We start from the raw sequence: 68,158 nt of genomic DNA on the forward strand, positions 1-68,158 counted from the left end.
CTCATGAGACAGTAAAAAGTGGAGAATTTTTTCTCTGCCAGCCTCCTCAGCATCTACAAAAACCCACTTGGAATGCAGTGTGTTTCAAACACGTTATTGCAGTTCTGTTGTCTTGCAGTTCATGGCTTTAGGCAGCAGGGTCCCTGTTTCCTTGGGTTTAACAGGTACTAAAATCTGTGTGGAAAGTGAGTGGCAGATTTCCCATCACATTAAGGAAAAACAAGATTATGGCTTCCCTTAATATCTTAATTACGGAATAACTTTTGCAACCTCAGTAATCTGGTAGTTCATGAGTAACACCATGTGTGTGGCTGACACACTGAGCAGCTGGGAACCAGAAAGTTTGCAATGACCTTGAGTAAGTGCAGCCTAGGACCATGCTGGAAAAACTCAGATTTAGGAGCTTTTGAAAAATGTTACTTGAAGTTCCTGGTTTGAAGGCCTGATCTCTGTATGGAGCTGATAAAAATATTTGCTGATGTCCTGAATCTTTGAAGGGAGAGTGAACAATTCCAGTAAAGATACTGATCACAATTTGAAGGTGTGGAGCTGTTACAAAAGTTGAATTAGACCTCTCTGACTCAGATTTTTGTTTTTCCTTCTTAGCTGGAAGATGCTGGTTCCAGTAGTTTAGATAATCTGCTGAGTAGATACATCACAGGCAGCCACCTCCCCCCACAGCCTACAAGCACCATGAATCCCTCCCCAGGACCTTCAGCTCTATCTCCAGGGTCATCAGGTAAATCTGATGGGTTTTTCTAGAGATTCCAGAAAGTGATGGTTATTTCTGGTATTTAAGTTGAAAACAATTGCCTAGCATTTCCTGCCAGAAGGGAAGTGATGTTTTATTGAAAACTTGTTTTGCTCAGGAATAGATTCTTCTGGAAATTTAAATTTTACCCTCCTTCAGAAATGTCTTTATAGTAATAAACTGCCAGCACAGCAATGCAGTGTTCCAGATCCATGTAGAGACACTGTCAGGCTCATTCTCAGTATAACCAATTAATGGTAGAGCTTTCCTTATGCATGTGAACAAATTAAGTCACCAGTACCTAATTTTGAGTTATTTAAACATTGAAAATGTCTATTTCTGTAAGTGAGAAGATATTTCAGTCAATAGGAAGAAATCCTTCCCTGTCAGGGTGGGGAGGCCCTGGCACAGGGTGCCCAGAGCAGCTGTGGTTGTCCCTGGATCCCTGGCAGTGTCCAAGGCCAGGTTGGATGGGGCTTGGAGCAGCCTGGGACAGTGGGAGGTGTCCCTGCCCATGGCAGGGGTGGCACTGGATGATCTTCAATGTCCCTTCCCACCCAAACCATTCTGGGACTTGATGTTTCTCTTGGTTTTCTCCTCAGGACTTTTAAGATCCTGTGAATGAATGGGTGCATTCATTCTGTGTATTTCTCCAAACCTGCATGTAAACCATGCAGAGGCTGCTTTTTTGACTTTGTTGGTGGCTCTCAATGCATAAAATTTGAGGATGTAATGGGCTGAAGGCTTTAGCACGGTTTGGATGAGGTGAAATAACTACTGGGATTCCAAGAACCATGTGTTGTGACTTTTTTATTAAATGTGATGTGCTAGACTTTGTTGTGATCAAAAGACCAAGAGAACAGCTGACTTAGGTGACTTATTAAATTAGGATACTCCTGCAGCACTTCTGGGGTTACTCAGCACTAGTCAGTGAATGTAGTCTTGTACCAAATCAGTTTCTGTGCTGCTTCATTGCAGGTTTATCCAACTCCCACACTCCTGTGAGGCCCCCCAGCACCTCCAGCACAGGCAGCAGAGGAAGGTGAGTGTCACATTAACACTGTCAGGCTAAAAAAGATCAGACATGAAGAATTCAGAAACAGAACTGGCAATTGGCACATTGTGCTTTGACATAACTGTGACCCAGGAATGGAAGAATGCTTACATGAAGATTTATATTTTTAATTTCTTCTCCTGCACTATGATTCTCCTCTGTCTTGTAAACTGGAGCTGTTGTAAATGCTCTGACACCCTTTGTCTTTCATTTGGGAAAGAGTTACCTGAATTTCTCCGCCCTGATGATTTATCCTCTTATTTATGTGCTGATGTCTTTCCAGCTGTGGCTCCTCGGGGAGAACTGCTGACAAAACTGGCATCAACTTCAAGGCTGACCAAGTGAAAGTAAAGCAAGAACCAGGCACAGAGGAAGAGATCTGCAGTTTCTCAGGAACAGTAAAGCAGGAAAAAACAGAGGATGGCAGGAGGAGTGCTTGCATGGTAAAGTTAGTTTATGCCCAGTGTGTTGTGGTTTTCCTGGCAGCATGTTTAAGAATTTGGAAAGAAAAAAAAAAGCAATTTTACTCTAAAGTTTCATTCTAGGAGGTATTTTCTCCCTGGCAATGCTCTGCCAGGCACAGGGTGGTCTGTAATGTAAATTTTATTGTTAATTATTAAAATGAAGTGTAATACAGTGTATTTGCTGCTTTTAATCCCTAATTAATAAAAGCTGTGAGTCACCCATTGATAATGGACATTCCCACTGAGGTAATTGCATTCAGAAATCCTCCAGTCAGTCAAAAGTTCTTAGGCCAATGTATAAATCAAATAATTAGCAAGTGAATATTTTTCAGTGTTTCCCAGCTATGCTTGATTGAACAGGATTGGGTACAGGGTGGTGGAGTTGAGGATTTTTCCTAATGACAATGAAGTTGTCATTAACAGCTTTTAATAACTTACCAGTGTGTTTGGCTCGTTACATCAGAAGAAATGAGTGTGTTCTTCAAAGAAAGGACATGTGAAAAAGTAGTTTTCAATACTGTATGCAACTCAGCTCTTCCTAATGATTTCCTGTTGGTTTTGGGATATGAGTATGGTATCTGAATGGTGGGAGGCTTTTGAATTCCAGCACAAGCAGAAAGATGCTGGTGTAAAATCGACTCTGATTTTCTGTGTGCTACTTCCACTCCAGCTCAGCAGCCCTGAGAGCAGCTTGACACCACCACTGTCCACTAACTTACACCTGGAGAGTGAACTGGAGGCGTTGGGAAGCCTGGAAAACCATGTGAAGACAGAGCCAGCAGATCTGAGTGAGAGCTGCAAACAGTCTGGGCACAGCCTGGTGAACGGGAAATCGCCCGTGCGGAGCCTCATGCACCGCTCAGCTCGAGTGGGGGGAGAAGGGAACAACAAGGATGACGACCCCAACGAGGACTGGTGTGCTGTGTGCCAGAACGGGGGGGACCTGCTGTGCTGTGAGAAGTGCCCCAAGGTGTTCCACCTCACCTGCCACGTCCCAACACTCCTCAGCTTCCCCAGGTACCGGCAGCAGCGGTGCGGTGTGGGCTGAGATTGTGGATGGAACCCAAACTGGTGTTTCCTCCAAAATCAGCTCGTTCTGGGTGATTCCTTCAAGTACAAAAGTATGACACTTTCAAGGCCTTGCCTAAATTGTTTGTGTGTAGCTGGTCAGTGTTTATCTGATAACAGAATCCCGTTCTGTTTATCTGTTTGGGTGAAGTCTCACAATGTGATTTTGTTGTGTAAAGTTCGTTTTAAGGCAAGGTGAAAAAGGTGTTATAAAGTATTAAAACACGATCTGAGGGCAGGAAAAATGGCCTTGACTGGCAGAGTTATTGGGAGCATTAAGAGTTATTCCTTAGCTTTGAGTATCCAGGTCTTTACTGTGGTAGAATGTGAATGTGTAAGAGTGAGTAAAAGCTCTTTGTAGCCATCACTGATGAGAATTTATCCCTGGATGTCTGGAATAATTGTGGTTTTCTCTTTAGTGGAGAGTGGATATGTACATTCTGCAGAGACCTGAGCAAACCTGAAGTAGAATATGATTGTGACAATTCCCAGCACAGCAAGAAGGGGAAGACAGCACAAGGCCTGAGTCCTGTGGACCAAAGGGTGGGTCTCAAACCTGCAGGAATCTGCTTCCCAGGAAAAAGTACTTTCTCACATCAGCTACCCCCCACTGTCTGGAGATGGTTTTGCTTTGGCTGAGGCAAATTAAATGTAGTTATGGCTTTGCAAAACAACCCAAAATGATTAATGAGATTTTTCCTGCTGTGGCCATATCTGCAGGTGTTGGTGACTGTGGGAGTGCCCCAGTGCATTGGGACTGTCATCACTTAGTAGCTAAAATTTAGCATTAACACATATTCTGTATTTAAAGGCATCATTTAACATGCACTGAATTAAAAGTCCTTTGCATTTAGCATCGATGTCACCTTCATAAAATAGTTTTGTGAGTTTGGTGTGTTTAAGTGCATTCTGTGAGAGGTGCTGGGAGTATTCAGGTGCATTCCTGGGGAATTGTAATGACCTTGACAATCAGAATTAATTTTAGCTTTATCAGTCAGCCTCTGCGTAGTGTTAAGAGTATTATTGAATCAAATTCCTCTAAAGGAATTACAAGCAAAGCAAAGAAAAATATTTCAACAGGGAATTGATAGAAACACTCTGGCTTTGCTTTCAGATTGTTCAATTTTGTCTTGTGGGGAAGAGAAAAGTCTGCAGCTCAGTCCTTTCCTGTTCCATGTGGTTGTGATTGGACAAAATCAGTAAAAGTGGTTGTAGTTGGTATTTTATTTTTTAATTTGCAGTATATTAGCATGTCTCTCCATGCTTGACTTTAGCCCTAGGCTTTTGGTTAGGAGGGAGAAAACAAAGAGGAAATTTGTGAACAGTAAAAGGGGTTCTGCCTCTCAACCCTGCCCTCCTAAGAACTTTACCTTTTTAAATTAAGTTGAGGGGGTTGCATTTAAATTTTCTAGTACTAAGCTGTTAAAGTACAAGCCTATTTAAAGCAGGGGGATATGAATTTCTGGGCTAGGGATAAATTAACAGTATTAATCTGACCTTGTTTATTCCTTTATAAGAAATGTGAACGCCTCCTGCTTTACCTGTACTGCCACGAGCTGAGCATTGAGTTCCAAGAGCCAGTCCCAGCCTCGGTGAGTCTCCTGAAAAACAGCTTGTGATTTATATTTGGTATAACATCCCTGAGAGTCTGGAGCTGAATTTGGGAAGGAACTGACTGCTTTCACTAGAAGCACATCTCCCTTGATCAGTCTAAAAGTTCTGGCAGCCATCCAGCATTTCATGGGTCTGAGAGGGAAAGCAGCTGATCCTGGAGCTTCTCCAGGCAGATGCTTCACTCCCAGTCTCAAAACCAGATATTTAAAAATACTTCCAATTAGCAGTTATTGAATTGGAACAAGATGTCTCAGGACACCCATGAAACTCAAAATGCTGTAGGAGGGCTTTTTGTTTCTTTTTGGACAAACTTTGGAATGAGAGGGAGGGAAGAAACTGCTTTGACTCTTCTGCTTTCAGCTGTAAAAGAAGTAACTGTAGTGAAAGGGTTTGGTGTGCTGTGAGAGACACTGAAGGTTAGAAAGAATCCCAGAGTTCCAGAGTGGTTTGGGTTGGAAAGGACCTTAAAGCCCATCCAGTTCCACCCCTGCCATGGGCAGGGACACCTCCCACTGTCCCAGGTTACTCCAAGCCCCGTCCAGCCTGGCCTTGGGCACTGCCAGGGATCCAGGGGCAGCCACAGCTTCTCTGGGCACCCTGTGCCAGGGCCTGCCCACCCTGACAGGGAAGGATTTCTCCCCAATATCCAATCTAAATCTACCCTCCTTCAATTTAAAACCAATCCTCCTTGTCCTGTCACTCCATACCCTTATAAAGAGCTTTTTAAACAGCTTGAGGAAAGGAAATTGTTCTGCTTTGCTGAACATGCCTGAATTGTGTGATGAGATTAAGGGATTGATACCTTCAGTGTAGAAATTCAGCTGTGAACTCTGTCCATTCAGTGATAAATCACTGTTGGTTTTTTACAGATACCAAACTATTATAAAATTATAAAGAAACCAATGGATTTATCCACGGTGAAGAAGAAACTGCAGAAGAAGCATTCCCAACACTACCAGACCCCCGAGGACTTCGTGGCTGATGTCCGGTTGATCTTCAAGAACTGTGAAAGGTTTAATGAAGTATGTTAACTTCCAATCTCAACACCATTTTTCATTTTAGATGAAGATTTATTTCAACCTGGTTGTGCAGCTTCTCCAGTGAAAGGCTCTGCTTCCAGCTGTAACTTCTGCTTTTGGAGCAGATGCTGAATCAGACACTGAAAAACCAAATAAAACTCAAGGCAATTGCAGAATAACTTCTCATTTTTAGCTAAATTGGGAGAACAGAGGGAACTTCTAAAATGCATTCAGTGGTGTCTGTGAGTGAGGAGCAGGGTGACCTGGTTACTGTGCATTGAATTGATTGTAGAAGTGCTTAGGAAGTGCCATAAAGACAACCAAAGAGTCCTTAATGGTGTCTCAAGCTGCCCAGGTGATTATTTTACACTCATGGAATGAGTAGAATCTGATGAGAAACTTCCTCTACTGAGGAGAAATGCCTTTCTGAAGATAATTCTGGTTTTAGTACCTCACACAGGCTGAATCCAGCAAAGCTTTGGGGCCATTGTGGCTTTTATTAACCTTCCTGCTTTAACTCCTGGGTAGTGGGGGTCTCACAAAAACCAGTTTCCAGTGGATAACTTGGCTATGGGGTCGTATTTTTTACTGATTTTGCAATGATCCCATCTGATAATGAAATATCCCTTACATGTGAAATGTGACTTGGGGAGATAAATGACCTGAGTGTTACTGTTAGTGGAGCAATGGAAAAAATAATCTGAATATCAAAAAAAAAAAAAGATCATATTGTGCTGAAACAGAGCAGGAGCTAAGAGGGTTCCTGATCTCTGAGATGCTTTAAAGCAAGGATGACAAAAGGCATCACAGGGAGTGGCTTTCTTCTGACCTTAGAAATGTGTAAACCAGCCAATGTGTCTTATTTCTCTGTAAAATGCAACCTGAACTTGCAGTGTTTGGGCTGCATTTCTGGCCCTGTGCAGAAGGAAACTGAAGGAACTGCACAAAGCTACAATTAAAACCTCACTAGGAGAAATCAGGGTTAATAATGTGATGCTGGAAGTGCTCACAAGCATTTGGGACTTGGACAGCCCTGACTCCTTTATGTCCCTGCATTAGGGGAGGTTCATGAGCACTGGGGAAGGAGTTGTAATTGTGTGAACTTCTCAATCAAGGGAATTAATGAAGCATCCACTGTGGAGGGAAACATGCTGCAGCTCTTAGAGACCAGAGTAAAACAAAGGAGGAAGGATTGAGGGATGTGCTGATTTTTTCCTTATTTTTTTAAAAAAAGAAAAAATGCGTTTCAGCTTGCCTGGCTCATGGCAAAAGTTGAGTCACTCTGACCTCTCACAGCAGCATCATGTCGAGTGCCTCTAAGCCAAATGCTTTTCCAAAGTAGAAATCCAAGTGGGGTAATCCCCAGGAAAGCAATCTCCTGGAGCACTTCCCTCCAAAGGAGACTTTCCCACAATCATGTCCAGGCAACTCAAATTTATTATGAAGAAAGCAGTCATGAGTAGAAAATGGCTGGGAGCCACTTACTTGTACAAAAGTTGTGTGTTCTGTTGAAGGTTTATTTACCACCTAAGACTGTTTTAAACCTGCTGCCTAAGTTTGGGAACTAAAGCTAACAAACCATAACAAACTGTGTTGTTGTTATGGCTGACTTTAGTCATCCAATCCTGTGCGATCTCGTAACTTTAGAAAGGATTATAATTTCATTTTTTTTGACTCTGGTATCCTTTTTAGATGATGAGAGTTGTTCAAGTTTATGCAGAAACACAAGAGATTAATTTGAAGGTAAGCGTTTCAGACCATGCACACTTGGTGAAGGGATGTGCATTTCCAACAGGTGAATATTCCTGTCTTCTTTCATCCACAGGCTGATTCAGAAGTAGCACAGGCAGGGAAGGCAGTTGCATTGTACTTTGAAGATAAACTTACAGAGATCTACTCAGACAGGACCTTCCAGCCTTTGCCTGAATTTGAGCAGGAAGAGGATGATGGTGAAATAACTGAGGACTCCGATGAAGATTTTATACAACCACGTAGAAAACGCCTAAAATCAGATGAGAGACCAGTGCATATAAAGTAATCTAATGATATGGACCTAAAATTTATTGTAAAAACTGTTATTTAAGTGTTCCTGGAATATTATCATGCCTACAGTGGCCATCTTGAAGAAGCTGATAGCTTTTTAAACAGTATTAGATAACAAACAACACTTGTACAGAAAAACATTCGCATCAAAAGGGGAAAAAAACTGTATTGTAAATTCTTGGTGGTTTGTATTTTTTTTTTTCCTTGATTACTTGCGATATTCTTTCTTTTCCTGATGGAGGGGACACACTCATCCTGGTCTCACAGACAGAGATGGAGGAATGTTGAAGAGAAGCAGATTTGACAGAGATGTTCCATGTACAGATAAGACTGTGTAGTGACACGTTCTGCAGGGCTGGACCAGTTCAGTGACTGTATCTTGCATTACACTGCAGTGTAAACTGTGAGCAGAGCTCCTGAAATCCCCTCTCTGTCCACTCAAGTGTGTGTTGGTCGTTGCTTTGATCATCCCATTGAAGCAGGATTGTGAATAACTGATCTTCTGTGTCGATCCAATTGTTGACATTTTGCTTTCTTTACTCCATTTTATGTATAGCAAAAGGAAAAAGAAAGAAAAATCATTAAACTGTTCTGAATTGGCGAGTGCAGGAATGTGAGTTTTTGGCAGATGAAAGGCTCAGCTCGTGGCTACAATCCCTTTCAGTAGGACAAGGTGTTTTTATTCAAGTCCTGTACCCAGAACATTTTAATGGCATCCATGGCCGAAGTCTCAGTGTTGTCATCTGTCCCTGACCCCCTGACGAGGCAGAATGTTCTCTCCAGTATTCATTCTCTAGTTTTCTGTACCTAAAATATAGACTGAAGAGGTAATAACTGGTTGGGGTGTTTTTCCAGTCTTCCTAAATATCAGTTTCTAATAGACCACTTGGCAAACAATAACCTATTAACTACCAAATGTGTAAAATTTCCTGTATTCACTTTGTCTTATTTGTAAATAGTGAATTGAGATTTCTTGCAGATCAGCAACATTTGCTGAACTGTTTTTAAGCTAATATGTATTCTTATTGATTGTTCCTATCAAGAAAAGATTTGTAATATATGCTATTTCTAACATTGCATTCATTTTGAGGTTCTGTCTTATTTTTCTTAGAGTACTTCTCAGAACTTTCTTCAGAAGCAGCTTGTGAGGGAAATGTGCAGAAAGATTGGAATCAGTCTGAGTTTGGGTTGCCTGTCCATCCATTGAACAAAGCACTTGCACAGGGTTTGACCTTGAGTGGTTTCTGGTCAAAGAGTGAAATCAGAACAATTTCCCAATTCCCTCACTAACCCCTGAGGCACCTCTGCAGTGCCTTCCCTTGCACTGCCTCCATCCCAGCATTCCTGCTTAGAAATCACGGAATCACAAGGAGTTACAGCTTGAGAAGTTGTTTTCTTTACTGACACAAGTCAGACCTAGAAAGAATAAATACAATTTCTGGCCTTCATATTGATCTTGTTAAAGGAAGTTGAAGAATTCATGTAACCAATGAGCTCGAGAGGGCAGACTCTCAATTTGCCATAATTTGTGTGGATCCAGCAATCCTGTGGGAGATCCCTGGGGGTTTGGTGGACTCAGCAGAGCAATTCCTGTGACACTGTACACACTTTACCATCATGGTAAAGAGAAGTATTTTAGCACAATATCAAATGGAGAAATGCTCTCAGCAGTTTTTATGCAAATCACTGCAGATTTGGTTTCTTTTATAGGAACCAGGTCTGTGTACCTTGGGATTCTCCCTCTCTTGCAATAAATGAGGGGACTGAAGATGTTCATAACTCTCAGCTCACTTTACTCAAATGTTACACTTCAAACTCAAACTGGTTGGGTTTTTTTTTCATTTCTCAGACATTAACAGTGCTGTTTTAAGTCTATTTTTTACCAGTTTGTATGTGAAAGGAAAAGGAATTCCACTTCAACGTATTAAATTGACAAAGAGCAGCAACTTTGCCCGTGGAAAGGCTGACGTGTGAATAGGACACTGGTAGTGACAAGGGATCATTTCATGGCTCTGTGTATTGCCTATTTATGCATTTCTAGTTTCTCAGCTTCATTTTGCAAAAGGAATATTATTAAAATTATCATGAAAATAAGATTCTGTGAACTCTCTTCACTCGGGGCTCCTGTTTTTATGGCGCTTCTGGTACCTTCAGGCCTCACCTTTTGAGCTGCTCCCTGGGCAGCAGCCGTGGATTGGATCCTGCAGAGACCCTGGGGCTGAGCCAGAGCATGGGCTGGGCACGGGGGGATCCCAGATGGAGCACGGGGGGATCCCAGCAGAGCACAGTGGGCAGCACTCGCCCAAAACCCTCCATGGAGGCTCGTGCCCCCCAGCTGCTGCAGGAACAGGACCCTCTGCTCCCCACCCAGACCCCAGAGCAGTTTCCAGTGTTTTGGGACAGCCTCTCCTTTGAGGTGGCCTCTCCAACCCTTCACTCCAGGTGGAAAACTTGTCCAGCTCGTGCTCAGCAGCTTCTGCACACCAGGAGTGAAGCTGAGCTGGACCCTGCTGAGCCCAGACCCTTGCACAGACCCCACTGAACCTCCAGAGCTGCTCCTCCCGTCCAGTTCCCAGTGCTCAGTAGGATTATGTGGAATTTTGAATGTGTGCAAGAAATCTCAAGTGTATCTTTTATGCGAGGAAACAAAACATTCTCTTCTTCTTCTTCCCTTTAATTTTTGAGCTCCCAAAGCAGCAATTCAGTGATTGTTTCGAAAGCAGCAAAGTTCTATTTGAAGTAAGTTGAAAGGGTAGATAAGCTCTGCTAATCCATTCCCTGATCCTGTAGTCTGGATGTTCATCACAGACCTGGGAAGGGTTTGCTCAGTGGAAACAATTTTTGGTGCCTCGCTGTTTGTAACTCATTCAGGAGCAAATTAATGGGTTTGTGTTAATGAGCCGCTAATTTCTCTGGGCATCTTCTCCGTGCCAGCTGCTGGGTGTGCGCTGTGTGAGTGATTCTACCTGGGGAATCAGAGCACAGCTTCCGTCAGGAAATCCTGTAAAGTTGTGATCCGACGGGGTGGCAGGAGGAGTCTGGCACTTGGTGTAACTGCTCTCGTTTAAAATACTCCCAAAAATTTGTGTCTCCATTTTGGTTGAGAATTTTTTGTTGCCCCTGAAGTTTTAAGTTGATCCAAAGAAGGAAAAGGCAATTTGTTTTTGAAGTCAGAGTGCAAAGTGCCCAGTGTGAGCTGCTGGATGAGCTCAGCAGCTGTCCTGCCATGGAATTCCTGGTGATTAGCGGGAATTCAACAGCTAAATGGGCTCAGGGCTTTTATTTAGCTGTGCCCTGAGATTAAGTGGCCTAAAACACAATAAGGCAGAGTTATTATCCAAAAAAATTATTATCCAACTTCTGCAAGCAGAAATGCTCAGTTAAGTGGAGAGGTTGTTCCTCTGTGTGGGATGTCACTACTGTGACACTTCACTGTCACACACTTCATGCTGGATCAAACATTTCTTCAAGCCACTGGACAAGAAGTCCTTAAAATGAGCCCAAATTTCTGTTTTATCACCTGTTTTTGGCTGACCTGCAGAAGTTTAGGTTATTGCAGCAGTGTTTTGAAGCCGTGTGTGTGGTGTAGTGGGAATTGGCTTTTCCTTGTTTTTCTCACTCTCTTCCTCGGAAAAAGCAATAAAACTGCTTTGTCAGCTGCCTGTCAGCATGATGGGAATTCTTCCCTTTGGATAATGATTTTATAGGGAAGTTTGTATGCAAATCACCAAGCCTAGCTTTTAAAAACAAAGTGTGCAGCAGTTCCTGACAGTACAGAGTGTGGCATTTTATTTTAAAAAACTGGGGAAAGTCCCATCTTTTTTAAGAAGTAGATGTTTGAGCAAATAACGGAGGTACTTTTTTAAAATAAAAATGTAAATGCCACAGTTTACTTGGATGGCACATATGGATTGTATCCTTGGGTATGGTGATTTATTCTGTCTTCTCAAAGTGTGTGTACAGTAACTCTTCCATCTGCTTCCACTTGGCTTATGGGGATCCTGCTTTCTGTGCTTTCTAATGTATCAGGATTGAAACAGCTTTCCAAAATTGTAGTTAATTTGGGAATCTTTATAATAAGTGGACTATAAAACGTATGAAATGCAGTTCTGGCCTTTTCTTTGTTGAGTGAAATCACAGCTCGAGGCTTCTGTCTTTAGGATTTATGGAATTTCTACAATGAGAGGTACTGAAATATTTTGTAAGCTGGACTTTGGCAGGATTCAGTGTGGAGTGAGCTCCCCTGGCACATTTGTGCCCACCTGCAATGGGGGATTTTTAGGCTCAGGACACCAGGACACATGTAAATAATCCTATACAGATTTGTGCAGTGCAAAGCTTGTTTTACATGTAAACATTCTCCTGGAAGGGTTAAATCATGGCATTCTTTGATTCTTCAGTTATTTCCTGCTTCCAGTGCTGGAACTGGCTCATTTTGCACATAATAAACTTGGCTCATCTTTTAATATGATTCTTCAAAACAAGCAAGTGCTGTTTCTGTGATATTGTATTATCTGAATCATCCTATTTAACTTTTTTTTTAAGAAGTTATAGTTTCTAATTGTTCTGCTCCTGTGTTATTTTGCTGGTGTGTAATTAAAAACCAGAATTTTTTCTTTCCTTGGTTATTTAATACTTTAGCTGCCTGTAAATATTTCTTGTTAAGTGCTCTGGAATGTGCTGTAGAAGTTGTATTCGCTCAGTTTAAAGCATTGTTTGGAACCCATTTTGGTTGGTTATTTCTATTAAATCAGAAAAATCATTCTTTCAATTTGAGTTTCTTTCTTGCACATCATCAGATACAGATTCACACCTGGCAGAAGACTTTCCTGACAACACCTGCAGTGTGGAAGTAGGGTGAAATTTGGGCTGCAGGAGCCCAGGTGAACTCAGCTGAGGCTGCAGAAAATGATTTGTCACGTTTATCTACACCTGGGCATGAAACACAAGGGTTTGGAGGTCTCTGTACCTTTTGCACGCAGTGAAAAAGCTGCACACCTGGAACTCTGCTGTGTTCCCTCGCCCTGGAGCTGCAGTTTGGTGCATGTGCCTTGAGCTGCTCCCCACCACTGACAAATCCATCTTTTTTTGAGGATGTTGCTGCTGGAGCAGTGTCCTGATTCTCCTGCTCAGAGCTAAAGACAGAACTGAGCTTTGCAGATTTTGGGCTGTGACCCAGCTCAGCTGCAGCTCTGCAGCTGGAAGTAGAACTTGTCTGGCTGGTTCTGGCAGGAGTCCTGAAATGATTGCAGCTCCCGGAGTTCCCCAGCTGAGCACAGACCTGTGAGAAGGAAGTGGAGTGACTTTGCACCTCAGCTAAAATTCCCTTGGAATAATTTTTCTGCAGCCAGTGAAGGAGAGCTCTGGTAACCTGGAGTGCCTCCCAGCTTGGGGGTGTGTCTGAACTTCCAAAACCCAGGTGAAGGCTCTGATCCAGGCAGCTCTGTTAGGTTCCAGTAGTTCCCTTCAGGCTGTGCCTCATAACAAACCCGAATTTTTCTCTCACTCTTTGTTTATTCTTTAAGTGCCTGTGGTGGTTTAGAGGCTCCTTGATGAGAGCTGTGTTCTAGGAAAAGGTTCAGTGAGCTTCACTGAAGCTTCTGTTCTTGCTAAAGCAAAGAACACCTGCACTCGCTGCTGCACTTCTGGGCTCTGCTCCTGCAAGGAACAGGTGGTTTGCACCTAAACCATTGCACTTTCAGCCCAAAAGCTGGTGGCACAAAGTGGTGCTGGCTCTGCATGTGCTGGGCACGAGTGGATGGCTGAGTGCCCTGCTCAGCCTCCTGTGGAGCTGGCAGAGGGGCAGGGAGGAGGTTTTGGAGGGGGTTTTGTTTCTCTTTGCCAGGTGCTGCCTGGCTGTGTCCAGAGTGCTCCCAGCTCCACCAGCCCATCTGCTCCAGCCCTGCCAGCCCATCTGCTCCAGCTCTTTGGGTGGCTGGTGTTGGCCTTTGTGGCTGGACTGGCATCTGGCACTTGCAGCTCCTCTGTTTGACTCCGCTCAGTCCCTGGATTTCCTCCATAGGCTTGCTTCCATTTTTTTCCCTCTTAGTGCCCTGGCTTTAATTCTCCTGCCTTTAATTCTCCTGGCTTGCTCCAGACACACTGAGCTGTTCACCCCATCACACAGTGCTGCACTTCAGTTGCCAATTTTCATGTCACCCCAGGGTGAAAAATCCCATCCCAAAATTCTACCAAGGATTAGAAACGGCCGCTAAACTGTTCAACCCCTTGCTGCCATTGTAGAAGTCACATCTGTTATAGAATCCCAGGCTGGTTTGGGTTGGAAGAGACTTTAAAGCCCATCCAGTTCCACCCCCTGCCATGGGCAGGGACACCTTCCACTGTCCCGGTTTCTTCAAGCCCCATCCAACCTGGCCTTGGACAGTTCCAGGGGTGTGGATATCTCTGTAGACACAGATGATTTTGGAGTTACTGCTGTCTGAGAGCTGAGATGATGAGTCTGGATCTTCTCCAGAGCACTGGCCTTCCTTCCCCTTATTAATCTCCCTCACCATGAGAGCTCTCTGGATCACTCCAGTGCCTGAATAGGCTCACAGGGACTGAACTGCATTCCTGACTGTTCCCGTGTCCTTTGCTCTGTGTTAGTGGAGCAGATCGAGCAGAACAAAGCACTTAAGGCTGAGTAAACTGTTCCTTGCCAAATGATCTTCCACTGCTTCCCATGGGCTGCCACGCAGTGCTGGGTGATCTCCACCTGGGTTAATGCTTGGGAGCTGGGATGATGTTTGCTCAATTGGCTGGGTTTAAAACCAGGGATATAAATTCCTGCTCCTTTCATTAACACATCAGAGACGAGCAGGTTTAGCACAGAATGCAGCGAGCAGATGGCACAAGGCTGGGTGGGAGTGGCCAAGGGTGCTCGGGGACTCCTCACCAAGGAACAGGCAGAGTGTGCAGGGCTCTATCTGCTGCTTCATCCTGGCACTGATGTTCATCTTCCATCCCTGGAAGTGTCCAAGGCCAGGCTGGAAAGGGCTTGGAGCAGCCTGGGATAGTGGAAGGTGTCCCTGCACCTGGCAGGGGATGGGATGGGATGAGCTTTAAGGTTCCTTCAAAACCAGACTATGTGGGGATTCTCTGATCTGCTGACTGGCCCTTTTTGCACCCCCCAGCACTGCCCAGGGGCAGAACTTGCTGTTGTTCGTGCAGCTCAGCCCCTGCCCTCACTCAGGACCCCAGACACAACCAGAGGCCTCTGGGGCTGGGCAGGATGTAGCCACCCCAACCAAACCTGTCCAGCAACTGCCGTGGTGAGAGTATCTTTACTTTTTTGTCTTGTAGATCAGAGACAAAACCAAAAGCCTTTTGTGGTGGAGGAATTGCTCAGAAGTGTTTGGAAATCACATCTTTTGAAGATTTCCACCACTGTGTGAATATGGGACTGGGATACACCTTTGGGCTGTGGACAATGGGATCTGCGTGGCAGTGTGTATCCGACTCAGATCACTTTCCTGTCAGGAAAGAGAGGGCTCTTAAAGTGGCTGGAAACCCCATTCATTTGGAATTTTCTTTTGGAGCTGGTTTGGTGCAGTTCTGCAACACCGTCTGTGCCCTGGATCTGACAGGGGGTTTGCTGTTGCCTGCAGAACAAGACGTAAAATTCCAAACTGAAGTTTATTTCCTCTTGGAATTTGTGTTTCCAGGCAATCCCAAATATAAGTTCTTTATCTTCTGTATTTGCACTAAACGTTTCCAAAGGAAGATGTCACAGCATGCACCGAGCTCAGGGTGAATTCTGCTTCCTAAATGAAGACAGATCATGTGCCAGCCTGATGTTTAATCAGCTCAAGAGCACAGGGAAGGTGCGGGTAGTTCAGAGCTGGGATGGGAAGCACGGAGAGCTCTGGATAACCAACCCCACCCCCGCGTGAAGGCAGGGACCACGGCGCGGTGATTCGGGCATCATCATCCTGCCAAGAATCTGCAAATGAGCCGTTCCTTCCTTAAAATCCCTGCACGGACCGCGTCACCAGATGGGGCTGTTAACACAGCTCTGCCGCCGGGCTCGCGGGGAGCTGGGAGCTTCTTCTGGGCAAGAAACTCTTGGCTTTGGGTTCCGCAGGTGGGGAGGGACCTGCTGAGGGCACTGGTGGTGTGCCGGGCTCTGAACCTCTGGAGATGCCCCAGCCCTGCAGTGGCACCCATGGAGGAAGTTTGGGAAGGGAGATTCACCTTCGCCCTGCAGCACCTGCCGCCCTCACAGGGCCCTGCTGGGCTGCCGTGTGCGCACCTGGGGGCTTCGAGCTCAGTCATTTCTCTGCCTGTCTCAGCCTCGAGGAGCTCCGGGTGTGTGAGCAGAGCTGAACCCTGCACGGGCAAAGCTGGGAATGTTTGTGCTGGGCACAGCCGGCAGCAGCAGCAATGATCCATCCTCTCCCCGCCTCCTGCCCTCCATGAGCCACGTCTGCTGAGCAGGGGAGAGGGTGGGATGTGAGAAGAGCCCCTCTGTCCCCTCCTCATCGCTGTGACCACAGGGCGCACGGGGTTGGGGGAGCTGCCAGCACGCAGGAGCTCTGTGGAGGTCACCAGCTTTGTCCCCTGCCTCTGGCAAGTGTAAAAGAACCATTCACACTGAAAAATCTCCTATGTGGGAATGTCACCAGACAGCGCCAAAGAGCAGAATCACAGAATTGTAGAATATCCTGAGCTGGAAGGGATCCAAAAAGGATCATCCAGTCCAACCCCTGGCCCTGCACAGGGCACCCCAACAATCCCACCCTGGGCATCCCTGGCAGCGCTGTCCAAACGCTCCTGGAGCTCTGGCAGCCTCGGGGCTGTGCCCATTCCTTGGGGAGCCTGGGCAGTGCCCAGCACCCTCTGGGGGAAGAACCTTTCCCTGCTCTCCAGCCTGACCCTCCCCTGGCACAGCTCCAGCCCTTCCCTGGGTCCTATCCCTGCTCACAGATAGCAGAGATCAGCTCCTCTTCTTCCCCCTGGAAGCTGTAGGAGGAGCAAGGAAGCTTTAACTGCAATGAGGTCTCCCCTCAGCCTCCTCCAGGCTGAGCACCATCAAGGAACTTCTCATTTGAAATCTTCTCCTGGACTTCTCATTTGAGCCAGGCAATCAGTGTAGCTCTGGGTGCTCTCTGCACTGCTGAGAGCAGGAAGGAGATGCTCCTCAGCCACCTTCTGTCTCTAAAAGCTTTGGTTTGGGATCCTTTCCATGAGCAGAGCAGGTACCCAAGGCAGTCACTGCTGCTGCTGCCAGAGGTTTGCTCTGAGGTCTGAGCTCACCTGCAGGCAGGAGCCTGAGTCTGATGCTTCTCTTGGGCTCGTGTGTTCTTGAAGTTGAGCAGAGCTGAGGGCAGCTGAGATCTCAGCCTGCCAGGGATCTCAGCCCTGGATTTTTGTGTCAAATCAGGTCCTGCAATGGATGTGGGGGGTGTTGATCCTGCTTGGAGCTCAGGACACCGAGTGTTAATAACAACTGTGGGATGGGCTGGGCTTTCCCTGTGTCCATCTCTTGTCCTGCTGTCCTGCACTGAATAGAAAGGAAGGGTATAACCACCTGGAATGAGTTAAGAAACAGTGATTAATGCTGGAAAGACAGAGCCAAAAAATGGGAATACTGAGACATTTTGGCTCTTCCTTCTTTACTCATTGGCAGAGCTGATGGGGCTGTGGGTACCTGTGTGTGATCTGGGTCTCCTGATGGAGTTGCAGCATGTTCCTGGTTTTACCAGCCTTGTGCAATGCTCCTCAACCCTCTGGAAAACCTGATTAATCAGAGTTTGTTGTCAGCATTCCATCCTCTGCTGTGTTGTCTGGGAATTCTCTTTCCCAGTTAGGAGTCCAGATCTCAGTCTGGTCTTTGTTAACTCCTCTATTCCCCAGTTCCCTTTCCCAGCAGGAGATCTTGTGCTCGGTGTGCTGCTGGTTCAGGGGGTGACTGGACATGTCAAACCAGTTTAATCTTCTGCCCAATTATAATCAGCCTAATTCTCCTCCAGATCCAGACCCAGGTTCCTTCTAGTGGCTGAGCAGAACATCAGTGTGCCAGGCCATCTTATTTGCTGCTGGCTGTTGAAAACTGAATTCCGTGGGAAGTAATTCAGTTATGCTGGTGGGTCTGGAGACTCTGTCCTGCCCTGTGGTTCCAAGGACCTCTCTCCTTCTTGCCTTTCCTGGGTGATGGGCCCAGCAAGTGGCTTCACAGGAGGGTTTCCTGGGTGCAGAATCATGGCTGAAATGCAATTTATTGGGCCCATATTTGTAAGATGACAGAGCTTCATCCAAATCAAGACCTGTACCCTCAGTTACTTGATGAGTTACTTCTTCCCTTTAACTAAACAATGCTCTTTCCTGTTTGTTCCTGAGTTCTCACAGTCCCAGAATCACGGAGTGGTTTGGGTTCAAGGGACCTTAAAGTTCATCTCATTGCACCCCTGCCCTGGGTGCTGGGTTCTGAGGGCAGTGATGGGGGGATGTCTCACTGTTATCTCAGCAGATGAACTCAGCAACTTTCTGCCAATGCTAACGGCAGGGTGTCCTTGCCTCTTGGCATTTAGAGCCTTGGGAAATAATGTTATCAGTAAGTAAAGATATTTAGACCAAAAAAAAGTCCCAGTGAACTCTTTTGGCCCTGAGATCTGATGCTGGCAGGAGCAGCCAACTCCCTATGAAGAGGGTACCCTACACCATCCTCTTCCCCACTGTCCCAGCCTTTTCTCCAGGGTGAGCAGCCTGTAAATTTTCTTCTGGGAGTGCTCAAGGCCAGGTTGGACAGGGCTTGGAGCAGCCTGGGACAGTGGGAGGTGTCCCTGCCCACGGCAGGGTGGAACCGGATGGGCTTTAAGGGCCCTTCCCTCTCAAACCATTCCATGTTTCTGTGACTGTTGTGGGTTCTGCTCTGCCCATGGGCAGCTGGCAAGGACACCCTTATTCCAAACTGCAGGGCCTGATGCCCCTCTTTTGGGGGATGTGGAGCTCTGGGAAAGAAGATGCAGCAGAAACCAAGGCTTTGGAAAGGCCCACGTGTTGCAAGGCTCAGCTGAATCCAGTTATTTCTCCGTGAGGGTCCTTGGGGATGATTGCCAGCACATCTGTCATTTAGGATTCTGTCTGTTGTCACCTGTGGAAGGAGATTATTAAGTAGTGAAGTGATTGACAAGGGCTTTCTCTTTTTTCTCTTTATTAATAGGAGTATTGCAAATGCTGCTCTGGGCTCCCAGGGGAGCTCCCTGCAGAGGATGCTCTGAGGGTGAGATGGATGTGTAAACAGCTCCTCGATGCAGATCCACACGTCTCTAACCAGGGAAAAACACTTGGACTGTGGGCTGTGGGTGTTGTCAAAGAGGTTTGGGATGGCTGAACGGGATGAGCTGGGAATGGCTGTGAGCCACACCACATTCCCAAGGGCTGGAAAGTGCCTGGGAGAGTAGGAGAGGGGATAAGGAGACTTGGCCCAAGACTTGGCCCCTTTGGGGTGTTGGATGGGAAGCACCAGCCCAAGGAATGCAGCTCCTGCACATCCATGCTGCTCTCTGGAGGCTGCTGGGGCACGTTAATCAAAGAGCTCTCTGGTTTCTTTTCACATGTTAATATCCTCCTGAAATAAAAACATTACTGCATCTTCTCTCCGAGGCACAATTGTGCACCATAGGTTTTGTTTTCCCTGTTACAAAATACTGCTATTTTTATTACTTGCATTTCCACTGGGAGGGATAAAAATAACCAGAATACAGCAAATACTTTGTTAGCACACTGAGGGGGGGAAAAAACCAACTTATAACTCCTTATTTCCCATTACAGACAGCAACTTCGAGCAGTGCTTCCAGAGGGTTGAGATTAAGTATATTCTGCTTTGCTTTTTGGTTTCCATGAAAACACCTGTGGTTTAAAGCCTGGGTTAATTCCAAGGAGTGTTGGGGCTTGGGACCTCCTACCCTCTCTGCCAGGTGTTACTGGAAGGTGGCTACAGATGGATGTGTTCGATCTCTCACTGTGCAGACACATGGAACTTTTCCAGGGCCTTTTATCCACCTCTCTCTTCTTTCCTGATGGAAATGGTGCTGAGCTAAAGCCATATGCTGTGCGGACTGGGGATGTTTCAAGTCTAAAGACCCCTCATTTCATGGCTGCTGGAGCTGGGAATCAATGGCCAAAGCCTTGTCCTACTCTGCAAACCCTTAATGCCACCTGGAGCCTGCTGGGATTCAATGTCAAAGGGCTCCTCCTGCTTCCCTGAGCTGCAGTGCCTGAGGAGAATGTGAGAGCAAAGGCTTCCTGGGAATCTTTAGCACTTTATAACCAGAGACAAATTTTAATCTCTCTTCTGGGTTCTGACACCAGCACTTTACTGGCCTTCAAAGAAAGTGCAGTCTTTTAAAAATAAATTATGCAGTGATACTGATGAAGGTGTCCGTGGCACAGAAGGCTGAAATGAGACTCTAAAAGCAGCAGTTATTCATCTGCTCTCAGAGAAAGGATGTGTTAATATTGATCATTAACATTTAGGCAAAGGCCAGCTTGAGCCTTCTGGCAGCTCTGGACCAACAGCAGCCACTCTGACCTGGGGGAGGTTGGATTAACTGTTTGAATCAGCCTGAGGAATTGAAATGGGTCTAATCACAGCCTAATGCTCGTCCCAAGTATTTGCTGCCATAATCTTCCGGAAATTTATGTCCTAAATAAGCCCAGCTTGCCAGGCTGACAGGGGCTGACAGCCCTGGGTGGCATCAGGATGCCAAATCATGGAATCATGCAATACCCTGAGCTGGAAGGGACCCAAAAAGGATCATCCAGTCCAACCCCTGGCCCTGCACAGACACCCCAACAATCCCACCCTGGACATCCCTGGCAGCGCTGTCCAAACGCTCCTGGAGCTCTGGCAGCCCTGGGGCTGTGCCCATTCCCTGGGGAGCCTGGGCAGTGCCCAGCACCCTCGGGGGGAAGAACCTTTCCCAGTATCCAACCTAAACTCCCCTGGCCCAGCTCCAACCCTTCCCTTTGGTCCTTGGGCAGGTACCTCAGTGGGGCAAGGCTCTCACTTCATTCATTTTATTGAGGTTGTGCCTCGTGTTAAAGGCAGCTGTGGGAAGTCGGAGTTCCCTGAGCTCTCTTGACAATGGCTTTGAGCACAGCTCATCCTTCACTTCCCCAAACCCAGATCAGCTGATAGCAGCCATCTGATGCTGCCAGAGCAGAGATGGCTTTTTAGAGCTTCCAGCCCTGCCAAATCAGGCTCCGACTCTTCACCGTGAGCATATGCAATTCCAGGTCAATAAAATGTATTTCAGAAGCCTCATCACCAGGAAAGAGCTTTTAGTGTTAGTCCTGCCTCTGGGACTCTTCCTGCCTGGATGCACGCAGCTCCAAAGCCGCCTGGCTCCGGGTCCAGCTTTGTGTGCAACACAGCATATTCCAAGATGCCTCTTGGAATCGGAGCTTTTCAGGACACAAAGCCACATTTCCTTGCCCTGAAGCCACTGAAGCCAGCCCTGCACAGAATGCCTTGCTGGCACTGCAGGACAGGAGCTGGCAGCAGGGACTGCCACCCCCCACCACTGTGGCCTTTGGGCTGAGCAGTTTCCTCCCAGGCTGTGCCCAGGAGGGGAGTGTGTAATTTATCTTTAAACTTCTCATCTCGGAGTGTGCTTGTGGTGCAGTCCAGGGATTTTCATTTTAGGCTACAAATTCTGCATGATCCTTCCTTCCTTCCTTCCTTCCTTCCTTCCTTCCTTCCTTCCTTCCTTCCTTCCTTCCTTCCTTCCTTCCTTCCTTCCTTCTTTCCTTCCTTCCTTCCTTCCTTCCTTCCTTCCTTCCTTCCTTCCTTCCTTCCGAATTCCTTCCTTCCCTCCCTTCCTCCCTTCCTTCCTTCCTTCCTCCCTTCCTTCCTTCCTTCCTTCCTTCCTTCCTTCCTTCCTTCCTTCCTTCCGAATTCCTTCCTTCCTTCCGAATTCCTTCCGAATTCCTTCCTTCCCTCCCTCCCTCCCTCCCTCCCTCCCTTCCTTCCTTCCTTCCTTCCTTCCTCCCTCCCTTCCTTCCTCCCTCCCTTCCTCCCTCCCTTCCTTCCTCCCTCCCTTCCTTCCTCCCTTCCTTCCCTTCCTTCCCTTCCTTCCTTTCCTTCCCTTCCTTCCTTCCTATTCAAGGAGTGGAGCATCTAGAATTGAAACCCCAAGTTTCCACAGGGACTGAACAGCCAGGAGAGACTCAGAACACACAAGGAGGGAACCAGCATCTCCTTTCTATTTCTGCTGTTGCTCCGTGCTGCAGATTTGACACTTGGCACAGAGTAATTGCTTTTTAAACTGACTGTATTGGACTTAAACTAATTCTTACCTCCCTGTCTCCATAGGATAAGGTGCTCTCCTCCTCTGTGCAGGCAGGGGTGAGGTGAGGATTTTGGGATTCTTGCTGTTCATACACCTACAGCCACCCTGTGTGGAGGGGCACAGCAATGCACGTTGTGTTTATCCACAGATGACTCGGCGCCGTTGCCAAAGGATCCAGATCCGCGTCATTTTTCCTGGCAAGAAGCTCTGAATCCTTTGTGAGCTGTTTCCAATTATTATATTAACTGGGAAAGTAAACAATGCCACGCTATTAGATAGAGCTGGCATAAATAAATGCTGCTGCTCCCTCTCCAGACTTATTATTAAGAAATAAAAATATCAGCTTCAAATAGATCCTAATGCGGATTAAATGAACAGCATGTTCTGTCTCAGCTGGACAAATATATTTGTGATTCCAACTTAGGAGCACACATTCATGGAATCATGGAATGGTTTGGGTTGGAAGGGATCTCAGAATTCATCCCATTCCAGCTCCTGCCACGGGCAGGGACACCTTCCCCTGTCCCAGGTTGCTCCAAACCCTGATGTAAATCCCCTCCAATGGGTACGTCTAGAGCACACCACCCTCATTAATCCAATTGCAGTGTGCTACAAAACTTCCCAGTTCCTCAAATGTTTGTGCAATGTTGTCTCTGGTGCTTGGCTTCTGCTTTACTGCAGGGAAAATGATCCTCTTTCGTCCCTCTCAGGTTTTAGGAATTTTCCCACTCCCTGCCTTGCTCACTGAGCAGCCTCGAGCTGCCACAAGCTGCAGTTTTCCTTCTTTCCTTGCAGTTTTCATTCATTTTGTGCTCTTGTCCACAGGGATTATTTCAGAGGTAATTCAAGAGCTGCTGTGTTGCCTGTAACTCATTTCTTTGTGGAGACTGTTGAGCCACTTTCCCCCAAAGTTTATTCCACTTCCAGCCCTTCTGGGGTAGCTGCTGTTTTACTGTTGGCTCTGCCTCTCCAAGTGTGACACCAGGGCACTGGACAGGAGCAGGAGGAGATAAACGCTGCCCAGTGAGGGAAAGGCATCCACGCTTCCCTAAATGCCAAGGGATGCAGCTGCAGGGAAAAGCTCTGCCAGACTCGGGAAGAGAGGGTGGATGTGGATGGGACAACACCGAGCCCCTGCAGAGACCATCAGCTCTGCCCGGCCCCTGGGATTTGGGGAATTGTCTCTCCTTCTCATCCTGGGAGGTGGAAACACAGCTTTGGGAGCAGTTTGGCCTCCAAGTACCAACTCAGTCTGAAGCAGCTGGGAAAAGGAAGCTCTGGCCAGCCCAGGGGCTCTGCTGGGCTGCCCTGTGGGGTGGAGGGAGCTGCAGGGTCTGGGAAGGGGGTCCAGCTTCTCCAGGGCTTTTCCTGGGCTGCTCCATGGGGCAAAGTGGGAACTTCTCAGCAGGACATGAGAGGGAAAATCTGTATCCCAACTGCTCGGTGTAGGTGTGGGTGTGGGAGAGGGGAACTGGGAACCAGAGCTGCTGCTTTTGGATTTTCAGCTCCCACCTGGCTCCTTTCCAGCCTTCTGTGTTGGACAATAAAGAGCCTGTATGACATAAATTCAAAGGTACAAGGCGTAGAAAAAGTCTGGTTTTTGTTCTGAAGGAATGTTTGTTGAGATTATGGATGCTAATGCCAGGATCTTCTGTTATTGGTATCCAACAAGCCTGGAACCCTCTGATATGTAAATCGAGGCAAATATTTGACCCAAGGTGACTTTAAATATAAAAGTAAAAGTTCTTGGTATTACCTTTGTAATAAAATTAGCCCTTTTTCCCCCCACATAATTGAATTTTATTATTGATTTCTGTGTTACAAGCTCTCAATTGGGCATTAACCTTTTTCAAAGAGTTTAGCTGGGATGGCTTTTTATCTGTTGAAATCTCTTTAAGATAAATTCAAATTTCCAATGCAACACTTGACTGATATATTCCAGGAACTCCTGTCTTGGTGCCAGTTTTGATGGCTCAGTCAGAAACTGTTGCTGTGCTGGAGACATGATGTGATGCCTGGGGCTCGCTTGCATCCCCTTGGGTCCAAATCCTTTGGTTTTGGGACTCTGGGACACAAATGCCCCAGGGGAGCCAGTGAAAGGAGGAGCAGAGAAGAGGAGCTGTTCCCTCCCCAGCTCCTGCTCTTCTTGCCAAGCAGATGGACCCAAATCTCAGGTTTGAGGCATAATTTGAGCCTCAAGTTTCCTAAAAAAAATAAACGGGTGGGTGGGCTTAGGGAGTTTGTCATCTGAATGTGTTGCAAGCTCTACCCGACCTTGAGCTCTGGGAAAGTACTGGGAATTGAGCTCTGGGAAATTAATTGGGTTTAGCTCCCATGTCTGGATCTCTCCCCAGCAAACACAGAGCTTTGGGGCTGCTGGTGTTGGCTTGCAGGTGACAAACACCTTCAGGAACAGCTCTCAGCGTGCAGTTCTGCCTCAGCCCGTTGGCAGCAGCAGCTTAGGGAGCACTGGCCGGGCCGCGGGGGTGTCTCATTAAAAGTCTCTTTGTGACCGGTTGCTGGGTTAATAAAAGGTTGCGCTCACGTTGTCGCGGCAACAGAAGTTTTTGGGAGGAGCAGAGCTCGGCGGGGAAGTTGCTGTGCCAGACACAGGTGCCATGTGGGGACAGCACCGTGGCAGGAGGGACATGGTGGTGACGTGTCCAGAACATGCTGGTGTGACCAAGGAGGGACCAGGGGGCCAAAAGGGCCCTGGGCAGCTTCCCACGGGGGTTGGGCAATGCCTTTGTGCTCCTCAGGTGCCAACCAGACCCTTTGTGTCACACGGAGTCACCAGCCCAGCAGCTGGAGGAATTATCCAGCCTGGGAATGGGGCATGGAGCTGATTCTGTGCTCAGGGGAGCCTCGTGCTGCGCTGGGTGCTGGGTCACCCCTGGGACACTCGTGGTGAGACAGCTCCCAGTGCTCCAGCAGGTGATTAACAGGGAACATAAACACGGTCTAAGCGCACCCTGCTGTGATGTGGGGCTGAGGGACCTGTGCAGCCCCAGCCCTGGCTCTCCACAACGCTCATTAGGTTTGTACAAGCTGCAAGAAGCCATCCTGCTGTACATAATTTTAACTGCCTGCTCCACAATTGCTGCTCGGGCCGTGCCTGTCAGATACATGCTCTGTCGCGTGGCATGACCTGCCTGCTAAATTGCAAAGGGAATAAAAAAATACGGCAGAAAGTAAAAGAAAAAATCTAATTATGAACTAGAATGGTGTTCTCAATCTCTGTTGCCATCTGCAGCCTGGTGTGTTAGGACCAGCACAAACAAATCAATAAAGCCTGCAGCTTCTCTTATGCTGCCTTTGGCAGTTGTAAGTAGTTCGTGCCGTGTTTGTGGGAGCACTCTGGTTCCTCCTCTCTGCTGATGTGCTGTCCTCAGCCAGGAGGTTTCACCACTCATTTTTTTTTGCAAAATCCAGGGTCGGGACCTGGAACTCCGCACCCGGAGAGCGGGCAGCAGTGAAAGGGTTAAAAGGAATTATCTGGGCTGCAGCTTTAATACGTCTCGTGTGGAGGGCACGAAACTGAGTTTGGTAGGAGGTTCTTTGTCTGGAGCAGCCTTGGCAGTAAACAGAGCTGTAATCTCAGAGGCAATGAGGCACCGGGAGCGCCGGGGGCTGGACACTCCGGCTCTGAGCAGGGGCCGTGGGGCAGCTCCGGGTGTCCCGGCAGGTGCTGCCATGCCAGAGGGTGGAACTGGAGTGAAGCTGCTCCTGTGATGAGCCCCAAGCCCACCCTCTGCTCCTAGTCTGAGTTTCCTAGAGAGCAGCGGGAGCGGAGGATGCGGAGAGGGCGATGAGCAGTCCCAGGGAGGACGGCCGCTGTCGCAGGGCCATCAGCATCCTCACCGAGCTGTGCCAGAGGAAAAGCCTGCCCAGCCTGGACCTGGACACCTGCAGGGAATTCCTCCTGCTGCCTTCTGACCAGAGCCTGATTATCTCCGAGCCAGGTACGGCCCCTGCTCCCGTCTGCTGAAGGGTGCTCGTGGAAGGCAGGAGGGCCATCCAGCCCCTACAGGGGGAGGAAAATGTTTGGGACCCCCGAGTTAGACCCAGGGGTTGGTCCTGGCACCCCTCTGGGGGGGTCCCTTCCCTTTCCACGTGTTCCATGGTGAAGTTTTGGGTGCAAGTCCTGCCTCACCTGTTGATGTGGAAGGGGATGGCTGCATGGGGGGACAGCTGGGATGTTCCGGGCTGTTTCACGAGCTAAAGTTCCTGGGAAAGTTCCTTTTTCAAAAACACAGATTCCTGTCCTGTGTAAAACAAAAACCAAACCAACAAAAAGCAGTGAAGAGCCTCCTTAAGCAACTGGGGTGGCAGGAACTGATTGGTGCTATCCTGGTTTGAGAAATGGAGGGATCCACAGGGATTGCATGGATTTCTGCTCACCACGAAGGGATCTTGCTGAGCTTTCATGTGCGTGTTTTACTTTCCCTAAGAAGTGCTTGAGTTGTCCCGGTCAGGTTGGAGAGCCAGGGAGGGACTCTGGTGTGTCAGGGATGAGTCAGGAGCAGGAATTCTGCTCCAGGAGCAAAGGGGCAGCTCCGTGTTGCAAAATGGGGCATTTTCCCTACACTTTTTCTCACAGCTGCTCGCTCCAGAGAGGTCTCCTGCTGTCACTTCAGAAGACATTGGCAGGGACAGTTGGAACCCCAGGCTCGTGTGCTAAGCAAAACCCCAGATCGCATAGTTTTTAGAATTATTGGTAGCCTGTTGTAAGTTGCTTGTGTATTCCAACATTTTCATAGGCGGCTCCTTCCAAGGGTCCTTGTAGGCAATGATCTGTAAACCCAATGGATTCCACAGCGCTTTCTACAGCTCGAGTTTTCACAAACTTTTCTCCTCTGCTGAGCACATTGTGCAGAGACCCTGTGCAGCACAGCTGCCCATCAATCCCTGTCCAAGGCTTTCTGTGTCACCTTCCCTCCCTTTCTCCTGCCCCTCTCTGCCAGGATCTCGTGCTGGGGTGCAGCTGGCACCCAGGGCACAGGGCACCAGGATTCTGCCAGTCCTTGGTTTGCAGTGGAGCTTCCAGCACTGCTTTGCTGATACATCCAGCCAAACACCTTCCTGTCACATCCCTCTTTGCCTGTAACTTAATTCTCTTCTTAAAATGAATTTGTTTTATACCTGCCTGTTCTGGAGGCCTCTTACCACGGCTGGTTGTGTCCTTACACGTCACACCCCCTGCAGCAGTTTTCTCTATTGCAAGTAGAGCAAACAGCTTGCAAACTTACTGCATCACTTCGGAACTCTTTACCTTGCACCAAAAATTAACGTTTTCCTGACTCTGCAGCAGAAATCCTCTGCACTGCTCTTGTTCTGTCCACCCTGATGTGACAGATCTGCATTTGTCTGTGCAGCCTGTCCAGGACCTCGTGTTCAGGTCGGGATCACATCATCATCATCTGCCCTTAGCATCACAAATGTTTTGTGCTCTGAGCTGTGGTTTGAGTGTCAGCCTCGGTGCCGCGGGCGAGCTGTGCCGGGCTGGCTGCACAAACAGCCAGGGCTGCTGTCTCTGCTCCGCACGGCTGGGCCCATTTTTATGTCTAGACAGCACTGAGGACACAGTTTGGGCCCGACATGTACGAATATTTCTCAGTCCTTGGCTGTAAAGCTGCTCCAGCAAGGGGAAAAAATTCTGTTTGCATCAAGTGTTAACTAGCACAGCTCCAGAGACATGATGCTTTTCCCATCAGTGCTGGATGTTTATCTAATTATCTGCACTGATGCTTTGTCCATTTTATCCTGAAGTCTCATGTTGAGCAGATTTGCTCTCGGCCGCCTGCGGTCCCGTGTTCAGACGCAGCCAGCCCATCCTCACCAAGGCAGGCAGAGGGAAGGTGGGGCTGTGTGAAGATGAGCAGATGGCAGCAGGCAGGTGCCGTGTCAGAAGCAGGGCGGAGGAGCCCTGGCTCCTGCTGGAGTGTCCCCGTGTGGGCAGCACAGCCTCAGCAGCCACACGCCAAATTAGTTGGAGTCAAACTGGCCTTATTTGTCATCATCATGTGGAGTCTCCGGCATCTCGGGCAGTTTGTTGTCTCCTGGATAAATCTATTAACTACTGGCTGGATCAGCCTGGCTTGTGGAGTGTCCTGCTGAAGTTCAGGTTGAAGGAAGCACTGCCAAAGCTGGAGCCAGGCTGCTCCTGCACAGCTCAGCGCAGGGGCAGTTTGGTTTTTTCTGCTGTTCCATGCGTGGATAGGGAGCAGTATCCTCAAGGAATGTGTGGAGTGGCAAGGAAATGAGCCAGGTATCATCAGCCTTCTTGAACTGCATCCAAGAGTGGAAAAAACCTGTGAATGTAAAAATGTTACTGAATAGTTTATATAAGAGTAAGTTTTGATGTGGTGGTCTATTTTTTTTTAAAACCCTTCTGGACTGTGCGGCTGAAAGGGCTGCTGTGGATGAAGTGGATGCACCTCTACTCTCTGGTTATGTAATAGCTGAATCTCCTCCTCACAGCCAACAAGAGCAATCGAGCTGCAGCATTTCTCCTGTGTACACCCAACAAAGGAGGATTGCAGGCGCTGCCGGCGCCTCGCCCGGCAGCCAAATCTGTCAGAAAAATGAGGAGTTTGGCTGGGGAAGGTTTCGGTGCCGCTGCATCAGTGGGGATGAGAAGGGGAGCTCTCCCTGCAGTTGGGCCCGTGGCGGTGCCAGGAATAGAACTGATCTCTTGGCTGGGGGCCCCGAGATGGAGCGAGCTGCAGCATCCTTTTGTTGTGCCTATCTCCAGTCCTCCCCCGTAGCTCCCTCCATCTGATCGCTCTCTTCCCTGCCAGGCCTCAGCTGTCGTGCAGGGATGCTGGGAGTGTCACCCGTGCACGGGCGTGAGCTGTGGGCAGTGACACTGCCTGTGCTGTGGGGACAGCATTTACCACAGGTGATGTCCCTTAAGAGGATGGGCTCGTCCCTTCTGGGCCCTGGAGGAGCAGTGAGAGCTCTTGGATGTAGCTGAGGGAGTTTGCGGCCCAGCTGTACTGAAGGGCAAGGTCCTTGGCTGTGGAGCAGGGGAGTCAGGACCCCACAGGACCATGGGGATAGTGATCTGTCCCCCTTCCCGGCCCCTCTGCCCATGGGAGTGGAGCTGCAACAGGCTCCAGGGTCTTTGGGAAACGGTGCTTGGAGTGGTGCCGTGCTGGGCTTCAGTGATCCTGGTGTGTCCCTCTCAGCTCAGGATGCTCTCTGATCCTGTGGTTCCCCACAGCCTGAGCAATCTCTCCCTGCCTGCTGCTGCCCAGGGCTGCTCCGGGGGGATGGAGCCATGGTCCTGGCTGCGGGAAGCTCAGCTGCAGCATCCCTGCATCCCTGGATTCCAGGACTGTGCCGTGCCCTGCGCAGCGCTCACCAGCACGGGTTGAGCTGGGCACTGGTCAGGCTGCTCTCCCCTCGGGCTGAGCTGTGCTGCTGACTCACTCAGTGCTCCCCTGAGCCGGGTCCTGCTCCCTGTGGGTTTGCAGAGGCTGCCAGACAGTCCCAGGAGATCATGTGGGGGAAAGGGGAAGCTGGACTCATTCTGAAATGATCCTGCAGAGCTCATGAGTGTTACTAAAGAAAGTAGGTTTAGATGGGATATTGGGAAGGGATTCTTCCCTGTGAGGGTGGGCAGGCCCTGGCACAGGGTGCCCAGAGCAGCTGTGGCTGCCCCTGGATCCCTGGAAGTGTCCAAGGCCTGGCTGGACGGGGCTGGGAGCAGCCTGGGACAGTGGGAGGTATCACTGCCCATGGCAGGGGTGAAACTGGATGATCTTTAAGCTCCTTCCCACCCAAACCAGTCTGGGATTCCGTGATTCTGTGACTGGAGCCAGTGTCTTGTGACGATGATTTAAAGGACGATGCCTGGGTATAGGAAGGAATTTATCCTGGGATCAAAGCACATCCAGGAGCAAACCTCTGGGTTTGATTTCTACCTTCAGCACTGCTGTGCTGCGACTTTCTTTAAATAACCTAAATTGGGGGTTTTTGCCTTAGTGATCTGTTTGTACAAAGCTTTGGAACCAGGACAGGAGGCAGTGGGGGACATGCAGAGGGGCTGCAGGTTGTCCCCAGCAGTCCCTGTTGATCTCAGCATGGTGAGAACCCTCCTCAAACCCTCCCTCCGTGCACTGATCCACCCCAGCAAAACACTCCTGTGCTTTCCTGCTGCAGGAGGAGAAAGCTGGAGTGAGAGGAAGGAACAGGGCAGCTGAGGAAGACACAGAGTCAGAGAGACCTTAAGATATCTGTGTTCCCCAGCACATGGTGTCCTGTGTTCCAAACCCCATAATTCAGAGCACATTTAGTGTTTTGCCCCTTGTGTGAACTGCTGTTTTTGAAGGTCCTGGTGCAAGCGGCACAGCTTGTACAGCACTGAACACCCTCCTGACACTTGGCAAAGACTATGAAAATGCTAAACCAAGCACACAAGTGTTCTTGCTGCGGGCAGAAAAAGGGGGGAATTTCTGGGCAATAACGGATTTTTCATCGCAGGAGTGTTGGTGCAGAAAGATCATTTTTTTATTGAGGAATTGCTTCTGGAGTATTTTCTGGGAAAAAAACCTATCCCTTGATAGATTAGTTTGATTAATGGGAGAACTGATGACACCCCCATTCATGGTTATGGGATGCCTTCAGCCACTACCTGTGAAATATGGGCATGTCTTGAATTTACTCACCAGGCATAATAACACACTTTTCTGAATCGCCATTCAAGTGTATTTTAAGTCAATATAACAGTAAAGATGCTCCAAGCCACCCAGGCAAAGCTAATATTAATCACTGAAGCTTGAGTTTCCAGAGGCCAGGCATGTGAGGAGCAGCTCCTTGGGGCAAGTATCTTTTTTAACACAGAGTAATGCACTTGCAAAATGGATCTTGCCTTTCCTCCCAGGGAAGAGCCAGCCAGAGCTACGTGCAGCAGATTTGCTCTTTAGCCTAACTAAACCAGGCTCAGATGCTGGAGGTATCAGGTTCAAACCTTGCTGCCAGAGGAAGGTTTGTTAAACTGTATTGAAATAAGGTTGAAACCTGCAGTGTAAATCGAGGGAAAACTGATTAAACCGCCTGTCTACAGACGTGTCTCTGCTCATGCATTGTGTGCGGATCTGTGGCTCTCCAGCTGCCTCTGGCTATGCTCTGAGATGGTCCTGGTAAATAAAAAGCCCCTCTGGAGCTGTGTGGAGTGTGCGTGTTGGGGAGCCCTGTGAGTACCTACCTCTCTGCATAGGCGCAGCTTTGCAGCCGCCTAATTGCTGCTGGTTGATTCATTCCTGAGGCAGAGCAGGGAGGCTGCTCGTGTTTGTGGATTCGTGCGGACTCGGGAGCCTGTTCCGATGCAGCTGCAGTAGCCTCATGCATAGTCAGGGATCAGCATTCCCAACTCCATAGAAACAGCAGCGGGATCGCTGCCGGTGTTAATTGATGCGCGAGCAGGCGGAGGGCAGCGACCAGGGACCGCGCTGAGGAGCTGCCACCGCTCTGGTAAGTCCACATTTCTGAAGTTACTTTAATAATTCTTCGCCTTTTTTTTCCTCCCCCCCCATAATATGGAGCCGCTTATCCTTAAAAAGCATTTTGCTTCCTCAAAATGCCTTTGCTGTTGAAACATTTTCCCGGCTCTCAGTATTCTCCCGACGTTGCACTGAGACCCAGCGTGTGCTGGGAGCTGGTTCAAACCAGGGCACAGCCTGGCCCCGATCTTCCCCACTGCTCTGTGGGATGACTCTGGGAAGGTGGTTGGTGTTCCTGTGTTTGCAGGTGTTTGTTGCTCGGCATCCTGGCTGTGCTGGAGTTGCTGCACTCGCCGTGTGCTCCTGGCAGCTGGATCATCTCCCATGTGTGTGCTCATTGTGCAGGGATAAACCAGACCCAGAACGCGGGGTTGTGTCTGATACAATTGTTTTATTTACCTATGACCTCAATTATCCTTGTTTATCATAACTGTTTCTTCTCACTGCTCACATTTCCAGGTACAATCGAATATTCTTTCTCAGGACCCCTGGTTTCCATCTCATCTTGGTTAGGCAGCCTTTTCTGCCCTTAATATTTGCTGTTTCTTTTTCAAAGATGACAATATATATTTTCCCTTCCCATCTGCATGTTGGAAAATCAGGGATCTTGTCTGCGAGTGTTTCCATCCAGCGGACTCCCTGACAGCAATCGCGCTGGCAGTCGATGGGGAGAGATGCAATAAGTCCCTCTGCCATATATTGTCTTTAATTATATTTGTACCTTGCAAAATGGCATCCTGGAGGGTCGGGGAGGGGATTTTTTGGAGTGATTGTCTATTAACTGTACATTTTCCCTGCCTAGGAAAGTTCTCCTGCGGGGAGCCTCGCGTGCGGCGGCGCCGCAGCTGCTGGCTGAGGGTGTCTCTCTGTTTAGTTCAGTTTGTTGTGCTGTAGCAGGTTCATGTTTGACAACATCACAGCAAACTGTGCAGCGAAGCCTGAAGGCAGCATGCCAGGAGCTCCCTTCACACCAGCCCTCTCCAAACTATCCTTAAGGCACACCGCCCTGGACCATTTGGAATAATAATTGCCCAGGAATTCTAGCCCCTGGTGTTGTAATACTCTGATTTTCTGGGCGTTTGTAGCTGCTGCAAAGAAATGAATACAGTTGTGTGGCACAGCGTGAGGTGACACCTCCTCAGTTTCTCTCTCCAGACGCAGCGCTTCATCTCCTGCATGATGGTGAGCGTTTACTCAGAGTTTGATCCCAGCTCTGAATCTGGGCTCTGGTCAAAATGCTCATGCTGAAAGAATCATGAGCTGCAGGGTATGGAGTGGTAGGAGCCACTGGAAAAGGGCATCTCAGAATCCATTTAATCGATGTGTGGGATCAGGCACAGCCTGCACACACCACTGCTGCACAGCAGCACATTGGAGGGGTTAAAGAGCCCTGTCTTTGTTCCAAGCTAATGGAAGCAGCAGCAGCAGCAGCAGCAGCAGCTGATGGCAGGAGCAGAGCCTTGGGGAGGAAGTTCCCTCCTCACTCAGGGCAGCTTGAACAAAGAAATGCTCTGTTCCAAACCTCTGCATTTGGGTGCAGGGTGCCTGTACCAGCCGTGGGCTCCAGGCAGGTGAGTCCCTCCCGGCTGCTCCATCTGAATCCAGCTCTGGATCTGCCAGTGCTGCTCTGCCTGCTGTGTGCTGCTGTTTTCAGCGTGACAAGTTGAGAGGGACAGAGAAAGAGGGACTGGTGTGGGTTTGTGTGGCTGTTTTGGGTCTAGGTGGCTCCAGCTGGCAGCTCGAGGGCACCAGGCTGGGAATCACCAGGCCTGTGCAGCACCTGGAGCCAGGGCAGTTCTGGAAGAATTGTGCATCTCCAGTTTTGGGTTTCCCATGGGGCAGGTCCAGGCAATAAACTCACCCAGAATGTCTCATGGCTCAAGGAGCCCCTTGTGCTGGAGGGGCTCCGTGTCCTGGGCAGGGGGCACTCAGAAAAGCCTCTGGGAAGCTTTTCAGGGCTGCCTTGTCCCATGCTTGGGGTCTTCCTGACTGAGCTTTTTGGGGTCCCCAAACTGTGTCCTCTTGTGGAGCCTGCAGCCCAGGACGGGAGGCTTCCAGCACTGGGATGGGGAGAGACCCTAGCTCTACTCCCTGTCAAGCTTTACCTTGAGATCTTTTCTAGGCAGCCTGATTTTAGTGGGTTTTTGACCCAAAATGGAGTCTGAGAGGGAGACACAGGGAAGCCTTTCCCCACAATTGAATCCCAGTGTAGGAAGTGAGGGACAGCGAGGTGGCAGCTCCAGGGTAGAGAGTCTGGGCACAGAGGCACTGCTGAGCCCAGCCTTGCTGGTGTCTCACAGTAGACACGGCTCTGATCAAGATTTTGAAAGGAAATTTTAAGTTCCAGGGTTTTTGGTTGCTCAAGGGAGGCAGAGAGATGGTGAAAAGCTTTTACTTGTTCCGTTTGCTTTGCATCCTGAAACGCAGTTGGATTTCTGCATCCCAGAAGTGTCTGGATTTCTGTGGTTTCCTCTCTGCCTGGCTCTGCTCAGCCCCAGGTCTGGATAAGGGGCTTCCCTCGTGTTGAACAGCCTCAGCCAGGCTCCCCTGGCACACAGGGCTCAGCTCAGGTGCTGTCTGTGCAGGGCCATATCCCGGGGGCATGAGGATGCTCAGCAGGGATTTAACCCCAACCCCGGTCGCTGTGTGTGTTCAGCACCACTGAGTTGTTTACAGATGTTGCTACAGCATATTGTGATAAAATGTCATGGGATTAGCACACAGCCCTGTGCCATAATTGCATTCACTGTGGCTTATAATAGTTCATTAGCTTGTCATCAGTTAGGCAGAAAGCAATGACAACTCTTCCTATCACATTTATAATGCTCTAGAGAGCAGCTGATTAAGTCACAAAGTGACATAAAGCACCGGGGAATGTTTCCTTCGGCTTGAAAAAGTTTTTTTTTCTCTTTTTTTGTCACTTTTGATAACAGAAATGCTGTGTTTCTGGCAGCACAAAGCTCCCCTTTGGGTTGCACATGCCAGCAGAAGTTTCAGTGACAAATCTGCCTTGGATGCAGCCTGGAGGGAGAGCCCAAATCGGTCAATAATGGCTGAATACCAACATTTTTTGTCTTCAGGAGCCTGTGATGGGGCTCCTCCAGCCCAGCCACTTTACTGGGGATCAGTTCTTGTCCCTGATGTCTCTCGGCACCGTGTGAAGCCCACAGTCACCAGTGGGGTTTGTGGGGTTGGTGGGAGAGGGGAGTTTTGTCTCCAGGTCCATCTGGGGAGATGGAGCTGAGGATGGGCTGAGGGCTGTCCATGGGCAGAGTCAAGGTCCGAGCAGGCATCTGGGACATTGGACACTGGGATTTGGTGTTGCAGCCCCGCAGAGATCCAGGCACTGTGGGGTTTCATTGCTGTGTTCTGGCTGCTGTGCTGGAGGTTCCTCCTGCCTGGAGAGCCATGCAGGGCTCGTCAGCTATTCAGGATCTTTTGTGTTCTTTTGGGGTAATTAACTCTTTCTCCATTCTATTTCAGTGAGAAAAGCCCAAGCTCCAGGCCACCAAACTCTCATCTTACCTCACATCCCTTTCTTTGGTGTATTGTGCACTTCCATTTGGTTGGACTCGATGATCTTAGAGGCATTTTCCAACCTTAATGATTCTGTGATTTGTAGGTGTTGATTTTTTTCCTTTTTTTGGTTATGTATACACATAGGGACATGAGTGCCTCAAGGTTGACTCTACACTTGAACATCACCTTTGATGTGTCCCTCTGAATTACTCTGTTCAGATTTCCCTCTAGTTTTTGAAACTCCCCTAGGGGCTGGAGCAGCTCCCACTCCAATGTCTGAGAGCAGTTGCCGTCTGTTCCCTGGGTGAAAGAAGGACCAAACCATGAACTGAAGAACACCAGGTGGCAAAGGGTTTGACAGTGTCTCTTCTCTGTGTAATGCACTTGTTTAATCAGCTCTGTCAGACCATGAGCTGTGGCAGTCCCCACGCAGGGACTGGGCACGGGGTGCAGAGAGGACGGGGACAGCATCACCCACACCTCTGTGCTGCCTCCTCTGGGCCAAGACACAGCAGGAGCTTCAGCTGCAGCCTGGATATGTAGGCAGGAATAAAAACAACTCTCTCTGCTCCTTGCAGGTAGGGCACGATGCAGGTGACAGCTCGGGGGTGTCCCAAGGGCTCATCCTCTCACAGCCGTGAGGTGCTGCAGGCTCCAGCATGACATGGGAAAGCCTTGAGGCTGTGGCTGGGGATGTTATATTCATGGGGATTAATAGAACTTTATTACATGTGCAGATTCATGGTTTAAGTATTTTCTCCTTAATTGTAACTTGGAGTTTATAAAATTGGGGAATTTGCAGGTATTGGCGCTAACGAGCTGAGAGCTGCTTTGCAGGACAGCAAATTCTCAGAGAAATCTCTGCTCTCTGTGACCACTGACAGCATCCAAGGGAGCAGCTGGAGCTGTGCCAGGGGAGTTTAGGTTGGATACTGGGAAATGTTCTTCCCCCAGAGGGTGCTGGGCACTGCCCAGGCTCCCCAGGGAATGGGCACTGCCCCGAGGTTGCCAGAGCTCCAGGAGTGTTTGGACAGCGCTGCCAGGGATGCCCAGGGTGGGATTGTTGGGGTGTCTGTGCAGGGCCAGGAGCTGGACTGGATGATCCTTTTTGGGTCCCTCCAATTCAGGATATTCCATGATTGTAAATTATGCAACAGCTAAAGGAACAAAACTTTGGATGAAGTTGTCCGTGTCTCGTGTTGCAGTGCATTTCCCAGCTATAGAACCACACCCCCACAAGAAATACAGCAAATGGTGAGCACTGGTGGTGCTCAGTGAAGCGAGTTTCGCCTGGATGTGAGGGATGAGGTGGTTGTTTGCTCCTGGGCCATAGATCAGCCACTGAAACACTGGGTCCCTGCGAGGTCTCCCTATGAAGGGTTGTCTCCATCCTTAACGTGCAATAATGAGATGGTTTGAGTTTTATAGTCTTATATAATTACTCTCAAAATAGCTTCTGATTCATCCTCCCCTTTGAAGCTTATAGTTTGCATTCTGATAAGCTCTTGCATGGCAGGAACCCTGTGGTAGCAGCAAATTAATTTTTAAGAAGTTTTTTGCTGTCTGACTGAAACTTTGGCACCGGCAGTTGGAGCATTCCTGTCCTGACCTTCCCAGGATCCTTTTCCTGGCTGCGTGTGTGCAAGAGACAAGGAGGCTCTGTCAGGGTTCCTGGGGAGCCTGTGCTGGCAGGAGGAAGCCGGTGGGAGCTGATAGCGCAGGACTCAGAGTCCGAGGACTGGGGAAGCACAGGAACAGGATAAATCTCATTTTAGCTTCCAGAGAGACTCTGTGGCTGGATGGGGCTTGGAGCAACCTGGGATAGTGGAAGCTGTCCCTGCCCATGGCAGGAGGTGGAAGGAGATGAGCTTTAAAGTCCTTTCCAACCCAAACCATTCCATGATTCCACGATTCTCTGGATGTCTCCTCTCAGAACATCCTCCTCCTGAGCATTCCCACCCTTCTGCTTTGAGAGGGGTGCTTGCCACTGAGCTCTGTGCAATGAGCTGAGTGTGAAAGTGCTCAGCAAACTGTGAGAACTTGTTTTCAATCCACATTCCCTGTGCTGTCCTCTGTGGAATTACTTGTGGTTGATATGGAAAAACAGAACAAGGCTTGGGACGTCCAGAGCAGCTGGGGCTGGCTGCCTTCACCTAGAGAAACCTGTCCTGTGGTGCTGGGAGTGTGCACGAAGTGGGGGGGTCTTTCAGGGTCTCCATGGGTATTTCACACCATTTTGCAGCCCTGGCCTGCTGAGAGGAGCAATCAGTGTTTTTTTACTTTCATTACCAAGAGAAAAACAACCTGGTTTGTGAGCAGGGACAGGACTCAGGGAAGGGCTGGAGCTGTGCCAGGGCAGGGTCAGGCTGGAGAGCAGGGAAAGGTTCTTTCCCCGAGGGTGCTGGGCACTGCCCAGGCTCCCCAGGGAATGGGCACTGCCCCAGGGCTGCCAGAGCTCCAGGAACGTTTGGACAGCGCTGCCAGGGATGCCCAGGGTGGGATTGTTGGGTGTCTGTGCAGGGCCAGGGGTTGGACTGGCTGATGCCTATGAGTCCCTTCCAGCTCAGGATATTCTATAATCCTGTGATTCTGCTTCTTTCTGGATGGGTCATGGTGCCAAGTACTTCTGTGACTTCATCTCCCTCTCCCCCAAACTCTCGGGTTCAGTGCTGCCCTGGGCTGGGCGATGGCCCCTGTCCCCTGAGGGAGCCTGACCAGCAGCCCAGCTCCGGCTGCTCTGAGCAGGGTGTCCATGGGTGACACCTGCTCCTGGTGCTGGGATCACTCCCTGGACAGGAGAAGCTGTGAGGGTCTAAAAAACCAAGTGTGTGTGACCCCCGGACCTGCGGGTGATCGATGGGGTCAGATGTGCTGCTGCGGGAGGGCTCTGCAGCCCTTATCACCTCCCGCAGCATGAGATAACGTCTGAGGGGCAGCGGGAGCTCTGCCCCACCCTGAATTGTGTCCTGAGCTGGCCCTTTAACATCTGCTGAGAGGCTGATGAAATATTTCCCCCTCGCCAGGACCCACCTCTGTGCTGTGTTCGAGCAGCAGCTCCTGCGCTGCCAGGCTGCCTGGGAGAAGTGAATTGACGGCAGCCAGACTTTGAAGTGACAGCTCCTAATGACTCGTCTAGCTCAGGAATATTTCAGGGCATATTCCTGTAGCTCCTGCCTGCCTGGAGAGCACCATCAGCAAATCAAGAACTTGATGAAGTTTCAAATGACAGCCAAATGGCAGCGAGGGGGCCTGAAATGTGACAATAAAGCCATCAGCAGGGGACTGGCACACTGGACACAAGCCCAGCAAAGAGGGGCAATCAGAGAGTGGCATGCAGTGCTTCGCTGTCACTGCCATGCCCTGTGCAGCCCCCAAGTGGCCACACACTGTGAGCTCTGGAAACACAGAGCCTGCTGCTGCAGGAACTGGGGCTGTGTGGGGTGACAGGGACAGTCTGATCTGTATCATTTGCTCTGCTACCATTCCCAAGGCTGTGGCAGGCTTGGGGAGGGATAAGGAGCTGGCTGAGGTCTGCACGATGCTGCACTGCAGCTCACCTCTCACCCAGAGCAGCATCCCTGGATTTATAAGCCAGCCAGCTTCCTTTCCAGAATCCCTGTGGCAAAGGGCTCTGTTTGCTGCTGCCCTCCGTGGTGGCCCTCAGGTTTTGCTCCGTGCTGTGTCCCCGAAGGGAACATTTGCTCTTGTCTCTGTGGTGCTGCTGGATGCTGATGTGGGGTTCTAATATTTGATTTCTGTTCCATCCAGTCCCTGTTCCTTCCTCCAAAGCCGAGCAGCTTTGCTAAATAAATATCTCCATAGCTGGGGTTTAATGGAACCCTCCTCCTCCTCCTCTGCAGCTGCTGCCCTGTGCTCCCCCCTGCCCTCCGAAATCCACCACAGCTCCCCGTGCCCAATTTCCAGCCCTCAGCTAATCAGGCTCACATTGCCGATGCTTCTCAATAGAGAGAAAATGAGATCAGCAGTTGGTGGGTGCCTCACGTGGTCTGTTGTAGCCCCAGAGCTGCCTGCTCTCCTCCAGCAACACCTCTTGTAGTAATCCATCACTTGAGTGTGTGCTCCCTGCAAAGCCCTACAGAAACAGAGCAATATATTCTCACAAACACTCCTGCAAGAGAAAAATGTAGCTGAAAATGGACAGAGAAGCCTGGAAGTATCTGCTGAGGTGGTGTGAGCTTGGTGTGTGCCACTGGGGAACCAGTCACACAGCCAGTGTGAGTGAGGTGATCACCATCACCTCCTGCTCTGGGCTCTGCCACCTCCTGGAGCTGCCCTTCCAGGAGCTTGTGCTGTGGGAGGATGTTCCATGCTCCAAGCTGTAGCTCAGAGTAGCCAGGAGTGGCTTTTACAGCTGAAGGGATCCCAGCAGGGAGCAAAGCAGCCTGAGCTCTCCCTGATGCCCAGATTTTCCATGAACCACCAAAGAACTTAGGAGGAAGAACCTCTCACAGGGAGGATGATGCTGGGCTCTTGGCAGGGTCAGGCTGGTGGCTGTGTCTGGGTCTGTGCCTGAGCATGGAGCTGTGGGACCAAGCAAGCTGTGGTGGCAGAAGGTGGGGTCAGAGTGTCCCCACTGCCTTGGTCAGGGGCTCCAGGGCCTGAGGAAATGTCTGTGCCCTCACAGGTGACAAGAGAGGAAGGGGACAGCCAGGTCCTGGGGGCTGGTGGCATCACCCTTGTCCCACACTGCACCTCACTGGGTATTTCCAGCCTCTTGAACTTCCACTTGTGCCAGTCCAACTTTGTTTAAAAGCAACAGGTAGCTGGAATGACTAATGGCTGCTGGAGTGCTGAGAGAGCCATCAAACATGTTTTGTTTTCTCTGTGGGGAGTGGGTGGAAGGAAAGCTAAATTACATCTTTGGGATATTAAATACAACTCTTCACATTAAACTCGGCGTTATCCATGAATCTCTTTAATGACAGTGCAAGCCACTTCACAGCAGTAAAAGTCGATGTTGCCACAATTAGACCACTATTGTCTTGCAGTTAATAGACTGCTCTAATCATGACTTTGTCATATTATTAATCGTTTTCTGGTTGGACTTTGCTAATTATCCCCTTTGGTAACTCAGTTTGGGCATTAGGAAGTCAGCAGGGACATCAAGCTGAAAGGCAGTTCAACCGTATCTCTTCCTTAGCTCCCATCCAGGATGAAACGAAAAGGGGGGGCTGTGCTGAGGAGCTGCTCTACGAGTTCATGGATACCGTGGTGGGAAGGGCTGGACCAGCCAAGGAGTGTTTGCCCCTTCCTCAGTTTAGCTTTACAGTTTTAAACTGCCCCACTCTTTCTTTGTCCTCCCCTGGGCCGTTTGTCTTTTATTAAAGGCAGTAGGAAGTAGTGACTCTGGAGTTGTTGCAGTTTTGAGCTTTTTGGTGAGGTTTAATAGCAACGGGTTTGGGTGTTAAAAAACAGTAAAAACACAAACCAAGAAGTCAAGTCAAAGGAGAAATGGGATGGGTTTGGAGAGAATCCAGTCTCGTTTGTGCTCTTGGAGTCCCCATCGCTGTTGGCTTCAGGTCCTTTCTGTGGTGTTTTGGTAACAAGGGGGTTATAAAATAAGTATATAATAAATATATAAGCTCGGTGGCTTACCCTTAACATGTCAGCTCAAGCAGGTAGATCATAGAATCACAGAACCACAGAATGTTGAGGGGTTGGAATGGACCCAAATCCCTGCCATGGGAAGGGACACCTCCCACTAGACCAGGTTGCTCAAGGTCTTGGCCTGGCTTTGAGCACTTCCAGGGGTGGATCCTGTCAGTGGCCATGTCCATATTTTCCCTGATCCTTGTTCTCCCCTCCTTCCTCGTTACTCAGGCGGGAGCTCTGTCACTGCTGCCCTGCAGCCAAAAACATTTTCCAGCCGAGGGTTCCTCTGAGAAGCAGCGCTCACTCCCGGGGGTAGCCAGGCTGGAAAACAGCCGTGTTAATTTGTGTTTGCAACCTCCTTCTTTTAAGCTTTATCTTTTCAATTACAAGTTGTAATAAGACCGATTTTCCAGTTTCTCCCGTGTCTCCTGTGGGAGCCGGGCGAGGATGAGGGAGCAGCACTGAGTTTGGCAGGACCGGGGTGAGGAATGGCTGGAGCTGCTCTGCACTTGTACCACACCACTCTCCTGATAATGAAGTGACAAATAACTGTTCATGTTTTAGAGGGGAATAGAATAGAAACACAGCTCCTGTCGTGTTTTGCCTCGGGTGGGACATTTCTCTGTGAGCAGTTGGGATCTGAGCTGTTCCTGCATTACACAGAGCCTTTCCTCACTGCTGGATGCTGGCACACCCCTCCTTTCCCTCTTTTCCCCTCACCTTGGATCCAAACCTTGCAAAAGGGGGATAATATCAACCAAGGAACTCATTCTTCCCCTGGGCTGAGGTGTCCTTTTGGGGGAACTGGCCTTACCTCCACCCATGCCAGGAATACCAAAGCAGCCTCTGGCCTCGGGGCATTTTCTGTTAGATGAGGAATTATCTTGTTTTTACAGTTTCTTGTAAGTTAAAGGACATTTAAAGCACAGCATTTTCAATACCAGGTATTTTTAAGAAAGTAAATGGTATTTTCAAATTCCTAAGAGAAAGCTCATTAAATCAATGAAGGTCAACTCTGTCCAATTGATATTTAAGTTTAATAAGTCATGAAGAAGTCTTGGAGAATTCAATGTCATCTTCAAACAACCCAATATTCTAAGCAGGCAGATGCTTAAAAACTGTCTGTAAAATCCTGATCCCTTCCACTAGTGCTTTGTGTCAGCTGTCAGAGGAAGGAGTAGGAGGTCATGCATAAAAGTATCTGTGAGTCCTGTCAGATACATTATGAATGCCAGCCCTGCAAGGAATGACAGGAGCCAGGATCTTTCTCAAGCTGGCAACAGGTTTTCTGAAAGGATAATAGATTATTTCTGATGGTTTCCATTAATGAGCCTGGTGTGCTGGCAGAGCCATGCAGCCTATAAAACTCCTTGGAATGGGTGGAAATATATTTTAAAAAGTCTTCTTTGTCATGCAGCAATTCCCAGCGGTGAGAGATTCTGCATTGCAATGATTTCCTTTGTACCAACACAGAGGTATTTGCAAAAAAAGTCCAGGTTCTTGAGTTTTCTTATGAATGTTTGACACTGAGTTTCCTGGGCACAATTCCAAGATTTAACTCAAAGTATAGGGAAGTGGAACCTCTGTGCTCTCAGCTTTGGTGAGAATACATTTAGGCAAATCTCTAAGGAAGTTCTGCTGCTGACTGGTACAACCTTATTTATTATTGAATAAGATGGGACCTGTTTATTCACCCCAGCAGCGATCTGTGTTTCCACCTCGGAGCTACAACAGAAGATAAATGACCTGCACAGGAGGCTGGGAAGGAAAAGAGAAGTTGCAAAAACCTCTGGGTGATGTTTATCCTTCCCATCTGCACCTTCCAGCCCTTCCCTTCGAGTCAAAAGCCCCGTGGGCAGCCAGGGAGCTTTACCTGGAGCTCCTGCTGGATTTGCTGGGCTCAGTGATTTTGTGGGAAAGCAGTGCCTTTCCTCCAGGATGTGAGGAACAGCAGATGGCTTCCCAGGCTTTTTCGGGTGTGGATGTCACATTTTGTGTCTGATGCTGCCTGGAGATTTCACTTACAGGAGCTGGTGTGAGAATCCCAAATTTGCACTGGCTGCTGCATTCCCAGAGAGACCCGAGAGAAAGTTGATGGTACAAATGTGCTCCTGAACACTTTGCTGTCATGGTTCACCAATGGTGGGTGGGGGGTTTGTTGTTTTGTTGTGGTTGTGGAGGTTTTTTTCAGTAATTTTGAAATTCAGCTCTTTATTCAAGATAAAAACTTAGTCTTTCCTCATACTTCACAGATTTTTCTCAGCCTTAACATCAAGGCAAGGTTAGATGGGGGTCTGACCAACCTGGGATAGTGGAATCTGTCCCTGCCCATGGCAGGAGGTGGGATGAGATGATTTTCAAGGTTCCATCCAACCCAAACCATCTTGTGATTCTATAATTAAATGTCTTATTACAGCTTTATAAAACTATAGGGAACAGAAGGTGTTTTATGGCTCCTGTTTAAGGTAAAGCACATCAGGAATCACTTTCAGAGCAGCTGGGATGGAGCACAGAGGGGAGTTCCCAGCTCAGAAATGCACTGGGCACACACCCTGTTCCTTGGGGCTCAGGCAGGGAATTCAGTGTGGTCACACAGAACATTTATGGTCCAGGAATAGACATAGATAGGGTGGGTAAGAGGTTATGCTTGTTCCATATGAACTTTTGGGGTGTTTGGTGTTTTTTTGCTTGTCTGTCCTGTCCTGCACTTGGGTAATTTAAGGAGTGTGGCTTTACTGGGTACTACAAATAACAAAGCAATCAAGGAATTGTCCATGAGCTCAAAGCAACCCGTGATGGAATTGTCCATAGTCCTGACACTGCAGACTTACCTCCAGAACAAAACCTGGCTCCACAATCAGGGACTGGTATTCCTTGGGATCCTGAGCTCTCGGAGTTTTGGTCTGGATGGCAATCTGGGAATTAATACACTGTAGAGAAGCAAAAATAGCCAATGTTTTCTCTTTGTGCAGTGCTGTGAATCATTTCACAGCCTAGATGAAGTATGTATATATATATATATATATATGTATATTTATACACACAGACATGTATATATATCTCTTCCATTTTCCTGATTCATCAGCCACACGTACGGAAGCTCTTTCCTCTCCAGAAAAAAAGACTGAAATACACAACACATGAGGTAAAAGTGTCTCAGAGCATCAGAGCACACACGCAGCTCAAGTGCTGTTCAGACTGAGGAAGACTGTGTAGTACTTTCTGTACAAACTCCTGCTATGTTTGGTTTCTCTGCATCAGCAGCTTGTGATTATTTTTTCCTTGGTGCTGCTATTTACTTTTTATTCCCTATGGGCACATCTGGACAAGATGTGGGCGCTGATAGTACAACAACAATCCACTTCCAGGATCCTGGTAGATGGATTTTTTCATTACTGTGCCTGAGCAGCTGTGACATGAAGCAGAAAGGCACTTTCTATGGTACAGCACCCGAGCTTGTTTCTGTCGTGGAATTGTACAGATCTTCTTGATTTCAGACTCAGCAGTTTGCTGATGCCGCAGAACAAACCAAGGATGGTATTTTATAGCCAGTTTAAGCACCAGGGTGTAAAACATCACAGCTCTGCCCATATGGAGATACCCATTTCTCCCCAGGTGTGTCCCGAGCCTGTCAGGGGCTGCTCATTTGGGCTTGGCTCTGGCTTGAAGAACCTGCTAAGAATTCTCCATTAGTTGTGATTTAAGTCAGTTTGGACCATTTCTCCCTTTCGCTTATGATTTTCTCACCATCTGTCTTTTCTTTTCTTCTTTCCCATCCCTCCCTGTCGCTGTCCTTCTCTCCCTCAGAGCTCTCCGTCAGCCTCCTTGCAGTGATAGTTATTGTGTGTGGCCTGGCCCTGGTGGCAGTGTTTGTGTTTCTCTTTTGGAAGCTGTGCTGGGTTCCCTGGAGGAACAAGGCCCTTTCCTCCCACCTGGCCGTGCTGCGGAGCGAGGCAGGAGACAAGGACAGCATGGCAGACAAGCTCAAGGACACGGGGGCCATCAGCTTTCTGGAGGCAGCTGTGAAGATCAGCCACACCTCCCCAGACATCCCTGCAGAGGTCCAGATGTCCATGAAGGAGCACATCATGCGGCGCACGCGGATCCAGAGGCAAACCACGGAGCCGGCGTCTTCCACCAGGTGAGGGCTGGGATGGGATGCTCAGCCTGGAGGAGCCTGAGGTTGGAGCTCATTGGGGGCTGCAGCTCCTCCCAAGGGGCAGCTCCGAGCTCTGCTCTCTGTGACAGTGACAGAACCTGAAGGAGCAGCTGGAGCTGGGCCAAAGGGAAGGTTTAGGTTGGATACTGGGAAAGGCTCTTCCCCCAGAGGGTGCTGGGCACTGACCAGGCTCCCCAGGGAATGGGCACGGCCCCAGGGCTGCCAGAGCTCCAGGAGCGTTTGGACAGCGCTGCCAGGGATGCCCAGATTGGGATTGTTGGGGTGTCTGTGCAGGGCCAGGGGCTGGACTGGATGGTCCTTGTGGGTCCCCTTCACCTCAGGATACTCCATGATTCCATGATTCTGCTGGGTGGGGATGCTCAGGAATGGCAGGAATGGGGTGCTCAGCAGGGGCAAAGCTCTCTGAGCAGCTGGAGATGTGGGAAGATTGTTGGATGGAGTCTGAGGCTCAGATACCATAGGGGAGACTAAGGAGAGCACCTACACACCAGATTACTGTCCAAAGCTTGGCCATCAACCAATGAATGTGTTAAGACTGGTTTACCATGGCCCTTTTAAAAAATTCGGGATTCAGGTCCTATTACTGCGACTTGACCTCATTGTGTCAAGTCACCCGCATGCTTTGGCCACTTTAATTTTGTTCTAACATGAGAGGCAGGCTGAAGTATCAATGATGTACCCTGTCAGACAGAATTAGACCTTTTGGCTCTCTCTTGCTGTTGTGGCTCCTGGCAGAAACAATTAGATCAGCACAATTGATGGATCGCTCACTGCACAAGCCCAGAACCAGCTGCGCTCGGTGCTTGTGCTCAGATGGGGACAGAGACATCAGCATCCTCCTCAGGAAGTCAGGGAAAGGCTGTGTGAACCTTGGGACACCTTCTCAGCATGGATACAGAGGAGAAATTTAGATTAGATGTTAGAAAGGGGTTCTTTACTCGGAGTGGAGTGAGGCCCTGGCACAGGGTGCCCAGAGCAGCTGTGGCTGCCCCATCCCAGGAAGTGTCCAAGGCCAGGCTGGAGCAACCTGGGATAGTGGAAGGTGTCCCTGCCCATGGCAGGGGGTGGAATGAGGTGAGCTTTAAGGTTCCTTTCCAACACAAACCATTCTGTGATCCTGTGAAATGCAGCATCTCTCCTTGACACAGAAGGCGGTGAAACGGGGACAGGGAAGAGGGATCACAGGGTCCTGGCTGTGCCCCAGAACTTCTGTTTGCCTCACTGGCCGTGTCTGGGATGTGCACAGGAGTGTGACAGGGAAATCAGGCACTGCTCAGAAAATTGGCTGCACTTTTGCAGGATTAGTGAGGCACCGATGGCAGCCCCCTGTTTGAAGGAGCTGAGTTAAACCAGCACGGTGCCACCTGCATTTGTGAGCCACACTCTTTTATTTATCCTTGCTGCTTTTGGACAGCTGATTCCCTCTCTGCATGCACACGCTCCTTCTGCTTTTATTACACCTTTCCAACAGAGGAGGAAAAAACCCTCAGCCTGTCTGAATTAGGACAAACAAAGTGTGACTTGGCTGTACGTGGGCAGGTTTCAAACCCACTTTCTCCTTGGCAGGTTCCTCTGATTCACAGCCCAGCCTAACCCCATCCAAAATACCTCTGAGGAACCTGCCAAAGTCTCCAAGCACCATGTATCACTGAAAGCTAATATTCTGGCTGTAGAGTTCTTAGTTTGGTTAAATAACTCTATAAAGTGCTCTTGTAAACACCAGATAATCTGGAATAATGCCCTGAGTCCACAGAAAGCTTTTATGCTTTGTTCAGATAAAGCTCTGCTTACATACAGCTTGTGCTGGAGGAGAGCTCAAGGCAAGAGACGCTTCCCGACGAGGCTGTGCCTCCCTCCCTGTCAACAATTATCTATCAGTTTCTGATGAGTCTCTTGGAAAAGTCTGGAAGCAGCAATACCCAGCAAAGCCAGGCTGGACAGGGCTGGAAGCAAGCTGACCTAGGGGAAGGTGTCCCTGCCTGTGGCAGGGGATGCAGTGAGATGAGCTTTAAAACCCTCTGAACCCAAACCATGCTGTGGTTCTACGAGTAAAGCCTCACCTTCTGAACTGGTCGTGGTTGTCTCACCAAAAGAAAAAGATTAAAAAAAAAAGGGATTTTTTTGCCTGAGAGCACTTAGTGCCAGTATCTTGGAAGTGTAAGGACTGAGGGTGGGGAAAGTCTCCATGTGGTGCTGTCTGTGATTTGGGTAAGGAGTTGTTGGGGCCCGTCTGTTCAGCTGTGGGCTGTGACTCGTGCCACAGGTGAGAAAGTGCAGCTTGTGGCAAATACTCTGGAATTTAAGAAATTTGCTGGATTGATTCCTTGAAGGTTTTTGGAGGTGTTCCCCTCTGTTCACATCCATAACATACATGGTTTCTGTGCAGAGGTCAGGAGCACCTATTGAACTCGTTCTGTGCTCTCTTGCTTTCTGAGTCCAGGGGAGAAAAAGGAGAGCAATGTGCTTGGAAACCCACAGAGCTGTTTGTGTCTTCCTCCTGCAGGCACATCTCCTTCAAGAGGCACCTCCCCCGGCAGATGCACGTGTCCAGCATGGACTACGGCCTGGAGCCGCCGGCCGTGGCCGAGCAGCCGACCAGCATCGGCCGCATCAAGCCCGAGCTCTACAAACAAAAGACTGTGGACACCGAGGACCCCAAGAAGGAGGCAGAGAAAACCTGTGGGAAAATCAACTTCACTCTCAAGTACGACTACGAGAACGAGACGCTGACTGTCCGAATTCTCAGGGCTTTTGACTTGCCAGCCAAAGACTTCTGCGGCAGCTCGGATCCCTACGTGAAGATCTACCTCCTGCCCGACCGCAAGCGCAAGTTTCAGACGCGAGTCCACAGGAAGACCCTGAACCCCACCTTCGACGAGTCCTTCCACTTCCCCGTGCCCCACGAGGAGCTGGCGAGCAGGAAGCTCCACCTGAGCGTCTTTGACTTTGACAGGTTCTCCAGGCACGACATGATAGGAGAGGTTATCTTGGAGAACCTGTTCGAGGACTCAGACCTCTCCCGGGAGACTTCCATCTGGAGGGACATTCAGTACGCCACGACGGTGAGTATCTGCTGGGTGGTGTGGGGATTCTCCCCAGGGGTAAATCCTTCCTGACTCCCTTGCCTCCTGTTAGCCCCAGGGACCTGCAGCCATGGCACAGTTCTCTGCCACGTGCACATGATCCCAGTAAGAAAGAGCTCTGCGGGGCCAGTACCAGTCCGTTGGTGCTGAGAGGTGTTGGACGTGCTGCTGGCAACCCTTCCAGAGTTGGATTTGGGTCTTTTAGTAGTTCTTTTGAATTCCCCCTGGAAGGAAAGCCAAGCCTCAGAGAGGAAAAGTCCCAGCCCCTTCCATGTTCCACAGGGCTGGCAGGAGAAGCCAAGTGCTCACATTGATCGCTGAGTGCAGAGCAATGACATTAACCTCTCCATAATAGCTGTCTGCTCCTCCTCTGCCCTCCCAGGAGGATCTGGCTGGTCCTCAGGGCGAATGAACAACTGAGCTGCTCTGCAGCTGGACACCAAATCAGCCATCACCATTGTCATTTCACATTGTTATTTCTGAAACTGAAAGATGAGACATCCCCACCCCTGTGGCTGGAAGCGTGGGCCCTGTCACATCTTTCCCAGTGACTGGCAGAATGCCACAACTTGCAAAAATCTGTCCTGCAGCTTCCCTCGTAGCTCATCTCATACCTTTGCTCTCCTGCTTTCTGTGCTGAGGAGGGAGCTGTCAAACATGAATATATATTGTGGCCAGCAGTGCCAGAAGACATTTGCTTTGTAACTCTCAGTTTTTCTCTCAGCACCACGTTCCCCACCAGCTATACCCCTTGGTGACTTCCATCAGTGCTTGCTCTGCTGCAGGGTGTTCAGAACTTTCAGAAAGCTCTGTGAAGTCCAGCAGGTGTGCACAGCCCCGTGTCCTGTGCTGCTGTGCCCAAGGGGACGCGGTCCCAGGGCACTCAGGGGACACGGTGGGCACGCAGCATGTCACCCTGGGAGGTGGCTGTGGGGCTGGAGCTGTCCTAGGAGGGCGCAGAGAGCTTTGGCCCTGCCAGCCTGAGGACACAGGGATGGATCTGGTGCCTGCCAGGCACCCTGGGGCAGCGCTGGAGCGTGCTGGGAGCTGTTCTGTGCTGCCTTTTGAGCACCTTGCTTGGAAGTGCTGTGGGAAGGAGGCACAGGATCAACCATGAGGAAAGCAATAGTTTTAGTTAGCAGGGTGCTCACAGCTCTTGGCTTCCAACCTGCAAACAGCCACAGATGTTATGACTGATGGATGGTAATGAAAGCAGAAATGCTGGCAGTGAGGCAAGCAGGCACCAGGCACATCCATTCACCCAGAGAGGGGCTGCTGGAAGGGGAGCAAAGTGCACCAGGTGTGCTGATGCCTCCTGGAGGAATCTGCCTGTTGGTTCTGCAAGCAATAGAGGATGTTTTCCTGGCTAAATAATCTCGTTTAATGGGGGAAAACCCCACAAAAGCAGGTGGAGATGTGCCAGCAGAAGGGTTATTGAGGGAAAAGCCTCCAGAGAAGGTGTGAGGGGAGCAGAGCCAACCCCATGCCCAAGATGTGCTGTTGCAGCAGCCTGGCAGAGCTGCCACACATCCAGCACCACGTTTGTTTCCATCCCCTCGTCCTCTCTGTGCCATTCTTAAGGAATGTGTTGCTCCTGGAACATCTCAGCCAGCTGTAGCACACCCAAGGACATTTCTGTTTAATCAAAATTGGGAAGGGTAAATACAGTTTGCATAAAACCCCGAGAAAGCTCTGGGTGCCTTATAATGCATGAGATCAATGGTGTGGGTAAGAGGGTAGGGACACACTCAAGCACTGATCTGGTCAAATAGCCAGCACTCAGCTACTTAATTAATGACTGTACAGCTTGTGAATCAGGGAAACATTTTTGGTTTCAAGTTTATTGATTCAGAGCTTCCATTATTTCCTAAAAGGTACTGATAGGAATTTTGGAAATGTCCCAATGTTTATAATCTGCAAGAAAATAATGCACCCACAGGACACGCTTTGCTCTCCTGTATTTATGGTTGCAAAGAGAAATCTCTTGACCTGATACAGTGAGGTCAAAGAACAATTTATGTTCATTTTATACCCTGAACGGGTCCTCTCAGTGCAAGGAGAGGAATAGAAGATGAGATGGTGTCCAGAGGGTGCTGTCACCATCTCACACGGGGCTGCTCTCTTCTGACATCTTGTCCAAGGGCTCCTGACCTCATTCCTCCCAAACTAACTAAGAACAAAGAATGCATGAAAGAATGGACTCAATCAAGATTTTATATAATATTCATTAGTATTCTGCACGTCTAAGTGGAATAAAGATTTAATCTTTGCCTTACCTGAGAATGAGCAGGAAATAATTTGGCAAAAACCTCATCCATCAACAAGATCTATTCCCCTAACACTTAGCAAAGCTTTAAGTGCATTTACTTGTCTTTCTAGTTCCATCACTCTACTCCTAACAGCTACAATTTCTTTTCAGCAGATCATTATATCACATTGAAAGGAATCAAACACACTGTTTCCAAAAATAAATGGGTTGTTTGCTCTACAGATGTGGGATCTGTATGTAGAAAATAAGATATTTTTTTTTAAATCCATTTTTAGAAGGTGTTTGGAAATCTTTTCTGCTGACTTCAGATAATGATGCTTTCTAGTTTAAATAAGACATTTGGTTTGTTTATTTTTCCCTGAATTCCCAATGGCAAGGCAATGATGGAAAGGGCTTTTAGGAGGTGTAGTCGATGAAGCTGCAGGTACAAGAAGTGCTAAGAGCCATGGATAAAAGTTATTTGATGGGGCACTAAAAGATTAAATTGCATTGGCTTCTGTGTAATCCAAAAGTACCAAACATTTCTGAGTGCCATCTGCTGGTTAATTCCCCATTTATACTCACACACACAGCCTCACACTGTGCCAGCTCCTTGAAGGCGTCTCAGAGGGCTTGGTGGTCCAAACGTAAACATGTCACAAACTAAAAGCTCAGTGGGCCCTTCATGGTTGTCTTCTGGTTTAAAGCTTTGACACCTCAGATGGTAACTGCCCAAAAACTCACGCTCAGCTTCAGAGAAAACCAGTGTGTTACTCAAAGATGTTTTCATTTTATGCAGAAATGTTGGGCACCATCACAGTCGTAAACCTCTATCACTGAATTCATCCCTGCCCATGGCAGGGGGCTGGAACTTGATTATATTTGAGGTCTTTTCCAACCCAAACCAGTCTGTGGTGTTGTGCACTGATGGCACTGGCTGTAGTAGGAAGTTTCCGAGGAGTTTGTTGCAGTGCACAGCCGGAGAATATGGCACCACTGAGGGTCAGGAGCTCATCTTTCTGTCACCTCACTGTGTTTGTCACATTCCTGGAGGAACCAGGCACTAGAGACATGTACTGTACATTCACACAAAACTTGGTATTAGTTTGATTTCCTTACTGCATTGATTTGGTGTGAGATATCCCATCTCCTCTGTGTGAGCAGGGGAGCAGGAGTGCATCAGCTGTGCATTAGCTGTGCATTGCTGGGAGGCTGCAATGGGAAGCACAAAATCTGCTGAGGCAGAGGGAGATTGTCCTTAACTTAGATGTGAAGCTGTAACACATTTTTCCTGTTCTCTGTATTCATTTTTTAGCCAGACAGTATTGGGGTGCACTGGAATCACCACCATGAAGTGTCCTTCACTCCAAATGGCAGAGCAGAGGAAGTGCTGTGGTGGAGGAGGAGGAGGCACCTGGCTGGTTCTGCACGTTTCCAATAAAATGTGTTCTCTGTTTTATTGAAGGAAAGCGTGGACCTGGGCGAGATCATGTTTTCCCTTTGTTATTTGCCAACTGCAGGTCGCCTCACCTTAACAGTCATTAAATGCAGGAATCTCAAAGCTATGGACATCACTGGTTACTCAGGTGGGTGTTTGGTGGCTGAGGGGGACCCCGTTGCATCCACATTTCCTCCTCTTCCCTCACAGTATCCTCAGTGGATGGTGGGTGAACCATCCCAGAAACACCTGAAAAAGCTTTGTCTGCATTTTAAGTGCAAACAAAATGTTTAAAGTTGAATTATCTGTCTGTTGTTTCCCATCCCACTGGAGGGTTTGGAGTGCCAGAGCTCTGATCCATCTCTTGGGTTGGACACTTAGATCTGTTGCAACCCTTTATAGCCAGAATCAACTGTCTCACCCCGAGATCAGGAAAGGATCATGGGCCACCTGGATAAATCCCACTGGAATGTGCATTCCCCTGTCCAGTGGCCAGTAGTCAAACCTAAGGATCACAGCCACCTGAAGACTGTTTGCATTCACAGTTTCAAAGTGCTGACATTCAGCGTGCACAAATTCTGGTTTTCATCATAAAAACCAGTGTCTTTTCCAGACACCAACTTAAGAGTATTTGAATTTCATTGTACAAAAGGCAATGACAACAGAGACCTTTGCAGAAAATGTTTCTGCTCAGTTGGAGCCATACGAAATGTCTGAGAATTGAGAATTCAGGTGAAGCCAGCTCATCCTTTCTGCAATAATAATATTGCAGTGCTGGTTCTCTGGTGCCTGAACCTCAGGTCACCACCCACACCAGTATGAGAAATGGTGGCTTTTACTGCTCTACAAACAAACTTTTTTCTCAAAGTGCATTTGAGGAGTGCCTCTGGCTCATTGGAACTCACAGCCCATCCTCTGATAAAGCTGTTTCTGTGTTGCAAAGGAAACAAAATATACCTCCCTCAACAAAAGGTCTTTTCCTATCTCTTCCTCCCTAGATCCATATGTCAAAGTGTCTTTGCTCTGTGACGGGCGAAGGCTGAAAAAGAAGAAAACCACCATAAAGAAAAACACACTTAATCCCACCTACAATGAAGCAATAATCTTTGACATTCCCCCCGAGAACATGGATCAAGTCAGCCTCCTTATCTCCGTCATGGATTATGATCGGTAGGTGGGAGGCTCTGGAGAGCTGAAGGGGAGAGCATCCCATTGGGTGCAGATTTTCCTTCTCAAATGCAATTTTCCGCAGTGTTTTCCACAGCCTCGATGGCAGAGCTCAGTGGTATCAACCTGTCTCTGGTGATTTATTGCTACAGTGACATTGATATTTATGGTTATGGAAAAGTAGCGAGTTTGGTAAAGCTGGTCCCTGCTTCATGGCATTTCCTTGAGCAAGTGCCATGCTCCCCTTGGTTATTTACTTATCCTGAATCCCATGTTAGAAAGCAAATAATGTGTGAGCGGCCCTGGGTGTATGAATTATGCATCGCTGAGCTTAGGGTTATTCCTGCTGTAGAGCTCTAGTCAAACTCCTTCCAGATCCTGTGTCTGGACTGATCTGCCTTTGAAATAATTTAAAAACTGCCATAATTGCTCGTGGTGGTGGCAGTGCTGGGGCAGACACCACAGCCCAGGCTCACCAGCAGCAGGAGCCAGGAGTTGCCTGGGCAGGTTTGGGCAGCCTGAGGGATGGATGGTGATGCTGCTGCTTCTCTGCCGTTCCTCAGGGTGGGCCACAACGAGATCATCGGCGTTTGCCGCGTGGGGGTCAACGCCGAGGGGCTGGGCAGAGACCACTGGAACGAGATGCTGGCGTACCCCCGCAAGCCCATCGCCCACTGGCACCCGCTGGTGGAGGTGAAGAAATCCTTCAAAGAGGTGTGTGGGGTTATCCTTCCCTTTCAGTGCCTGTGCTCAGCGTGAGTGGGCTGGCTCCAGGCTTTCAGAGCGCTCCTGCTCTCGCCTGGGATTTTCTGAGCAGAGCTGAGGGAATTTTCTCACCAGAAATGAACTCTAGAAAACAAGCACTTCTGTATTGCCTCGAAATAGCTCCTTGAGCTCGCAAGCAAGACTGAGAAGAACTGTATTTACAGATGTGACTGTTACATTTTGGGTTTTATCTTTTCTTTTTCTTTTTTTTTTCCTTTTAAAATTAGAGACTGAGAGCAGTAAGGAAAGAGAATGCTGCTCTGATTGCAGAACAAATTGTCCAGGGATATTGCCTATTTCAAGTTTCAATTTTTCATCCTAAAAGATTTTTCTGTTGACTCATCTCCGAGCCTTTGAGGGAGAATAAATAGAACAAATGTAATTGCTCTAAGCATCTCCAGAGAAGGAGATTGACTTGATGCAGCCCCAGATCATAAAACAGGGCTGAAATGCCTGGGTACCTTTTTGACCACCTCTGGCATTTTCTTCCTCCTTGCACTCTGATCTCTCACGCTTCTATAGAGCTCTTTGGCTTTGCCTGATTCAGGTCATAACTTCTGGAGGAGAGAGATGTGGAAAAGGCACACATGCCTTTGACACTTCAAGTATGAGAAACAAGCTCCAGCATTTGTGGCCAGTGATACGATAATAAAGGCAATAAAACCTCCTGCAGTTTCTGGGGCTGAGGAGGTATTTTCCCTCAAAGCCACAGAATAAGTACTTAACAGAAAGCATCTCATTTTCCCCTTGAAGTTCAGTGCTGAGCTGCAGTGAAAGGCAGACACTGGGCTTGCTGAGATTCCAGAGTAGTGTGAATTAGTGTATAAACCCTTTGTTTCTTTGAAATCTGCTCCTTCCTCCAACAAAGAAAGGGTGGTGAGGCCCTGGCACAGGTTGCCCAGAGCAGCTGTGGCTGCCCCATCCCTGGCAGTGTCCAAGGCCAGGTTGGAAGGGGCTTAGAGCAGCCTGGGATAGTGGAAGGTGTCCCTGCCCACGGCAGGGTGTTGGAACTGAATGATCTTTTAGTTCCCTCCCAACCCAACCTGTTGTATGATCAAGGAGTCTGTTTGTGCTCAGTGTCCTCTGTCCCAGCCCAGGTCAATTGCACTCAAGGGAAAACCTGGCAATTGATATTTTAGCTTAAGACACAGTGGAGATGGATATATCAGACAATGGACACCTGAAAATTTACCCTCCCTCAACTGAGATGATCGGTGAGCTCCCCTTGCACCTCTGTGAATCAGCCCAGGGATTAGCTATGCAGGACGGGGGTGAGTCAGAGCAGAATTAAACCCTTGTGCACTTTGTGTACGGTGCTACCTCTGCCTTTGGGTGCTGAGCAGCACCAGGATTTCATTCTCCTTCCCCTGCTGGAATCCTGGCCCTGGGCATGAGCCATGTCTGGGCAGGCTCCATGTGTCCCACTGCCATGGGGACCTGGGCACCAGCAGCCACAGGGTTTCAGCAGAAAGGGAATTGATCTATCCTTTGATCTCTTGGCATCTGTAGCACCTCACAGTGTGACACCAGCTGCCATGGCTGACCCAGGGGCAGCAGTTCTTTCTCCAGGTTGCAATTTTTGTGGCTTTACTACACAATTTTTCAGATGCAGGTGAGGTTTTGAAAGAAAAACTCCTGTGAAGTTTTTGAAAATCACTAGGAAGAAAGAAAGAAAAAAAAAGCATTATTGTTATGATAAAACACGAAGAAACCAAGGAAGACATGGAAGATGACTCACCTTCTAAAATATACTTTGAAAACCGTGGCTGAGCCCCCAAGACTCTGGAAAAAACCTGAGTGAATCATTTCACCCCTCAATGCACAGGTCAGGAGCTCTGCTTCAAAGGAAAGAAAAAGCCCTCTGATCATCTGTTCTGGTATTTCTGCCACAAACTGGTGCACAGAGCCAGCAAGCAAATGGTCCCTGTGTTTATTTGCCCTTTTAGGTTTTAGCACTGCTGTCTGCAAATCCCCAGTGCAGCCTAAAAGAAAAACTGAACGGAAAAGGCACAGGCTGCTGGAGAGAAATTAATGGGAAATGGTATTTGTTGGTTACAAGTCATTGCATCATCTTCTCCATGTTGTGTTTGGGCATTTTTGGAAAGAAATTTGGGGGTTTTGGTCCTGTACCCTCGGCTCTGGGTCCCTGTGCAGCTGCTCCATCTTTCCAGGCTCTGTGGGCTGCTGGCTCTCTGTGCCTCTGCCCTGACTGAGGATGCTGGGGGAGAACTGCTGGCCCTCCATCCCTTCTTCACCCTTTGTTGGGGTGAACTCGGGCTGTGCTGACATCTTGAGCCTTCATCCTCCTCTTTGTCTTCTTCATCTTCGTCTCCAAGCGCCTTTGTGCTGGGCAGCAGCAGCAAATGGAGCGTTTGCTTCCCAGTTGATCCTCGTGATGGTGTCTGTGTGCTCTGACCCTCAGTGACAGCCTCTGGCTTCATCTGAGTCTTCCCTGATGGAGTGCTTGACCTCAAGCCCAAGGCGAGGATTGAATTGTCCCTTTGATGTTTAAATGGAGGGATGGGTGACCGGAGCTGTTTGCCCGGGGACACGGAGCTGCTCCAGGCACTGCCATCTCCCCACACTGTGGTGGGGGTCCCAGCCCCCTCCCCACCACTCAGGGGGGAGAAAAGTGTGGGAACATGGAATTTCTTTGCTAACCAACACCCTGCCTGGTGTGCCTTGGAAGAGCTTTGGCCAGGAGAAAGTGCTCCCACCGTATTTTGACTACAGCTCAGAATCACAGTTTCTGGTGAATTTGCCAGGAAAAGTGTCACCAGAAACATGCTGCTCCAGGAGGATGGCCCAGCCCTGACCCTCTTACCCTGCCACAGCAGGGATGGATGGATGGATGGATGGATGGATGGATGGATGATTGTGTCCATGATGTTGGACCAATGACCTCCTCCTCCGTTGGGCCACTGGTCCAACAATGGTTCTTTGTCCACCATGAGGACCTGGGCAGCTCCAGCCTGTCCCAGCAGCCGCAGTGCTGGGCTAACATGGTCCAACCCCTCACTTCTGTGCTGACAGCAACTCAGGCCCTTCCTCCATGAGCTGGTGCCACTCCTTCTTCGCTTTCACTGATGCAAAAGGCTCCAGTGAAAAGGGAAATGCTTCGGATGCACATCATGTCTTTGATTGCTCCATATTTATCAACAGTGAATAACAAACCATAATGACTGCACTTCACTAATGACCATCATCACTAAAGAGAGAACATGGAGAACATGTGCAAATGAATCATTAATTACAGGCTTTTAAGCGCTATCCTCCTCACACAGATGTTCAGAAGGCGAGTTTCTGAGCAGAAAGGGAGAATCCCTCTTGCTGCTCCATTGTGGGGTTATTCCAACAATAATTTCTTCCCCTCAGCACAAGTTGTTCCTGGTGTTCAGCCCCGAGGTCCCTCTGGCAGCTGCTGCCTCCCCGAGTGCTTCAGCCACCCCACCCGTGTTCCTTCTGCATTCCTCCACACACCCATCAGCCAGGTTCAGGGATGTGTCCACAAGGGGAAATATAAAATTACTGCTCCTTCTTCCAGGCTTTGAAGGGAACTTCTGAAAACTGGAATTTCCCCTGTTACCTACAAAAGACAAACCCTGGTATCGCAGAGTCGCATCATCAGCGCGATGCAAAACGGGTCTTTGATGTTGCCAAGTGCCTCTGACATCCAGCAGGGGAGCATTTATTTGTTTAAAACATCGTTCCAGATAAAAACTGATAACTCTGCTGAGAGCCGAGTCATGCCCATAATGAAAAATAAGCATTTGTCTTTAAAGATAAGCCCTTCCAGACTTCTGGGCCTTTTTTACTTTGAACTGGTCCCAGTTTCTGACTGTTGACTACACAATGCATGGCCCACCTTTTCGAATTAAATGAAGGAAAAGTATCTCCAGGACTTATTCTTGGAAGAGTTTTCATCACATTTTTGGAGTAGCAACGTTGTCATTGTCATGCAGCCAGCAGGAGGCAAAGAGCATGGGGAAGGCTCTGCCAAAAGCCCATTTCTATCGTAATTTCTGCGATCTGTTATTTTACTGGCAATGCTCATGGGGAGTTTGTATCCGTATTATCAATTCCTCAGGGATTTTGGCCAATATATCTGACATGAGAAATATAGAAGGAAGTGTTTCCTTTCCTTAAGGCAGCTGTTTGGCAGGACAAGTTTCTCATCTTCATTCATTAATTTCTGCTCAGCCCTGATGAAATTGAGGCTGTTGAGTGCAAACCTGTGCAGGGAGTTACTTTACGCTGACTGGCTTCTTTGGGGAAGGAAACTGGTCAAACTGGTCAAACTGGCCAAATTTTTGACCATTCCAAACCCATGGAGCATCTGCAAGGGCCTCTTTGCCCTGCTCAGCCTCCCTGTGAGCACCAGGCTGCTGCTCTCTTGTCTTCATTTGTGATGGCTTTGCCAAGGCAAGCGTGAAGTCTGGTTCCCCAAGTGAGTTTTCACCCAGAGAAATGAAATTCATACATGCTTGAACATTAATATCAGCCAGCAAAGAGTTTCTGCTTATGTGGGAGGGGAGGGAATTGATCCAGGCAGTGGAAATTCTGCCTCCCGTTGTCTCTATGAGATGTCTATAATTTGTCATTGGAATTTAATAAAACAAGATGGTGAGATGGGCAAGTGCTCAAAAGCTTCAGGAGTAATGGTTTGAATTATGATAATAGCCCCCAAGGCAGATGACGAATAATTTAGGATACCCTAAGTATGGCAAAAATAATGTTTGCTCCATCCACCGAGTCTCTGATCTGATTTTCCCTTTGAGAAATGTCTCCAGTGCTGTGGACAGAGCTGCTGTGGAGTAAAATTACCAGACTGGAAAGACTCAAGTACTTCTGAGCTTAGACAGTATTTTTAAACCGAGAAGACAACAGCAATAAAGCAGGGAAGAGCTGAGAGCACTTTGTCTTCACAGCACACACAGATACTGCTTATTTTCCCCTTTTTTTTTTGGTGAGGAATCCTCACAATTGGGAATTGATTTACAAAGCAGTAAAGTAGATTGTTCAGTAATTCCTCCTGAGTGGTTAAACACAGGCATTGCATGAGCTGGAACTTGTAGAGCAGATGGGAACACGGCAGGGCAGGAGTCGGGCAGGGGTGGGATGGGGTGGATGGGATGGGATGGGGTGGGGTGGGATAAAATGGGATGGGATGGGATGGGAATACTGAGGAAGAGGGGATGGACGACACAATGCAGGGTTGGGAATAACCCCAGATAATCCCTCCTGTTTGCTTAACTTGCTTTCTCTTCTGTCCTCCAGTGGCACGGCCGGGCAGCGAGCTTCGACAGCCAGGGCTCCTGTCCCTCCCCCAAGCCGCCCCCCACACCGTGATCCAGAGCAGGGAGAGGAAAATGGGACTAAACCAAGTAATTTTTGCGCTTGGCCTTCAGTCTCAGGTTGCTGAGGGGCGGTGGCAGCAGCGGGACTTTCTGGTGTAGTTGTTCCTGCGTAAGTAAAGGTAGAAACCCGTTTTGTGGTCAAATATGTTTTTGTCTAATATGTCTCCCAAGGTGATGTTATTTTTGTGGCTTTTGCTGTACGGATCTGTTTCCAGAGGGAGAAGGTGGACTGAGACGTGTGCTGAGAGTTTGGTCTGTAAAATAATGTGTAAAATAGTTTTTAGTGTGTGCAAAGGCTGGAAAGGGGCGAGGAGGTGTCTGCAGAGAGCAGAGGTGGCTGGGACGGAGGGGCAGTGGCCGCTGGAAAAGCCGTGGCAGAAGATGGGAGAGACTCTTCCAAGCCGCCAGCAGCTCCGTCCTCGTGGCCAGCCCCAGCCCTGCAGAGTGTTCCCAGGTTTCCTGTTCATGTAGAGGTGTCCATGAGCTCTTAGAAGTTTGTGCAGTGTGTACCCCATAATTCCTTTTGTCATATATAAAAAAATGCTGTTGATTCCTCAGGAGGGAAACCCTGGGTTTTTTCCCCTGTATCTGAAGTCTCCTCAGAGCTATTTGCATGAACCATTTCTTCAGCCCCCTTTGTAGCTGCTGCTCATCCCCCAGGACATCCCCACGTTATCTGGAGCGGAGGGAACGGCCTTGCCACGGGTGGGATTCAGAAAAAAAAGGGAGAAGGTGTTACAGAAATGGGTGACACCCCTGCATGACCACTGGATCTCTATTCCTTATCTCATCCAAGGAATAAAGGGAGACCCAAGGGGGAAAGGGAAACATGGCTGATGCTAAAAAAAGCTTCCAAACCTTTTTCTTAAGACTGTCAGCACTTCCTTAAAGAATAAAGTTTCTCAGCCCAAGCCCTGAAGGAAGGTCAAGTTCTGGGGAAAAAAAAAAAAATGAAGCTTTGCTGGTTCCTTGGCTGCAGAGGCCAAGAATGAAGTTAGAACATCCCAAGTACTGGCTTTGCAGCTAAATCTGCTGATCTTTATCAGCCAGCTGTGGATTTTGGACACTTTCTCATCACGGATTTTTCTCTGAGTTAAGAAGTGCGTTAGTGCTGTTTATTCCACCCCAATTAAATCAAGCAAAAGCAAATATTTTGGTTTCGAGGTAGAATCTGCGAGCGAGGCAGCCGGTTCTCCTCCCCTCAGGTTAGCAGGACTGCGTTCATCAGCCACAATCCTCAGGTCAACTTCAGTTCCCATTTTCCCAAATGTCACCATGTCACCCCTGGCTGCACATCATGGCTGGCAGAGAGGGGTGTTTGCATTGCTCCTGGGTGAGATGAATCCTTTGTTCAGTGAAGGGTAAATACATCATTCCTCATCACACCTTGTGTCTTAATTCTCTTTATGTGCCACATGCTATAGAAGCAGAAACTCAATAAAATTATTTTATTTGTAAGTTCTGCCCTGTCTGGTGAAGTATTTCCTCCTGTGGAAGCAGTAATTGTGTGTTGTGTGGTGTTGGATGGGTGCAGCGATCACAGTGGGAGCTGTAAAATGTGATAATGACAGAGCCTGGCACCGTGTGGGGCTGGGCAAGGGCAGACGGTGTCATTTGGAGCAGACCTCAGCTCTGCAGCTCCTGGTTGGGCTGGGACAGTCACTCCATCCCCTGGGGAGCAGCTGAGCACCGGTTGCAGCAGCAAAAAGTGTATTTCAAGCACACTGCAACAAAGAAGTGCTAAAGCAGCATTAGTTTCACAGCACAGAGCGTTCTGTGGGCTTCTGCTGAGGAACAAGGGGAGGACAGCCTTTCTGAGACCATCATCCCGTCCAGGAATGTCCCATGTCTTATTATGGGGAAGAGTTTCTGACCATTAAACTGATTGACTGGGTGGGTCAAACACTGGCCCCGAGCCCCTGGACCTTTGCCAGGGCTGGAGGAGCCTCAGGGAAGCAGGGCACTGAGCTGGCAGTGCCTCTGGCAGGCTGGCAAACCAAAGGGCAAGACGTCCCCAGAAGAAGCCACAGCAGTCCCAGCTGATGGCACTTGACAATCATTAATTGCACCAACCCACTCAAATCCTTTTCTTCTCTAATCCAGGCTTTTTGGGTTTTGGCATTCTCTGTATAATCTCCATCTTTTATCCATTCTCCTTTTTATCGAGGATTTAGTCAAAACATACGTGGGGTTTGACACAAAGCTGCTATTTTTAATCCTCACTTCACACAGATAATCAATTTCCCCTCAATACTGGCTGTCACTCGCATTGCTGGAAAACTGGATCTCATGTTAGTGAATAACACCCGTGCCTGGGTGGCTCAACCCCTCCTACATTTAGATTTTAAATGCTGAGGTTTTGCCACGTCCCTCAGCCAGGGGATAATCAGCCCATTGTGTGTTTGTCATCGCAGCCACTGGGGGGGATTGGTCACGCTCATGGAGACGATCTCCACGTACCAGGGCAAAGAGTTCCCTTTCACCCAGGGAGGGATTAGAGCTCTGGGAAGGAGCTGAGCCTGGCACAAGAACTGTCCCAAGATTTGTTGAGTTGTTTTCTTGCTCCTCACTTGCTGCTCTCAACCCTGTAATAGCAACTCACAAGAAATTTCAATTATTTCCAAGCAAAATAAGGAGGGTCACCCCAGGGCCATGTCCCACAGGAGGGTTGGCCATCCTGGGGCTCCTTTGAAACTTGCTGCAAAGGGGAGGATGCTGCTGCAAGCAGCCACAAATGAACAGTCTGTTTTATTGAGTACTGCAAGCAAAATAAACACACAGAGCATTCCCAGACCTTCCTTTCATTTTTTTCCTCCTTTCTCTTCAGTTTTGGTCTCACAGTCTCCAAATTCATCAGCAACTGACTGGCTGCAGGGAGGGCAGGGGACACTGAAGGGAGGGAGGCCATGTAGTGATGATTTGTTTAATTTGGGGACTTGGGGACAAGGGAAATCCCATGGGTCCAGCTCATTGCAAGGGATCAGAGGGCTGGGAATTGTCCCAGCCTTGTGCCCTCCCACCAATTTGAGAACAAAGCAAGTTGTATCTGAGGAAAAAGCGGAAAACATCCAGTGGGAAGTGAGTTTTAGACATGGAATCACGGAATGGATGGGTTGGAAGGGACATTAAAACCCAACCAGTGCCACCCCTGCCATGGGCAGGGACACCTTCCACTGTCCCAGGCTGCTCCAAGCCCCATCCAGCCTGGCCTGGGACACTTCCAGGGATTCAGGGGCAGCCACAGCTGCTCTGGGCACCCTGTGCCAGGGCCTGCCCACCCTCACAGGGAGGAATTTCTTCCCAATATCCAGCCAGGGTAATATTCTCCAATATTGGCTTCTCACTGATCACATTATTGTGTGATGGGGTTTTTTCCCATACCTCAGCAACACATTTGTTTGGCAAAGTGAAGAATCTTGTCACAACAATTCATATTTAGTCTCCAAATGTGGCATTTAATTGCTAATTACAGAATGCTACTCACAGGTTGGCAAACCACACACACCAAAGAAAAAAAAGGCCAGTGAGGAAGAAAACAACTGGGGGTTTATAAGGGTTTAAGAAATAAACAAACATGGTCTTTAATTATCTTAGGGGAAAAAATAGCAACTAAGACATAAATTTAACCTCAGTATTGATGTTTGTGTCACAGCTGCCATAGCAAGGCTGGCTCTGTGTCCCTGGGGCTGGGAATCACTTATATATGGGAAGTTTTTGGGAACAAGAATGGCAAACCCCACCTGGATGCCAGGAGCTGGAGGGAGGGACTGACGGATGGGGGCTCTGGCGCTCTGGATCCCAAACCCAGCTCTGTGCAGCTTCATGGGATGAAGGAGAGATGCAGAGAGGGCAGTGCAGGGACACACAGAACATTCCTGGATCTCACAGCAATTGCTGCCACTCCAAAGGGTGACTCAGTGGTGACAGACAGGGTTTGTGGGCACAGGCAGCTCCAGGGGGGCCCAGCTCTCAGGCAGGAGCAGCTTTGTGTGCTTTGATTTCAATTTTATTCTATTTCATCCCAAACCTTTTATTTACACATAATTCTTGATTAGCCTGTAAAGAGCATTCAGCCAATGGGCTCAGTCCCAAACACATCCCAATCCTCCTTCAGTCTTTAGTTCAAGCAATGTCAGTTCAGATAATTTTATCTTTGCTTGCAAGATAATAAATTAGACAGAAAATTATATATAGCTCATTGGAGAAAATTACAGTCCTGATCCTCGAGATCCTGATCTCAGTCCTCTGTTTGTTCTTCACTTTTACTACTTCTGTTATTTGCCTCCTAATTAGGCAACCCCAGACTTCTCAATCTCATTTTGCCAGAGGTTTTCTCCCCCAGGGCCCTCATTGTTCTCCCTGCCATTAAGATTATCCATCAGCGCAGTTGTGCACTTATTTAAATGCCGGGTCAGGGATCTCATCTCTGCTTCTAATGCCTCACGCAAGGATGTTCTCCCTGGGACTGCAAACCCTGCCTGTCATTTCCAGGGAGTCACAGCTCCTGGATGAACAAACCCAGGGGGCAGGGGGGGCTGGGATGCTCATCCCAGCACCGGATATCCCAGGAGACCTGGGTGATCCCTGCACGGGGCAAGAGATGCCTGCTGGATTAGGACAAGGGGGAACGGTTTTAAACTAAAGGAGGGTGGATTTAGCTTAGGTATTAGGAAGGAATTGTTCCCTGGGAGGGTGGGCAGGCCCTGGCACAGGGTGCCCAGAGCAGCTGTGGCTGCCCCTGGATCCCTGGCAGTGCCCAAGGCCAGGTTGGATGGGGCTTGGAGCAGCCTGGGACAGTGGAAGGTGTTGGGGTTGGGACTGGATGAGCTTTAAGGGCCCTTGCCACCCAAACCATCTGTGATTCATTTGGCCATAAGAGGTGGTGCAGTTTGCTCCTTTGCTGGGGTGAGCATCACTCCAAAATCCTCTTTGACAAGAAGCCAGAGCTGCAGGTGAGCCTGGGAGAAGTGGAATTTGTCTCCGCTTTGCAGATGCACAGGCTTGGATATTCTGGATTTCTGTCCAAGAGCCAGAGGCATCCCAGGAGCTCTGCCTGGCTCCCAAACCCCTGCAGCAGCAATGTTACTTAAATGTACAAGAAATGATTTTTTTTTCTGGACTTTTCCTAAAGATAATTTGTAATTATATTTTACAGCTTTATATATATATATATCTTTGAGACAGTGCGTTAGTCATGCAAATATAATTATATATCTTACGTTCCCGTGTCATTTTTAATTAAAAACATGGTATTTAAAGCACATATATTTCAAAAATCCAACATAGGCTTCTATTAAAAATGCAGTTCGTTAAAGCTAATAAAGTACCTGGATGGGTCAGGACAAACCCAGAGCCTGCTCCGTTGCCGTGGGAACAGCCGGCATCAAAGCCGAGTGCAGCCGCGGTAACCTGAAACACCCGAAATAACAGGGAAAATGTGATTAGGGGACAAACCCAGCCCGAATCCGAGCAGCGTTTTCCCGGCTGCGGTGCCAGATGTGGCAGATCGGTGCCAGATCCCCGTTTCCCGGGGCTGGAGGAGCTGTCGGGAGTGGCCGAGTGGCGATTCCGACGCTGGACGCCCAAGGGCATCCCACGGGAATGCGATGTGGGGCAGCCTGGGGGGAGTTTGGGCACAGGAGCCCGGGCAGGGAAACATCCCAGAGCCGAGCGGAGCGTGGGGAGCGCGACCCAGCCATCCAATTCACATATGCAAATATTTTTCTGGCTCGTTAATTGCTTCCAAAGTGGAAGATTTCTCCTAATCTCCCATTAGCAGCTGCACATCCCTCTCCATTCCAAATTGCCGTGGTTGAGGGTTTGTGGCTGTCGGCAGGGACAGAGTGGAGGAGCGGTAATTTTTTAATTAAGTCGCTTTGCCGGCGTTCCTCTCGGGTGGCTGAGAGAAACGAGGGAGGATTTTGCTCATCGCTCTGCTGATTCCCTGGAGACCACCCTGCCCACCCCTCCGGGGATGCCCCACCAAATCTCCCTGTCCCAGTTCTGCTCTGCACCAGCCCAGTGCGGACACTGGTCCCACAGGACCAGTCCCGGGCAGGGTGAAAACCCCCGGAGCACCTCTGCTCCGAAGGCAGCTGCACCAGGAGCAGCTCCGGACACAGCTCCCACTTCCCGGAGATGATTTAATGTGGTTTTTCTGGGACGTGATGGTTACAGAAAGCAGGAGCACCTTCCTGCCTGGGGCATAACCTCGGCTCTGCCTAATGACCCTCTGATTGCTGCCCTCTGCGTCCTCACGGGGCTGCTCCCTCCACAGGGATGCACCTCGTGTGCTGAGGGAATTCTCCCCTCCTTCCTCAGGCCAGCAGGATCTGAGGAAGCATCAGGATGCACCAGGGAGCATCCCATGGTTGTGGAGGATTCTCCTCCCCCGGCTGCTCACTGGAAGCATCTGTGGTGCCTCGGGACTGGCCAAGTGCCACCCTGGGCATGCAGACCCAGCTGTGTTGGGTTCTCCAGACAAAAGGGATGGTGCTGGCGTGGATCAGGACCTTTCCAAGCTCATCCCTCCAGGGCGATGCCACCCTTGAGGGCTGTGCTGCCCTGGAGTTCTTGGTGCTGTCATTCCCAAAACAAAAGTTCCTGGCAGCAGGAATGGAGCTGATGATGCAATTAAAATAATTATTTCCTAAACCTGCATGTCCCTCCAAGCCTCTGGAAGTGGCTCTTGCAGTGGAGAGGAGAATGGAAGAGCGGGCTCAGAGCTGCCTGGTTTGCCAGCACACAGCTGAGCATGCGAGGGGATGATGACACTACACCCCAGCTGTGCTAAATTTCATGGGATTTATTGGTACTGATGTCTCTTGATTAAATTATATTTCTTTCTTCATTTATTCTCTAACAAGCTGAACATTTCAATTTCCGAGGCAAACCTGGGTCGGGAATGGGAGGAGGTGGCAGCTGACGCTGATATTGGAGGGGCTCAGTTGGAGAGGAATACTTCTCATTTAAACCCCTGATTTCCTGAAAACCTACACTCAGGGGAGAATTGACAATTTCGAGCCAAGCTGAGAGCTGCAATTTCCTGCAGCAGCCACTCACAAAGCCGAGAGTGGCTCCATGACCTGTGTGGTGCCAAGGATCCCCCAGGCTGCAAGGCTTGGAGCAATTTTAGGTTAAAAGGGAATCATAGAATCATGGAATGGTTTGGGTTGGAAGGGACTTTAAAGATTATCCAGTTCCAGCCCCCCTGCTCTGGGCAGAGAATCAGACCTTTCATTTTTTCTCTCCTGAGCAAATCCATGGAAGTGCTAATCTTTGCATCATTTTCATTTACAAGGGTTAGGAGGTAATTTAGGAGAAATCCATTTAGCTGAGCAATTAGCGAGTCAATAACACACTTCTGCATTTTATTAGAAATAGAAAAATTGATAATTTCTGTTTGTTTTGACCCCACCTCTGCAGTAATGGCAGCAATTTTCTGGGATAATCCCAGTTACCATGGTTATATCTCCCTCCAGGTCCTTGGCCACCTGCAGCAGGAGGACACAGGAGCGTGGGCAGAGCCAGGGCTGCTGTGCTGGGGGGATTGCCCCAGCCCCCCCAAATTCTGCATGCTGGTGTCACTCCAGTCTCCCCTGCCCTGCCTGCACCACTCATCCTTCCCCAGACGCCAGATGGAAAGTCAGGAGGGCTGGGAACCCCAAATTTGCTGCTCCATCCCAGCTGGGGATGAGGGATTTGGAGGCAAAGAGACAAAAAATCTCTACCTGATATTTCTTGGAGCTGACTCACAATCCCTGAGCTGCAGCACTGGGAAAGAGACCCCAACCCTCCTTTCCCAGGGAGAGTCACTTCACCCCTCAGCACTTTTGCTTCAGGAAGAGGGATTAAAGCAGAAAATTCAGATCTATTCCAAAAAGGCACTGGGGAGCTGATTTTGAGAAATTAAAGAACTGCTTAGCTGAATAGCTGAGCTGGTATTTTTCTGTCCTCAGGAAAAAACTTTGATATAATAGCATTAGTAATAATAACACCCCAAAGAAAATCCTGGTGAAATCATGTAGACTGCAGGATGCGTGAAATCCCTGGGATGGGGCGAGCTGCCAGCGTGGGTCCTCCTTGTGTCAGCAAAATCCCTCCTGGATGGGATGGAGACACATTACCACAAATGGGAGCAGCTCAGGAAAAATAATCCATCTCAATCAAAGAACCAAAATAGCAGAAAAATCTGCTAGTAAATGAAGCTCTCCAGAAAATACTGAAACCTGGTGCGTCACAAGCCACCGCTCCTCTGACAGGGCTGTGAGCTCCCAGCTTGAAGACTTTATTTTATTTCCAGAGGGAAGGAAGGAGTAGACAACACTGGGAAGCATGAGAGGAGCCTGGGCATCCCCAGGCTGGCTGGGGCAGGGGGGACCCAGCTCTGCAGTGGCCCCATAGTTCTGCAAAATTCATCCTTTAAAAAGAAATTTCAGTTTCTGTCCCTTCCTTTTGGGAGGATGTAGCACATCTCTGACAAAGGGAGAGGACAGTGCAGGGGGTGTGAGTGCTCTGGAGGGGTTGGGGGACTGGGGAGGGATGAGGGGAGCTCTGGGCCATGGAAGATTTGGCAGGAGCTGGGTTTGGTGTCTGAGGAGGAGAAGTGGGGCTGGGGGAAGTGGCTGGGCCCAGCTGGGGCACAATGTGCTCGTCCTCCAATCTCAGCAGCAGAGTCAGGATCTCCCCCAGGCAGGAATGGCTCTGAATGAGGGGACCCCCAGGGCTCTGCCCCTGCCAGGCTGAGCACCCCTGGCCAGACCAGCTCCAGGTGAGGGGCACACATGCCAGGAAAGCCTCCTCTGGCACCCCACAGTTCCTGTCCCTGCACCCAGAGCCCTCCTGTCCCCAAAGCCACCAACTGCTCTGCAGGTCCCTGAGCTCCCTGACAGTGCCAAGACGAGAAATAACAGAGCTGGGCTGGAGCACTGTCGCGGGTTCGGTTTGTAACCGGGCAGAAACACCAATTTAGCTTA

The 68,158-nt window shown here is 48.9% G+C and overlaps 2 protein-coding genes across 2 annotated transcripts in view; both read left to right on the forward strand.

The window, feature by feature from the left end:
- The window catches only part of TRIM33 (tripartite motif containing 33), a 39,618-nt gene extending 26,834 nt beyond the window's left edge, over nt 1–12,784 (forward strand). The window contains exons 14-22 of the mRNA XM_042013323.1: nt 607–739; nt 1,730–1,793; nt 2,089–2,248; nt 2,940–3,286; nt 3,757–3,880; nt 4,855–4,929; nt 5,821–5,973; nt 7,663–7,713; nt 7,796–12,784. Of these exons, the coding sequence (XP_041869257.1) occupies nt 607–739; nt 1,730–1,793; nt 2,089–2,248; nt 2,940–3,286; nt 3,757–3,880; nt 4,855–4,929; nt 5,821–5,973; nt 7,663–7,713; nt 7,796–8,008 (1,320 nt within the window). The 3' untranslated portion in view covers nt 8,009–12,784. The remainder of the gene's footprint in view (nt 1–606; nt 740–1,729; nt 1,794–2,088; nt 2,249–2,939; nt 3,287–3,756; nt 3,881–4,854; nt 4,930–5,820; nt 5,974–7,662; nt 7,714–7,795) is intronic.
- A 13,036-nt stretch (nt 12,785–25,820) lies between these two features.
- Nucleotides 25,821–60,641, forward strand: SYT6 (synaptotagmin 6). Its single transcript, XM_042013475.1, has 7 exons — nt 25,821–26,269; nt 44,753–45,086; nt 47,629–48,187; nt 51,922–52,042; nt 52,893–53,064; nt 53,625–53,775; nt 59,104–60,641. The coding sequence occupies exons 1-7, from the start codon at nt 26,116–26,118 to the stop codon at nt 59,173–59,175; spliced, it is 1,563 nt and encodes a 520-aa protein (XP_041869409.1). The 5' UTR covers nt 25,821–26,115; the 3' UTR covers nt 59,176–60,641.
- Nucleotides 60,642–68,158: the final 7,517 nt, after the last annotated feature.

Source organism: Corvus kubaryi, unplaced genomic scaffold (genome assembly GCF_017639235.1).
Source record: "Corvus kubaryi isolate FWS band 111438036 unplaced genomic scaffold, C.kubaryi_AGA036_p1.0 split1-37355, whole genome shotgun sequence".
Classification (NCBI taxonomy): domain Eukaryota; kingdom Metazoa; phylum Chordata; class Aves; order Passeriformes; family Corvidae; genus Corvus; species Corvus kubaryi.

Bases quoted from the DNA above. Each gene is read 5' to 3' on its own strand.
- SYT6 (XM_042013475.1), top strand. From the start codon at position 26,116: ATGAGCAGTCCCAGGGAGGACGGCCGCTGTCGCAGGGCCATCAGCATC. The intron at 26,270-44,752 runs GTACGGCCCCTG...TCTCTCCCTCAG, and splicing joins CCTGATTATCTCCGAGCCAG to AGCTCTCCGTCAGCCTCCTT. The intron at 53,776-59,103 runs GTGTGTGGGGTT...TCTGTCCTCCAG, and splicing joins TGAAGAAATCCTTCAAAGAG to TGGCACGGCCGGGCAGCGAG.